The following is a 70,380-nucleotide window of genomic DNA, read 5'->3' as shown; positions in this document are numbered from 1 at the left end:
TCCAGCATTTGTACTGGTTGATTTCTTGATGATAGCCATTCTTTCTGGGGTGAGATGGAATCTCAGTGTTGTTTTCATTTGCATTTCTCAAATGACTAATGATGTTGAGCATTTTTTCATGTATTTATTAGCCATTAGTATCTCTTCATTAGAGAAGTGTGTATTCACCTCAGATGCCCATTTTTGGATTGGGTCTTTGAATTTTGGAGGTCTGATTTCTTTTTTAATTCTTTATATGTCCTAGATATAAGTACCCTTTGTCTGAGGGGAGTTGGCTAAAATTTTTCCCCAATTCATGGGTTTTCTTTTTACTTTATTGGTGATTTCTTCAGATGTGCAAAAACTTTTCAATAAGATGAGATCCCAGTTGTTGATTCATTGAAGTATTTCCCATGCAGTTTGGTTTTTGCTCATGAACTCTCTGCCTACCCTAATGTCAAGATTTTTACCTACTTTCTCTTCCAATAAATTTAGTGTTTCTCTTTTAGCACTGGTCAGGGATGGTCAGGGATGCAAAGCTGTGACTCACCAGGCTTCCTGAAGATGTTTGGGGTTCAGCCCAGCCCGGGCCCACACACTATGGGTGTAGCGGGTAGCCACTGAGGCCCCAGAGTGTGCCTGCGGCTTCGCCTGTCTTGTGTGCTGGTTGGGGAGGCAGCGCCCAGCCTCACCTGGCTTCCTGAAGATGTCCGGGGTTTAGCCCAGATTGGGGTGACACATTATGGGCATCGCTTAATTGATTTTAAAGGACCTTTTTAGCTCTAAATTCTAAATTTCCTTTTTCATAGTCCTGGTAGACATGGAAGTGGATAACTTTATTTACCTACCCGATCAACCTTGATTGATGAGAACTAATCAACACTTTATCAGATTGAGTTAATTTGCCACATGGTGATTCTTTTCCAAGACTGACTCTAAACCTTTCTCATAGAAAAAAGTGAAAGAGGGCTGGGAATATAGCTCAGTGGCATAAGCACCTGCCTTGCAAGTACAAGGTCCTGAGTTCCACACCCAGTACCCCCCTAAACAATGAAAAAAGTAAAAGATCTAGATAACTCCTATACATGTTCCTTTTAGACCTTATCTAATTTCATTAACTAATAGAAACCATAACTCTTTAATTACATTAAATTATTAATGCAATCAATATTCTAATGTGATTTGAAAAAATTTATATTTTGATCCCCAAAATGATATCTGAGAAGCACAGATCAAGAAATGTATGGTATATGTACATGATGGAAGACACTCTTCAGTCATACAAAAGGCTAAATTTGAGTTCTTTGAAGGAAATTAGACGCACATAAGTCTGTAATACTAAGTAAAATAAACAAGACATACAAGATTAAATATTGCATGATTTCTCTTATATGAGGAACCAAAAATATAAATAGTTTAATGTACAAAATAAAAGAAAGATGATAGGAAACATAGAGGTATACTTATGGTGATGGGAAGGAGGTTGGGGGATTGTAGAGGTAGGAGGGAACAAAGGGAAAAGGGGATGTAAAAAGGATCAAGGACTATTTATCAATCAAAGTTTTCTTTTTCTATGGAAAACACAGAATTTTTAATTTAAGGGATCTTTTTAGCTCTGACATTAATTTCCTTTTGCATACTTCCTACTTGCATATATTTATTAATACTCACAATGAACATAATCATTATATGTTCCAAATATATACTAATAAAAAGTTTTAAAGGAAACATTGAGTGTAGTACAATATAGTACTATATTTAGTACTAAAGATTTAGAATAGTACAACTCATTAATTGCATTATTCGTTCAGCTAACTCAGTAATTCTAACGGCTGTCTGAATAAAATAATACTTCATAATAATACTTCAAGTCCCAAAAGCACAAGTTCAAGTCCTTATATTTTTATAATAGCTGAGTGAGCTTAAAGAAATCTTTTAATATCTCCGTGAGTCTCTCAGCTGTAAAATGTATAGTGCTATGAGGATTAAATGACTTAATATATATAATAATAGTATAGTTGTGAACAAACCATAAGTTCTATACAAGTATAACATTATATTAATAACGATATTATGTTGCTATTGTTATTATTAGAAATGGCAAAATCTTAACACCTGTATGATTTTTACCTCTCCTTTAGATTTCCGGCCATCCTCTAATCTAGGGTGAAGTCTTGTGTCTCTTTCTTTCCCAAACCTTGTTTAAAACAAACTTTTTATTTGTCCCCCTTTAACTAGAGGCAAGTAGCAAGTTAAAGAGGTTAATGAAATCTAGGTTTGTGTCCGGGCAAAGAGAAAACATCAGGAAACTAGTAAGGAAATTTGTAGCAAGGAACCAGTAAGTTCTTTTATAGAAAACGGCTGTGTCCTACTTACTTCTTACTACCAGGTTCTGTTGTCAGTCTCATAAAAGACTTTTCGAAGACTCGATCTCGTCTTTTTTCTCCATTTATAAAGATGCTAATCCCATCAAGGGGATGCCACCCGCATAACCTTTTCTAAACATAATTACCTCCCCCAAACCCAAAATTCAATGTCATTCCACTGGGCTTAGGCCTTCAACATATGGATTGGGGAAGGGAGAACAATTCAACCCTAACTGCAAGGGGAAAATATAGTATGGCTTCAATTAAAGTATTTTAATAACTGACGACTTAAAAGTAGGCCATACATTACTACTATACAGGTTACTACTACTTATAGAACAATTTGACAGTCTTGAACTATAAGTAGAAATAGTCTCTAAAGACATTATGATGTAAAAAGTACCAAACATATTATCTGCTTAAAAACATATTCAAAAGTAGTATAACACAGTGATATTTGATGACGTCATGGAAAAGTCACATCCCTTGAAAAAAGCATGTAGTCTGGTGTCAACTGAAGCATAAATGATAGACAAAATGGGCTCTTCAGCCCTACCAAAACCTGTAATAGTTGATAGAATTAGATACCAGGATGCAACCCAACGGGACTTGGGTTGCTTCCGGTACCAACTGTATGAACCTAGCAAAGTCACTTAGCACCTCTAATTCTTCAAAAGTTGTGAAATTGAAAATATGTTACCTACTTGTTAGGGTTGTTTTGAGGATTAAGTAAATTAAAAGTGGAAAGTTAATAAATACGGATGTATTCCTAATATCTACTCATTGTTTGATAAATACTGACCATTCTTATAATTCATGCTTATTACCATTGTACCTAAGAACACAATAGTTTACATACTACATTGGGTATATAATAAAAGCATATTAATGATATCTAATATTTCAATTAATATATATTTTAGTTTTTTGCTTATTAAATTTACATTTAATCTTAGATCATATATAGTTATTAGCTTTAAAATCTAAAACAGAGAATGTGATCTATATTTTATACAGAATTTTAATTAAGTGCATAAATTGCTGAAGAAAACAACTGTAGAAATTTCAGAAGATTATATCTTCATTATTAACTGCTGGTATACATTTTGCAGTATTAATAGAAAAGAAATTCTTATATGGTATCCCAAAGAAGACAATAAAAGAATAAATTATGCTTTGTTTATAAATCATTTCATCTTAATTAAATCATGGAATAAAGCCCAAATATATGTCTTTAAATAAATTTCATTCATTTAAAGTTTCAAGGAATGTCCTTAAACCTTCTTTGTTAGTGTCTTGGAAATAATCAGCTCTTTGATCTTATTAGTAAAGTATATTTATTAAAGGAATTGTAAGAATTTTGATACACTGACAAATTGCACCCTCCAGTGGAAAAAATGTTAATCCATAAAAATGTAGTATGCTGCTGCATTTACTATAGATTTACTATAGATTTACTATATATTAATGTGTAGATACTATAGATTTACTATATATTAATGTGTTCTGCTTAAAATATTTTTTAAATGTAATAATATTTTATGACCTGAACAAATGTATAGCTACCTCTATTGAGTATACACTGTAATTTCTGGATCCTCAGGAAGTTGCTTTTAGTTCCAGTCTGTTATGTTAATAGGGCAGTAAATGTGGGGAAGGACTTTAAAATAAGTGTTTCAAAATAAAATTAGAAGATAAAACTAGATCATATGCACATGCATATAATGAATATTATCTAAACACATATCCTCAACTATGTAAATTTAATATAAAAATGTTTCAGATATACCTCTTTTGTTGAAGATGCTGAATTTGTGTTCACAAATTTTATTTGTATTTTTAAGAGCAAAGACCTTGGTAGGAGAAAGATCTGTAATTGTTCAACATTTGAGGAGGAATATTTTTAAATACCTAAAAACTAATGCATCATCTATGCCTGTTACAAATTAAAGAGAAGAGGAATATGAAAGGAAAACAAAACTGCTGAGCCTGGAGCATATGTCAAGATCAATGCTAGGTGCTTAAATCCATGGAATTATCCCCTTTCCTGTCCCAATTTTATAGTAATAAAAACAGGCTCACCCAGACTTTCTTTTAAAAACTAAAATCCTCCTAATGACAAAACAAATTGAATATGGCATGCCAGAAACATGAAGGCATACCACATACCAACTTCCTATAAACCAGAAATGCTTTTATTTTCTAAAAATCAGGAAAATATTTCATTCTACCTCAGAATACAGTATGTGTGACTGTTTTCATTGTAAAAAGGTTAATTACTATTAGTAAAATTACTATAGTATTTTTCTAAAAGAGCTGGAATATGTTTTTTATGTCACTCTGAGAAGCATAAAAGCAGACACTAATAGAATGTGACAAGGTGTGTTTTGAAAACAGATCAACTTGATTCCAAAACTGAGCCACTCCTCAATATTCTATGCCAATTCTATAGCTATGGATCACTTACTCTATCTTCTGCTTCTCATGACTCATTGCCACACTGTCAAGTTCAGGCATGGGGGAAACTGAGGTTCTTTTCTTAACTGTCATCTGGCCTAGAAATTTTTCCCTTTGTGGCTTTCATCTCCATGGCAACATGGCCTCTAAAAGTCCCTTCTATTTTCCTAAGTGTAACTGCACCAGCCTTCTCTTTATCCGTCTTATGCGCCACAGGTAAAATGTAAGTTTGATGGTCTGACAATGAGTACTTCTTATTTTTATCCTCAGCATCTCTTTAAAAGACTTTCATGTCTCTTCTTTGTGAAGAGTCATGTTAAGAAATAAATCTTTTCCCTTTGTTACCACTTTGCCAAATAGCTGCTGTTTTTGATAAATTGATCTAAATCTTCTTCTGTGAAGAAAGCAAACACAATATTTATCTTTGTTTCCCAAAGATCTTATGGCCTAATTCTGGCCCCCTCCTGTTGCCGTATTCCCCTTTGATCTTATCTCATCCTGGAAGCCCCTTGTCCAGCACAGGCATTCAGCTGTCAGCAAAGGTTTGTTTTCACCCCTCTGATCACTTTCTTCCTCCTAATTCAGTGTTTTTGTGGCTGATTTCATTTCTACTGCTCAGCTCCTTGGTTTACTTGTTTGTAATCTTTTGCTTATTTTACTCAGTTCTCAGTTGTTGTTTATCTCTTTTAAAAGCATAGCTCCCTTCCCATAGTTTTAGCTTACTAATTTTATATTTTAAACTGTTAGTATGTCTTTTTATTTCTTTTTTAATTGACTTAGTTCATGATGTTTTGTTTTGTTTTGTTTTCTCCAACATCTGTGTGCTAAATAGTAAGTTAGGCCCATGACAGAGAAGAAAGGAGAGTGTCTCGTGTCTGGTGGATGAAGCCTATTAATTAAAAAACACATAAACTTGAAAATTCTGATTCTGTCAAGTGCCACAAAGAAAAGAAGTGAATTTATGAAAGCATCGGAATGGGTTATGAATCTCATCATAGTTAATAAAGGAGTTAATAAAAGGATTTCTAAACACTTGAAAAAAATATCTAAGAGACTAAGATTCATAGAGGAAGAGTAGTACACAAACCTCATGAGAGTGCAAGAAGACTGATTTGCCAGAAGTAAAGGCCATCGTGGTTGGAGAACTTTGAGAAGGATGTATGGTATGAGATTAAGTGGCAAGTGGGGTTTGGATCATACAGATTTCATTAAGAATGTTGTTGTGTATCTTTGTGGGGCGGGTGTTTGAGACAGGTCTCCCTATGCAGTTCAGCTTGTCCCTGAACTCACTATGTAACCCAGGTTGGCCTTGAACTTGTGGCAATTCTCCTTATTCAGCCTCCCTAGGGCTGCAATTACAGGAGTGCACCACCACGTCTGTCTTGGTGTGTATTTTAAAACCAAAGAGAAGCTATTCAAACGTGTGGCAGAGGTAAGAAAAGAGATTAACATTTGAAATCTTGCTCCTCTCTGCCAATTAGCTGTGCATTATTTTTTGGCAAGTTTCTTAGCCTCTCTGAGACTCAAAGGCAAATGGCAAAAATAGTAGCCATTCCATTGGGAGAATTATAAGTAGTAGTGATACTGGTATCATGATACTGATACTTATGAAGCATGTGCTTTACACTAGACATCGTTTTCATTGTCTCATGCCTTGTCCCTTTGGATTTTCTATGATATAGGTATTATGCCCATCACTTCTATTTTTCAAATGAGGACAATGAGGTAGAAAAATAAAAAGACAAACCAAAACAGCTGGCTAAGGGTGTATTACTTATTTCATAGGATTTTGTGAATATTAAGAGCTGAAGAACTTGATGTATTTATCACAGAATCTAACACATTGTAAGCAGTTGTCACAAATTAGTCATTGTATAAGAAGTTCTATAGTTACTCATTATTGTATTATACATTACCAGTCCATGTAGAATTTTGGCCAGTGACAATTATTTTTCATTGTGACCATTTTTGACATACTTACTGCTTGTACTTATTCTTAAACACATTATTGGTATTTTCAGTGACCTTGAAAAATCTGCTAATGCTTTTGCATCATTTGGGCTCCCTCTGTACTCATTAAGTACCTGGGCTTTTGCTGTGCATTCCCTGACTATCCAGCACTCTTCTCCATTATGACACTTCTCACTGGGCTTTCTGCTATGGTAAGTATATTTTCCTAACTCTAACTTCGCCATCAAATACTTACTCGCTGCAACTTCTTTCCTTAACTTACACTTGATATTCCTTAAAGCTAACACTTTTCTTGCAACTGCTCAAATGACTCTTTTTGACCACACGTCCCTTCTCCCTTGTTCTCCAACACTAGTTTCAATCCATCATTTTTTCAAATTAATGTTAAAAAAAATTAGCTCCTTAAAGTCCAGATGTCTGTCTATACCATGACCTGGCTTCCTAATCCCTTCCATCAAAAAACCTTGCTTTATTCACATCCAAGAGACATCTACATACACGTATTTGGTCCCACAATATTTTTGGCCCCTAGGGTTCTTGCTGCAACTTTATGGACTTCCACATTCACCACTTTAGCAGAACAGTAAAACAGATGTTATCAGCCAGGGCCTGCGGTCTGGACATGGTTTTATAGCTCAGAAAATTTTAAAAATGTACTACTTGATCTGCCAGATCCTGATAGTTTCATTCCACAACCTAGAGACAGTCTTCTAATATTTTGATCTAATGTCTTCCAGATGCTACGCAGTGCAATTTTTTATCATACATGTTATTATACCATATGAATAAAACTACCCCTTTTCCCATGTGAAATATTACATAAGTGTTTTGCTATCATAATCTCTTAGGATGTACTATTGTTAGTGAGAAAAATTCATGTAAAATTCTGCATTTTAAACTGTGCAATTGAAGGATTCACATTATATTTGCTCAGTTAAACAACCATTGTCACTGTTTAATTTTAGAACAGCTTCATCTCTCCAAAAAATAAACCTATATGCAACAGCCATAACTTTCTACTTCCACTTTTCCCTACCTTTTACCAACTAATTCCCATAGTTGTCCATACTGTGGACATTGCATATACGTAGAATCACACCATATGATTTTTTACTTCTTTCCGCTTAGCATGTTTTCAGTTTATCCATATCGCACCAATCCTTTATTTTTGTGGTGGAGCAATATTCAATCATATGGATATACCAAATTTTGTTAATCGGTGCATCAGTTGAAGGACAGATGTCTCTTGTGAACAATGTTGCTGTGAACAGTTATGTATGTTTTTATGTGAACATGTGTTTTTAATAGCCTTGAGTATATATGTAGAAGTAGAATTGCAGTGTCCTATGGTCATTGTATATTTAATGTTTTGAAGGAATTGAAAAATTGTATTTTAAATGAGTAAAGCATTTCCTTTCCCAACTGCAATGTGTGAATGTTCCAATTCCTTCACACTGTCAATATTTTGTTATTATCCATCCTTTTAACTCTGGCCATCATTGTGGGTATGAAGTTGTACCTTACTGATTTGTATTTTCAGAACTACTGATGTTGAGAATCTTTTCATGTGTTTATTGACATGTATATATCTACTTTGGAGAAATACCTATATGATCCTATGTATATTTTTAAAATTGGGTTATTGTCTTCTGTTGTTGATTTGTAAGTTCTTTATATTCTGGATAGTAGATACTTATGATGTTTATGATTGGCACATATTTTTCCCACTATGTCGGTCATCTCTTAACTTCCTCAAGAGTTTCCATTCTTTGTTGGACTTTTATCAGAAGGGTTTTAAGGTCACTTTATAATCATGTTTTCTTTACTTGATCTTTCTTGAAATCATGGAGCAATCTTCATTCTTGCAAATCATTAGGAATTTTCCCCATGCCTTACTGATGACATCTGGCATTGATAGGGTCCTTGAAAAGAGTCTGTGGACTTTCAAATTGGCCTCATTACAAATCTGAGTTTCGGTTTTTTGTTTTCTGAGGTTTGTATGTTTGTTTATTTGTTTGTTTGAATGTGAACAAGGGCCTTCACAGTGAGCTACATCGACAGCCTTTTTTTTAAAAAAAATTTTTTTGGAGACAGGTTTTTACTAAATTGTTCAGGTTAAACTTGAACTTGTCATCCTTTTGCCTCAGCCTTCTATAGTTCTGGGATTACAGACCTGCACTACCAGGCACAGGTGATTATCAGCTTTATAAAATTGCCCCTGCCCTACTTCAGCTAAATAACCTATCTTTATATCCTTCTGATGCATAATTAAGTGAAGATTAGTATCATACCATGGCATAATAATTTGGGATTTCTCTAATATAAAATGTATATCTTTACAGTAGTTTAAAGGTAATACAAAAGCTTGATATCAGCGAAAAGCAATATTAGTATTTACTTTTGGCTTCTAAGGAATATATATTTGACAACCTTTAACTGGTTTCTCTACTCAAAAGTATTGACTGGCTTATTACCAGAATCTAATCATTTAACTCTTAAGAAACAGTAATATGGGTGAGGTGGACAAGCAACCATATAATACAGTTGTTATAGGGTTCTAAGAGAAAATATAGAGCATTAACCTGTATGAGAGCAAATTTCTTCCAAGAAGTAAAAACTAATTGGAAACTGTCTGAATCATGCACATTAATGACACTACACTAAGAGATGGAATATACTAGAGAAAGAATATTCTAAAGAAAGAAAACTATACTTATGGGAGCTGGGGGTGGGGAAGCATACTCTTAAGTATAGAAAACTTAAAGATATTGCAACTCTTATTTTATATGATTAAGCCAAAACTGACAGGTAATTTAAAGATGCTTAAATTTAAATCAAAATAAATGTTCCATTACCCATAAAAGCAGATATACGCCTGTAATGGATTAACAACTGGTGGTCAACTTCTAATCCTCAGCTGAACTGAGTAAGCATGGTGCTGGGTGTGGGAGACCCACCTGAGGATTGTTGGCAGCAGCATAAGAGGCAGAACTGGAGAAGAAGTTAGTCTGTTGGGAACTGAGAAAGGCTATTGGGAGTTGATAGAAGCTGTAAAGAGCTGTGGGTTGTTTTGGAGGAGCTTGTCATGCTGGCTTCCTGATGAACCTGGCTGTTTTCATCCTCTGAGGAGCTCAAGACCTTGTTGGCACTTAGAATAGCTTCAGTGCACTTTGGGGGAGCTCTGGTCTTCACTTTGAGCATCACTTCCTGGCTCCGGAGGGAAGATGGTGCACTGCCAGTCTTCTGGAGAAGCTTGCTGCATTGGCTTCCCTGATGGGAATTCAGCTGTCTTCACCACTGGAGGAGCTCTGGACCTCACTGTTGCGGAGGATGGCTGTGGCACTTTTTAGGGGAGCTCTGGTTCTTACTTGCATGTTGCTTCCTGGCTTCTCAGCCTGCTCACACAGATCCTTCATCCCACTGGCACAGACTTCCTAGATACCACCACTGACCTCTAGGCCTTCGCAGCACAGATCTGTGAAACAGGCCTGCATGAGATATTGTTATGGGCTCTGGGCCTCCAGTTAGACTCATAAAAGGCATTGTTATGAGCTCTAGGTCTTCAGCTAGACTCATGCAGGACATTTCTGTGGGATCCAGGCCTTCAGCTAGATTTCTTGGTCTCTAGTGTATGCACAGAGTTCCTGCACTCTCTTGTATATGATTCTTTGGGTGATTACTGTAAATAATCTTATGAACTATGTGTTCTGTATTATATTGTTTTCCTTGCAAATATCCCCCAAACTGTGACAATGTCCCAGTAGATTAAATTTAGAGCCCACTACTTATTGATGTGTACCATTAATGTAAACAATTTTCAATTAAATGGGCAAAGTTACAGGAGGTTATCAATTTGGGGATCCTTTCAGTTTTTATACCTTGACAATCGCTAACTTTGTAGAGGTTCATACCTCCTATTTTTCAGTGTACTGAATATTTTCAATACCAACCATTTAGAAAAAGTAGTTGGTCCAGAACATGGTAACATTGCCTCAATTTTTCTCTTTTGCTCCTAAAAATAAATTGAGGTGTTGACATAAGAAGAATATAGCCAAAAGTTGAGGATCAAATCTTTCGTTTGGGAGGTATGAGGACTGAACCCAGGGCCTTCCCAGTGAGCTACACTTGCAGCTCTCTTTCAAAATTATATTTTGAGTAGAATCTCACCAAGTTATTAAATTGCCAGGTTGGGCTCAAACTTGAGATCCTTTTCCCTCAGCCTCCCACAGTACTGGGATTACAGGAGTGTGCCATCATACCTAACACAAGGGTTAAATCTTAATACATCATTGCTTTTCCATGCAAGGTTTGAAAAAAATCTATATGATGATTTAACAATTTCCCTTTAATTGTTTCTGAATTTGAACTTATAGGGATACCTTTCTCGTTTTAATCTATTTAGAATTTTTACATTCTAAATACAGGTGCACTACAGGTGCACACCTGTAGTCCCAGTACTCTAGAGGCTCAGGCAGGAGGATTGCTGTGAGTTCAAGGCCAGCCTGGGCTACATAGTGATTTCAAGGGCAACCTGAATTATATAGCAAGACCATCTCTAAAAATAGGAAAAAATGTTTGTTTACTATAGTACTCTTATGGTTTCAATTTTTACATCAAAACCCTTAATCCATTTGGAATTAATCTACAAAGAAGTTTATGTAAAACTTTTTACTTCTGATACCCATTTTATTCTCCATTCTTATTAACTAGAAAGTCTGTTTTCCTGTCACGAATTGAAATTTTTATCTTTTTTGTAGATCAAATTTGTCTGTGAATTTGGGTCCATTTCAGGATTTTCTATTTCAGTTGGGGATATAGCTCAGTGGCACCACACCTGCCTTGCAAGCATGAGGTCATGAGCTCGATTTCCGGTATCACAAAAAAAAAAAAACAGAAACCAGGATTTTCTATTTCTCTCCTGTATTTCACTGAATGCCTTCGTTGTTGTGTCATTTTTAATGGCTTTAATTAGGTTTCTTATAGAACATTGTATATGCCTTTAAAGTGCATGGTAAGTTATGACGTATGTCTACTCTGGTGAAACCATAACTATAATCAAAATAATGAAGAAAAGTTACCTTTTACCTTTTTGTAATTTCTCACTTTTCCCTGCCTCTCCCTTGGCCTTACCAAACAATAAATTGATTAGCATTCTCTCAGTATAACTTACAGTTTCTAGAATTTTGATCATGTAGAAATGTACATATCTTGTCTTTTACTCAGCATAGTTATTTGAGACACATTTATGTTTTACCTTTCTCATTAGTTTATTTTTATTGCTTAGTATTTTACTATGTGAGTATGAAATTTGTTTTGGGACATTTGAATCATTTGGGACATTCAACTCTTTGGGTTGTTTTCAGTTTTGGGTTCTTATACACAAAATGACTATGAATATTTTGTATGTAAGGTTGTATGGAAACATTAATTTCTGTTGGATGAAGAGGGAATAGTTTAAGTGTATAGTATGTAGCAGTATGATGTTTTTGGTATTACTAATTTTCCAAGGTACTTGTGCCGTTTAGAGTTCCACAAGAAGTGTGTGAGATTTTTCAGGGGATCTACATCCTCCCCCATAATTTTGGTTTTCTTAAACTGGCAGTGGTGGCGCACACCTATAATCCCAGCACTCAGGAGGCTGAGGCAGGGGGATCACTGTGAGTTCAAGGCCAGCCTGGCCTACACAAAAGAGTTCAAGGCTAGTCTGGACTACTTAGTGAGGCCCTGCCTGGGGTACATAAGAGAGTTCAAGGCCAGTCTGGACTAGCTGGTGAGACCTATCTCAAAAAAAAATTTTTTTAGTATTATAGATGTATAGAAGTACCTAATTTTGACTAATTTATATCTCTATTATGATACAAATTCAAAATAAGATTTTTCCATGTGTTCATCTTTTCTCAGAAAGTGTCTCTTCAAATATTCTGCTTACTTTAGTACATATATATTTCATCTTATTGATTAGTTTTTTATATTCTCCATATAAAGTTTTTGCCAGGTACATATTTGTCAAATGTCTTCTCCCATTCTATAGTTTCTCTTTTTATTTTTTTAATAATAGCTTTTGGAAAAAAAATTAATATTAATGAAGTACAATTTGTTGATGTTTTTAACTCTACACATTAATTTGAAGCCATGCTTACAATATTGATTATTCTAATCTGTACATATGGTATATGTTATGGTCCAAATGTTGTATTCCCCCCAAAAAGAATTCACATGCTTAAACCAAACCTCCAGACGCATTAAGAGGTGGGACCACAACTTGAGAAGTGATCATTAGGAGGTTTTTGCCTTCATGAGCAAATGTGTCTTAGAAAAGACCTGGAGGGACCGATGTGGTGGCACATGCCTGTAATCCCTTCTAGTTGAGAGGCTGAGGGAGGACACTTCAAAACCAGCCTGGGCAATTTAGCAAGTAGGTCTCCCTCTCCCTCTCTGTCAAGAAAGGGCTCACTAATATCATTTAGTAGTAAAGCCTAACTTGTTCCCAATACAAACAATCAGTCTGTCAGTTGATCAGTCAAAATAAATAGTTGGAGGGAAGTAGTTCAGTGCTCTTTTCTTTACCCTTGTACTGTATCTACCACATGGAGATAGCTTTCATCCCTTCTGCCACAGGAGCACACAGCAAAAAAGCCTCACCAGACATTGAATGCCAGCACCATAGGCTTGGAATTTCCAAAACTGTGAGAAATTAATTTCTGTTGTTTAATTGTTCAGTCCGTGGTATTTTGTTATAGCAGCCCAAAGGAACTAATGCAATTTGTTATTTTTTCAGTTACTTAGATCTTTAATTTCCCTGAAATGTGTTTTAAAGGACAACAGAAAACCATGATGATGTGCCAGATTTCAATCACGGCTTCTCTTTTGTATGGTTTACAAAGAATATTTTTGCATCTTTAAAACATTGTTTTTAAAAACGCTGAAAAAAGGGAGAGAAAAAAAAACAAAGTATATCTGGCCCTTGAGAGAAAATAGTTTCCTAATCCTGTTGAAGAGAATCGTGTGTAAAAATTGAATGTAACTTGTTAGATTCATTCTTAGGTATTTCATGTTTGTGATGCTATTGAAAATGTTTTTTAAAAATTTCACATTCCTGGTACAAAGTACCTGTTCAACAGATATACAGTTGAATAAATGGAAAATATTCACGCTTTTACAAATAAACTTGTGAAGCAGCTTGCTAAGGGATATTAAGATTATGACTGATCATCAAAAGGAAGACTTTGGAAGGAAATACTGATGTCTGAAGATTCCATTTCTTAACCTTCTGGTTAAGTTCTCAGTTTTGTGGGCCCTTGCTCCCTTCGTCAACTTTCCTGCCAAAACTTCTGGCACCTTAGGGGTACAGATGTCTTGGCTTTAGTGCTACATGACTGAGAAATAGGATGCAGAGAGCGAGATGAAGGAATTGGTTCGCATGATTTTAAGGGGTGGCAAGCCCCAAATCCATAGAATAGGTCTACAGGCTGAAAATGCAGGTAAGACTTGAAGTTCCAGGGTCCAAATTCTGCTGGACAACAGGCTGAAAATTCAGGGAGGTTTTGTTGAAGTCTTAAGGAGAAGTGTTTCTTGACAAACACGAGGGTTTGCTCATGAGGTTTTTCAACTGGTGGGATAAGCTCCATCACATTACTAGAGGGTCATCTACCCAACCTCTACTGATTTGCCTGCTAATTACAGCTAAAACGTACCTTCACGACCCTGTATTTCAGCAAATTTTAGGTATGCCCTCAAAAGTCTTCTATCTTCAGGAGAATCACCCAATCCCATTGAGAGGGTGGTCTTTTTTGGTTCCCTGCCGCATTTGGGAGCACTGAATGGATCAGGGGAGAAGTGGGGCCGCTCTTTCATTCGGTCTTTACTTTCCTTATGCCCGAATCACAGCATCTAGGACCAAAATGTGACCAGCAGTATCTGTCCACTTGGGACTCTCAGAGATGCAAAACACCATTAGCTCTAAAAGTTGTCATCTGGACTTTTGGTTTTGGTACACTTTTCTACCATCTATATTTTTTCTAGGATGTGTGCAATAAAGTTTGTTTTTTAAAGAAAAAAAGCTTGGCTGTTACATCAGAAAAATAACAAGGCGACATCAGCATGGGTTTGTTAGGTGTTTGCCAGTGTATGCTCTGAGACCGCCTTCCGGCGGTTAGGGTTTGGTTAATTTCAAATTATTAAATACACCAGTAAGAATGAAATCCGGTCGCGCTACTGCGCCTCTACCGATTTCTTCCAAATTCCACATCAGTCCTCCCCTCTCCCTTTCCCTTTCCCCTCTCGCAGCACAGCTTCTCCGGTGCAATCACTGCGAACCACCCAGCCTCTCCGAAAACCCGGAGTAACGGACTTCAGGGTTCCCAAAGGAGCGAGTGGACGCTACAGAGCATGCGTACAGAAGAGTGCGCGCGCCTGCGCACCGGCGGCATAGGGGGCGCGCGCCGGTCTCTCTGGGCCGCTTGGAGGCTGCGCGCTCGGTTGACGTGTTCGGTGGTGCGGAGGCGGCTAGGCTCCGGGCGGGGAAGGAGCTGCGGGAGGGGGTGAGGGGGCTGAACCCGGAAGTGGGTAGGCGCTGGAGAGAGCGCGCCCAGAGTGGAGCTCAGCGGCAGGGAGCCAGCGGGGGAGCCCTGGGTTCCCGGTAATGGATCTGTGGGGCGTTTGCCCAGGGAAACTGGGTGGGAAGGGTAGCGGGTTTCTCGTCGGGGGCGCACTCTCCGCCCAGCCGGGGCCTGGGAAGGCTCTTTGGCTTTTTCACTCGTCCCTCTGGTTGACCCCGCTGCTCTTGGTCCGCGCCCCTCCTTTGGCCGTGTCCCGCCGGGAGGTTTTGGGCAGAGGGACGCGCTCTGTCTCGGCAAAACTGTGCCTTGTCTGCCCCTGGGAAACATGTTAATAGACTCTGGTTTGCGGCCGCTACGGCTTTTATTGTCACTCTCCTACACCCCTAAACCACGACCACAGCCCCCCTCAACCTGCACTGTCAGTGATGCTGGGGGGATTCCGCCCGTGCCCGCTCAGTTATTCCACCTGGTTCGTAAATCAGGCCTGAGAGGTGTGCTTGGCTACCTTTAACATTATTCTTTTGTTGGCTGTCTTTTCTAACCCGGCCCTCCTTGTTCTCAGCCCTAAAATCTTAACCACGGTTGAGGCTATGACTTGGTCATAATTTAATTATAATTTAGAATGGATAAGTTGACAGATTACTCGACTGATTTAGAATCGCCTGGGAAGTTAATTTACATGATTCTTACACTTTTGCAGACCATGAAACCCTCGGGCACGCCCCGCCAGAAGCTGTTGTCCAAGACAATCTAGTTTTCCTTCATAAATCTCTTAAAAACCCTTATGAAGTTTCTTGTTCAGAAATTGCTGTACTGCAATGAAGAAAAGGAGAAAGGTTACTTCAGATCTTGACGAGAAGATCCATCTAGGCTACCATAAAGATTCTTCAGAAGGAAATGTTGCAGTGGAGTGTGACCAAGTGACCTGTACTCATTCTACAGAAAGACCAACTCCTGAAGCTTTCCACTGTTACCAGGAACTTCCTCCCTCTCCGGATCAGAGAAAGCTTTTGAGTTCTTTACAGTATAATAAGAATTTGCTGAAGTATTTAAATGATGATAGGCAGAAGCAACCATCTTTCTGTGATTTACTTATCATAGTAGAGGGAAAAGAATTTAGTGCACATAAAGTAGTCGTTGCTGTTGGCAGTAGTTATTTTCATGCATGTTTGAGTAAAAATCCAAGCACTGATGTTGTCACCCTGGATCACGTAACACATTCAGTCTTTCAGCATTTGCTTGAATTTCTTTACACATCAGAATTTTTTGTGTACAAATATGAAATACCTCTCGTTTTAGAGGCTGCCAAATTTTTAGACATTATAGATGCAGTAAAGCTACTAAATAATGAGAATGCTGCCACTTTTCAGTCAGAGCTAACTGAAAAGTCATCACCAGAAGAAACACTAAGTGAGTTAACTGGAAGACTATCAAATAATCATCAGTGCAAATTCTGTAGTAGACATTTTTGTTATAAAAAGTCCTTAGAGAATCATTTGGCTAAAACTCATAGGTCCCTCTTATTAGGGAAAAAACATGGGTTAAAAATGCTGGAGAGAAGTTTTTCAGCAAGAAGATCAAAAAGGAATCGGAAGTGCCCTGTTAAGTTTGATGACACTAGTGATGATGAACAAGAAAGTGGTGATGGGTCAGACAATTTGAATCAAGAAAGTTTTGAGAAGGAAAAGTCGGATAGAAATGATTCTGAGGATCCTGGAAGTGAATATAATGCCGAAGAAGATGAGCTAGAAGAGGAAATGTCAGATGAATATTCTGACCTGGAAGAACAAAGTGAAAAAGATAATGATGCAGAAGAGGAACCTGAAGCTGGTGATTCTGTAGGAAACATTCATGAAGGGTTAACTCCAGTAGTCATTCAAAACAGTAACAAAAAAATATTGCAGTGTCCTAAATGTGATAAAACATTTGACCGAATAGGTAAGAAAAGAAAGCTTTGTTTTCTCTAATGATTTACCTTTCATGATTTACATCTTAAAGGTGATAATGTAAACTAAACTTTGAAAGTAACTTTAAAAGAGTGCTTAAGTAGGGAGGATAACTCAGTGTTTCAATACACAATTTATTCCTTTTAAATTTGTTGTGACTCAGGAATTAAATGTATTATACTTTACTTTTTCTTCATTGTATCCCAACAACTGACAGATCATTAGTTCGTATATTTGGTGTGAAAGACTATTGATAATTATGTGCAGCTTTGGTGTATATACCAATTTAACTTCAGAGATAAGTGCTACTTTTGAGTCATTGATTATATCAGATTTAATAATTTGTGTACTATTTCCTCCTTATGCATAGTAGTGTATATTTTACAAATACAATCACTTTTCTAGTGTCCAGCACTTTTTAGAATTGGTATGTTTTAGACTAATGTGTAGTGAAGGACAAAATTGTACTGACTATAACTTAGTACTGTATGTAGATAATTTAGGAAGTGTCCTAATTAGTAGTACTAATTATTTAATAATGAATAAATCAACTTTTCCCCATTAGAAAAGCCTAAGAGATGTGTTCTATAACTTGAAGCTTTCAATGTTTTGAGATGTGTAATATTTACTAGTGAAATAATTTTCAGAAATGTCTTACATAAACTAATATACTTTTAATTGCAGTAGTTAAGCTCTTTACATGTAAATTCAAGTTAGGGAATTGTGAATTACATTTTAACTGATACAGTGATAGAATGTAGATGCAGCCTCATCTTGTAAAATTACTCAGTTTAGTTTATGTTCATATGTGGTACTGTTGAGTTACTTATATTATTGGGATAGGTAGAAATTTGTAAGTTTTTGATAATCAGTTGCTATCAGAATATGCGACAATATGCACTACAGCATTACAGTGGTAACATTTTGCTTTTTTAATGCCTATTGAGGGGTTGGGGATTTAGCTCAGCGGCACAGTGCCTGCCTGGCAAGTGCAAGGTCGTGAGTTCAATTCCTGGTGCTGGAAAAAAGTAAAAAAACAACAACAACAAAAAAATGCCTATTGAATATTTCTAAATGAGAACACTTTCAACTATCCAGTTCAATAATTTTTTTTTTTACTGAAGCTTTTATATGAATTAAATAACTTTTTTTGTAGGTTAGCCAACTGCAAGAGCTTATGTGTCCAAGTAACTTGTTAAGCAGGCAAATTAATACTGTTAGAACTATTAACAAATACTATGAGGTTATATAGAGAGGAGAAAACACTGAAGTATCTGAGAACACTTCATCTTTCTGTCTGGATTCTGTCTTAGACTTTGTACCTTTACCACATTCTTCCTGTATTCGGCCCTAACTGACCTCATTTGACTTGGAGATGACTAAACAGGGGTTAGTTCAGAGCATGCACTATAGATCCAGAGCATGCACTATAGGTCCAGCACATAGACCTCATATTATCCCACTGAACATTGAGTCTAGGCTGTGAGATGCTTATGAAGGAGAGAAATTCTGGGTTCCAGTAAGATTAAGAAAACTAGGTGCTAAGGTATAGCTCAGTGGTAGATCTGTTACTTGACTGGCATATGCAAGGCCCTGCACCCCACACACAAGACGATTATAATACATAATCCATTAATTCTGTTATATTTTCTTTTAAAAAATGAATTTTGCTTAACCTAGCATTCCTTCACAGAGAACTTCATTTAGTGTCCCAGGAAACTAGAATTTTACACACACAAGTTCAGAAGTCATTGTTCAAGATTAAGGTGTGATGTACTATGAGGAAGGCCATAAAATGCCTTTTACCAGATTAAGTCCAGATAGTTATGGAATCAGTAGGTCACATTGTAGGCTCATGTCTAGTTTACTTTCAAAATATATTTTACATTACATTATACTTCTTCTCTTATGCTTGTCCCTGTTAGAGGTGCTTGCTTTTTACTAGTAATTCCTTATCTCTATGACATTAGTATATCTCCCTGTCTCCCTTTTATCTATATCATATATTAAACAGATTAAAAAATATAAGCTAAATTATATCAGACTGCCTGAGTTTTTTTAATACAGGACTTTAATCCAGGACTTAGCCTGTGTGCTTTTGTTTTCTAAGTGAGACCGTGCTGATGTGCTGTTCATGGAGGATTATGAAGAAGAATAAATGGGATAGGGAACCACTCCAGATATTACACAGAATTTAACTGTTCAAGGAATGGTAACTGCTCTTATTATTCAGAAATCAAACATTTATTGTCGCTAAGTTTCTTAACACTTTCATGAGTAAATATGAAATGATATTCTCTGTCCTCCAAAATTTTAGAGCTTAATGAGCACATTTGGAAAACAACCATATTATAATAATGATAACCTTACCGAGTTAAGTACAGGGGACTGTGGAGATCAGAACATGTTTCATAGAGCAAGCAGTATTTGAGCTGAGACTTAATAGGAATTTACAAGGCAGAAGGACCAGTGTACAAAGGCATTGAGGTATGTTGTGTTCTGCAGATTGCTAAAATATGGATGGTTTCAAGATAGGCCAGGAATTCTAATGAAAATGACAGGAGATGAGGATCGGCAAGTATGAGGAGGTCAGATTTTGAATGGCTTGTATGCCATACAGAGGATTTTAGATATTATCTGGCAGAAACTGTTGAAAAAAACTTGATAAGAAAAATGGAAGCTTATAGGCATTATAGAAGGATCACTTTGCCTTCAGTGTGGAGAAAGCCAAGGGGACAACAAGGAGCGTAGAGCAAAGGACCAGGAGAAGCACGCTCCTTCCAGGACCAGGAGGATGAGTGGCACTGGGAATGACAAGTGAGACAAGGGTGAAGCATCGTGTTGTACTGTTGAACGTTAGATGATATGGATTGGTGGTGGGTAGAATGAAAAGAACATATAGAACCTGTACCTTAAATGTCCTGTATTTTTTCAGCAGTTTAAGAGCTACCATCCAATCCTCATACTACATTCATTCCTTTCATAGGATTTAAAAATGTCCACCCAGATTTTTGGGTGTTATCTCGTTGGTTGTTAATTCTAACTAAATTTGGAGCTTGAAGCTTGTGCATTTTACTCTTCATTAGTATACTTGGTAATATCCTAGGTCATTTTAAGTACTGTAATAAAATTTCAGTAAGTGCTTGTTTACTTGAACTAAGTGGAAAAGATGGTGTCCTGCTTCACATTGGACTTGCAAGAAGCCAGTTACACTTCCTTATCAGCTTTTAACTTGCCTGGCTTAGAGTAAATTTGAGAGATGAGCCCCACTTGAATCGTTAGCTATGCAATATGTAATGTAATAATTTCCATTACTTTGGGTCTTTTATCCTTTCCTATGTACTTAAAAGTTGGTTGAAGTGAGACTCCAAATCCAGTTATTTCTTTCCTTAGGCCACCAGCTGTCCTTTATCAGTGAATTCTCATGCAAATAAGAATCTCCTGACCTTTCCCCTTACACCAAAAATCTAGTTGGTAAAAACACAAAAATAAGATGACAGATGGGGTGAGAGAAATTTTGGATAATTTTTCTTTTTTATTTTTTCTACAGAGAACTAAAATCTTTCCTTGGATTAAAATCACAATCCCTTCTAGAGGTAAAAAATATTTTGTACAGCCCTCCCTTTTTTTAAATTAAAAAAGATGTACTAGTCCAGCCTGACAGAGATGCCACTTAATGCTTAGTGAATAGTTATAACAATGGCATAATTCTCTTACTGTAAGACTAAATATTTTAGTTATATATTCTTTATAGTATGCTATATGAATCAATTCAAGGTACAGTTTATGATTTAGCAGTGTCAGATATATAAAAAATTTAATAATGTTTCTCTTAGGAAAAGTGCATAAAATTCTGATAATAATTTTACATAACATCTATGAGGGAATACTGAGGCACAAGGTCAAATGCATTTGTTTGAAAATGATTTGAGACACAGTTCATAATGGTATTTAGTTGACAAAAATATTGTGGATGAAATTTCTCAATATTAGGTTGTTTCTTTTGGCAATCAAAAATGCTTTGAGTGTGAAATAAGTATTCTTCTGTGAAAGTATACTTACTTTTTAATTGAAACTTTGGTACATTTGAAATGAACCTTTTGATTTATAGTTTATTATTATATTTCCCACCACATAAATATGAAGAAACAGATGTACATATTGACTTATTCTAGATGCTGACTTTTTCTACTGAGGCATACCCCCCCACATATATACACCCTTACTAATGCTTTAAATGTGAGATTTATTTGGTGATAAACATTTATCCTCCCACTAGTCTCCCTGGCTCTTTTAAATCCAGCCTTTCCTCTGAGTTTTCTCTTCTCTTCTTGTTCAGAATCTCAAAGCCATGAGATAATAGGTGCTGCAAGGACTACAGCCATATTCTTTGAATTGATAACAAGAGAAGTTTTTTTCACTTCTGAGACTCTTAATGTTATAATGAATTACATTTCTGTGCTTCCATGTGTATTTGCAGAATGTATTTAAAATTGTTTTAAAAAATCTTCAGTTTTGTCTAATTTCAGTTATTCCAATTTAAATTTCTGTTTTCTTTATCTTGCTTAAATCTTTTCATGTCTGCCCACCTGTAGGAAAATGGAAGCCTAGGAGGAAGAATGGTTTTGATTTTTAATTTAACTGCCATTTTGATGGTTTTAGTATTGACTGGCATATAACTTAATTTTTATTTGCTAAGAAGAAAAGACTTAAATACAAGGAAAATACTACTGAGTATTTAATACAGCATCTTTATAGCAAAGGCATTTTTGTAGAATATAAAAGATTGACATAAAATTTCTTTTATCCTTTAAGATTTTTATTAAGTTACTGTTCTTGTTCACTTGGTAATAAATAACGAGATTTAAGCACTACAAGGTTGGTGAATTATCTTTCAGTCTTGAGAGTGTGTTCCAAACATTCACAGTTAAACCCTAGTTAAGAATCAGCGAGTTCTAGAAATCACTTTGTTGGTCATTTAAAAATCAGCCTCTATATTCTTGATTTATTTACATGGTTTGCCATGAGTTTGTGTTATTTACATAATTTTAAAAGTGATTTTAAAAAATGAAATGTAACACTTTAATAATCAAAGAAAACCTTTTTTTTTAAAGTTTCACATAGTGACCTCTGTCTTTTCCCAGTGTTAGATCTAATCTCTTGACCACAGTACAGGGAAGTGATGGAGGCAGGGTATTTATACAAATAAATACCCTGGGAAATGTGTGTTCTAATGGGAAAGTGTGTTCTAGCACTGGTGGAGAGGAAACTGATACCCTAGGCAGTGTGGGCAGCGGCAAGTGGAAAAAGCAACATCTTTCCAGTGTTCTCTGAGACTTGAAAACCCACTTACATCAGTTAGAATGGACATTCATAAATTAGATGTATCCTGATTCATAGTTGAGATGTGTATATCTACATATCCATACTGTGATCAGTAATCTGTATGCTAGTGATAATGCTGACTGTTCCTTACTAGTGCTTACCTTGTATAGTGTCATGTATTCATTATTTACTTCTCAAAATCTGATGAAGTATTACTAACTCAAGTACACAGAGGTTGAATTATTAGCTTATTTAAGATTGCACAGTTTAGGAAGTGTCCAAAAACTGACTGTGTTTTCTGGCTACCTGCATGTTTACATAAAGAAAAAATGATCTACATTCTACCATTACCTACATAGTCTACACGTAAAGACCTCATGGATTTTTGTCCAACTTTTTTTTCCTTTGTTTTTAATTGATATGGTTCTCCTTACCTTAAGGAAAATACCTTGATTTCCTATAACGTTGTAAAATATGATTAGCTCAGTTTTTCAGGCCAAGAAGATTTGAGGCAGAGAGAGGCTCCTTATCAAAGGCCCCATAACCTACCATTTAAAGAGCCAGATTCATATTCTAGTGCATGGATCCAGGGCCCAAGTGTTTATCTGTGATGTTCTTTTGCCTCTGTAATGTAGAAGTTTATGTTCTAAATAATGATGTAAAACAATTTTTTTAAGGCAGTTTATTTTCCAGTGCTAGGCATTGAACCTTGGGCTTCCCATATGTTAGGCAAGCACCTACCACTGAGCTACATTCCTTAGCCTTATTTTTTACTTTTGAGATAGAGTCTTGCTAAATTGTTCAGGCAGGCTACAAACTTGCAGTCCTCTTGCTTCAGCCTCCTGAGTAACTGTATTACAAGTTTACACAGTCATACCCTGTTCAAAATATATCTTTGCATTTCATCTTTTCACTGTAACTTTGCTCTTTGAGAAATCTATGCTAAATTTTCTTGGGTATTACTATTGAAAATACTGTAAAACCTGTTCTGAATATGGAGCACTTAGATACACAGATTATAATGGAAATTTCACATTATATTTGACTATCCATTATACCTCTTCATGTTTTCCTGCTTTCTCTTATCCCAGTGATGCTGAGATGAGACAAACAGCTTGTTGAGGTACATGTGCCATAGGTTCGCCACCACTGTCTTCTGCTATATTATACTGTATACTTATACTATATATATTGACTTTAGAAGACTACTGCTAAGCTTGCAAATACTAGTTACTTTCTTGGTTCCTAGTTTCTTTTAAGTTGGGGAGGTCTTATAAGAATAGGTTAGAGTGAAGTGCATGTCCTGATCAGTACTGTATCTTTGCAGTGCCCTTTCCAAATTACCTTTTGTGAGAAGAAAAAAGAAAATATTATATATGTGTGTTATTTTCCTTTGTGGTATTTATAAAAGATCTACCAATTCAATGTATGGATGTACATAGTAAAAGTAAACTATGAAAATAATGAGTAGATACTTTGTTAAAAGCTAGTTTTAAAATTTTTAGAGTTTTAAATTTAGAGAATTTGCCAACAGAATTCTAAAAAACTTTTCCAAATCTTATATGTGACATAAATAAAATGTGTGACATGAATAATTTTTTGTAAGTGACCCAAGTTTTTGAGAAAAAGTATATATTGAGCGGTAAGCACAAAGCAGTCCTTGAGGTTGTTCTGAGTTAGAAATTTAGGTCAAGTTTTTTTCTAGTCTTTTGTGTGGATTTTGGAGTGTATATTAAATTTACCAAATTGTGACATTTTATTCCACTGTCGAATTTCAGTCACAGTTTAGCAAATGTATGATTAATCTTAATTTTTCTTTTTATAGGGAAATATGAAAGCCACACCCGTGTGCACACAGGTGAGAAGCCCTTTGAGTGTGATATTTGTCACCAGCGCTACTCAACAAAGTCTAACCTAACTGTTCACAGAAAGAAGCACAGCAGTGAAACAGAATTTCATAAGAAGGAGCACAAGTGCCCTTATTGTAATAAACTTCATGCAAGCAAGAAGACTTTAGCCAAGCATGTAAAGAGGCAAGTATTATCTTGCTTCCATAATCTATTTTATTGTGTCTTCTAATATACATAGTAAACTAAAAACATCTGTGGAGTGCCTATTCACCATTCTTTCATGGCTTAACACTTTGCAGACTGCAAATTAAGAGCAGCAAATGTTAGTTTGTTCATATTTTTGCTGCTGTTGACATGAAATTTTTTGATACTGAAACAAGAATATAGTCTATAATAGTTTATTCTATTATTTTTTTTTTCTGGTACTGGGAATTGAACTCATGACCTTGTGCTTGCCAGGCAGGTGCTATGCTGCTGAGCTAAATCCCCAGCCCCCTATAATAGTTTAATATGTCACATTTTTAAATATCCTATTTTCTGTCTTGGGTTTTGCCAGGTGTATGTTTAGAAATACATGATCTTAAAATGCTAGGAAATTTGTTTTTTATATGCAAGTTTACATTTAAAGTGTAAAAAGTTTGTGAGACAGTATGTAATATTACATTGTAGATTAACTCCAAAGAAAAAATTTACTGAAATCTGAAATATAAAAAATCTGATGAATAACACTGCACATTATCTATATTGGCTAGGTTCTGATATGTGTTTAAAATATGATTAGAACTTTATTTAAATATTGCTCCATAAACTTAGGGATACTGATAAATTTATTAAAAATGGCGATGATACCTATGTTCTTACCACGTGTCTGTCTTTTAAAGAAGGAAATCAGTACCTGATTCTTATAATTATTACTGACAGATTATATGGAACATTGACTTCATCTTCTCCTTGTGGTATTCTTTTCTTTGATAGATTTCATCCTGAAAATGCACAAGAATTTATTTCCATTAAGAAGACTAAAAGTGAAAGTTGGAAATGTGACGTAAGAATTTGTAATTTGTATTAGAAAACCAAATAGTGTTTAATATTTAATGCGCTTTATCATTCTTATCTCCTTTACGGTTCCAGTTTATATCTGTGGAGAGAAAGAGAGAGGGATATTCTCAACCTTTCTCTGACTTCAGCTTCTATAACTTGGAGTTCACTTTATATTATTTGAATCTATATAATATTTTCCCCTTACTGAGTTTCATCATCCTTGGCTATAAAATGATGAATTGATAATTCATCAAATGATGGATTGCTAATTATATCCAATCAAATATATGGGAACAATGGTAGTCTGTTATTTTTGACATATAAATAGCTTAAACATACTTCACAGACTAAGAGATTCCTGTCTAGAATTAAGCTAGATTATTCTGTAGCACTATTAAACATAAAAGGAGATGAAATTCATTTATGGGTTTTTTTTTGTCTTTTTGAAATGAGTTTCACTATGCAGTTCAGGCTGACCTTGAACTCATTTTATAGCCCAGGCTGGCATTGAACTCACAGCAATCATCCTGCCTCAGCCTCACAAGTGCTGGGATTATAGGCATGTGCCACCACACCTGGCTTTAGTTATTGTCTTGGTTACTTTTCTCTCGTTGCTGGGACAAAATACCTGATGCCCAAAATTAAGGAAGGAAAGGTTTATTTCGCCTACAGTTTGTGGAACTTTCGGTCCATTCTTGGCAGGTTACAAGGCAGAGTGGCACGTGGCAGAGGGCTACAGCTCATGGCGGCAGAACACAGCAAAAGCAACAAGCACACAAGGGAGGAATGGCCCCAAGCAGCTTCTTCCTCTCCCTGACATATGCAAACTACCCACCCCAGGGCTGGTGTAGCTGTCACACTCATAATCAATTAAACTCTAAAACCCTGCCCCATGACCACATGAGGCTTTGGGGGGGGGGGGACACACAGACACAAACCATAATAGTTATCTTTAGTACTAATTTGAAATAATTCCTTACTGTAATTCTGCCAGGGCTCCTTCCCTCCCTACAATTAGAATTTGGTTATATTTTTGGGAGAGATTTCTTTTTTGCATTCATTTGAATTTAGTGTTTTTTTTGTCATTATAAATGTTATGCTTTAATTTTTAATTCTGGTTCTCATATTTTATATACATTTTTATTTAGATTTGTAAGAAATCTTTTACTCGAAGACCACACTTGGAGGAACATATGATTCTGCATTCTCAAGATAAGCCTTTTAAGTGCACCTATTGCGAAGAACATTTCAAGTCACGGTTTGCACGGTTAAAACATCAGGAAAAGTTCCATCTGGGTAAGCAAGATATTCTTCCTTAGAGCAGTCATAACGGTTACTGATTACTGTATCATGCTGTAGGAGCCATCTACTCTTAACCTACTTATTCTTTTGAAAGTCCTTATTTTTTTAAAGTAGTTTCAGGTTCACAGCTAAATTAAGAGGTTATAGACATTTCTCATCATACCTCCTGTTGTCACACACACGGCATTCCTGTTATCAACACCTGCCATCACAGTGATATATTTGTGACAACTGATGAACGTTCAAGTTTTGGTGATTGTGGATAAAAGTTGTTTATAAAATTGTTATAAACCTGTATGTGTAAGTTTTTATGTGGACACAAATTTTCAGCCTAGGAGTGTGAAAGCACTAGTAGATGGTAGGAGTATATTTAGTTTGTAAGAAACCACCGTTCTGTTTTCCAGAGTTGCTACATTTTGCATTCAAACCAACAAGGAATGATAATTCACATCCTTGGTAAATATTTAGTATTGTCAATTTTCTGAATTTTGGCCCTTGTAATAGACGTTTAGTGGTACCTCACTGTTTGAATTTCCTGATGACACATGAAGTAGAGCACCTTTTCATGTATTTATTGGCCATTTCAATATTTTCTGAGGTGATGTCTGCCAGTCATGGACCCATTGTTCAGTTGGTTGTTTGTTTTTATTGTTGAGTTTTGAGAGTTTTGTGGGTTTTTTTGGAGAAGGTCCTTTATCAGATTTGTTTTAAAGTATTTTCTCCCAATCTAGCTTGTCTTTTCATTATCTTGACAGTGTCTGTCACAGAAAAAATTTTGCATTTTAATGAACTGTAGTTTATCAGCTCTTTCTTTCATGAATTGTGCCTTTGTTTTCATATCTAAAAAGTCATCCCCAAGCCTGAAGTTAACAGTTTTTGCCTCCATTATCTTGTAAGAGTTTTTTAGTTTTTCATTTAGGTCTGCTGTTTATTTTGAGTTCATTTGCAAAAGGTACAGTAAGGTCTGGGTGTAGATTTTTCCTGTGTATGCCCATTTGTTCAGTACCTTTTTAAAAAAACTGTTTACTCTGTTGATTAGCCCTCACTCCTTCCTTGATAATTTGGCCATATTTATGTGAGTCTAGGTTGTCTTCTGGGTTCTCTCTTCTGTTTTATTGATCTTTGTCATTTCATCTGCCAGTACACTGTCTTGGTTATTGTCACTTTGTAGTCTTGAGGTCAGATATTGTCAGTTCTTTAACTTTAAGTCTTCTCCCTTAATATTATATTGGCTACTCTGGATTTTTTTTTTTAGCCTCTCTAAATGACCATTAAATTATTTTGTCAATACCAAAAAAATAATTTTCCAGGCTTTTGATTGAGATTGCATTAATTTCTGGATCAAGTGGGGAACAACTGGCATCTTATCCATGTGGAGTCTTTCAATCCATGAACACAGAAGTCTCTCCATTTATTTAGTTCTGCCTTTGGTTTCTTTCATTAGCATTTTATAGTTTTTCTTTGTACGGATCACATACATATTTTGTTAGATTTTTACTAAGTTATTTTGTTTTGGGGAATTGTTGAACTACTCTTGAACCTTGTGTATTGAAATAGATAAAGGAAATCATACAAATATGGAGGAGTACTATATATACTGCACTTCTGGGAGATCACTAAATATGGTGTAGTGTTTTATTTTGGGTGGCAAATGTGCTGGCATAAGCAATGCAGATAATTCACATTTGTCTATTGGATAGATTTATCAGTGCTTGAGATAAGACATTTTGCCTGGTAAAACTCATTATCAAAGAATGGAATAAAATTAATATATGTGGAATAAAGTATATTTGATAAATTCTTTCCCTAATGCCTATGACTAAGGTGGATCTGCAGGTCTAGATGGTGGTATAGTTTGGTAAATACATGACAGTTGATCCCAATAGTGAATTGTTGTGATCCCACACAGAAGCATTTCCCCTGTTCTGTTCAATGCTTTTATTAATAACTTAAGTAAAAATAATTTAGATAGATAGCTTTCTATATGGCATATAAGCCAGAGGGGTATTTAATATGCCAAAAATTTTTGTGAAAAATATGAAAAATCTGTATGCTAGATATTAGATCAAAACAAATTTAAAATTAATTAAGAATAAGTACAAAGTTGTAGATTATGAGACTAATCTGACTTTTAATCATTAGAGCTTGAAAAATTATAGAATGGTAGAGACTCCAGACTCCTTATTTTTGGATGGGTTTAACAGCAAAGATTGTTTGGGCAAAGATACAGTGTGAAACAGTAATATGATATGACTGACAAAACCAATGTAGTTTTAAACTATGTTAATGTGTATTGTTCAGAATTATGGAACTAATAGTCTTAACGAGTTTTAAATTGATCTGGAAAATAAATTCATTTCTCTATGCAACATTTAAAATGGATATTAACAAATAAGTGTATATTTTAGAGGTGAATAATTTTGGTGATACAGGAATTTACAGACATGTCATCTGAAAAACTGTTGAAATAATTTGAAATATTTTGTCTGGGGAAGGGAGATGGAGTACATCTATCTTCAGATATTTTCAAGGCTGTTTGATATAACAAGACATATTAACCTTCGTGATTGTAGTATATAAGGCTATTACATGCTAGAAGATTATTTCTTTTTAGTTCAAATTGCCTTTACTATGTTATACAGTAATAGTATTCCATTGCAATAATTCTAAGATGTGGATCAGTTTTTATGAAAACAGTTTTTATGGTTACTAATTGTAGTTGGAGACATGTTCATGATTGCATGTTTCATGTGAGAAATTTCTTTACACTTTAGTTCCAGGAAAGATAGTTTTTATTTGAGAATTAGTGGGCTTTTCTTTATTTTGAAATGAAAACTGTAGTTAATATTCCTATAAAAACATCCTAGCAAAGTGCAGTGATTTTTATAACTGACATGATAGAGTCCACTTCCTTTATTTATTTCTTCTTTTATTGGCCACATCGTTTAGTAAATGAATTAGCATTTTGAGAACACTGGGAGAAAATTCCAAGATGCAAATTTACTTTTACTATCAACCTTTTTTTCTTTTTTTTTTGTTTGTTTTTGTTGTTGTTGTTGTCTTTTTTTTTGAGACAGCGTCTCGCTCTGCAGTTCAGGCTGGCCTTGAGCTCACTTTGTAGCCCAGGCTGGTCTCAAACTTGCAACAATTCTCCTGCTTCAGCCTCCCGAATGCTGGGATTACAGGCATGCACCACCACCACCGGCTAACTATCAACCTTTTTAATATATGTGAACCTACAAATTAACTTGTTACAGTAGCTATTTTCTCATCAGTAAAAGTGTATTAGTATCTGATTGTGATATGTTGAATTGGTCAGCTCTTAAGAGTTGTTGAAAAGGACTTTCCTAAAAAGAGGTTTAACTAGATTTTTTATGGTTTATTAAAGGAATATTTTTTCAATCGTGATTTACCATATCAATAAAAAAAGCTGTTCTGAAAAACTAGGCAGTAAAGGTTAGCTAGCTAATCTGGTAACTAAAGTTCACTGAGTAAAATGCTCAGGGTAAGGACATTGAACATTCAAAGCAGTAAGTATTTATTGAACAGCTACCAATTATGTGATAAACTGTGTGTTAGAATCTGGAGTTACTATTCCTGCCAAATTAAATTACAAGTAAATAAGTCACTACATGATAATGCCTTGTTCACACAAATATTTTACAAATGATTAGTTTATTTACATTATTTTAAATAAGAGTTGACATTATTAGGAGAAAAACAAGTATAAATGAAGTATAAGACTTCATAGCAAGAGTGATTTGCAGCATTACACTTAACCAGCCACCTACTAGGTGATCTGGAACAGCCTCTCAGAGCTCAGGGCTCTTCATTTTTGAAACAGAATTACTGTAAATACCTACTCTACAGTAGTACTGTAAATATCTACTGTTGTAATGTTTATTAAGTGACACATATAGAGCCAGGCATTATTTGTACTTCCTTTCTCTAAATGTGTTATTTCTAGTATTATTACTTTCAAGACTGTTGAGAAACATGTATTTTTAAATGAAACAATTTTTGCATTTTCACTATTATTATTTTAAGAAAAAAAACCCAAGTAAAGTAAAAATTAACAAAGTAGACTATTACTACTTTGAGCATTTCAGTGTGTGTGTGTATTCAATATTGCATTTGGTTTATTTCTTTAATAATGATAAGTGAAAATATTTAATGGCATATAGTAAGCTTCTTTTACACTCCAACTCTATTCTATCCCTTGAGTCACTGGATACTCTAGATACTCTAGAGTAGTTCACAACATAGGTGTATATCAAGATCACCTCGAGAGCTTGCTAAAATTAACTTTAAAATTCAGTTTGTGGGATCTCACCCCCTGTGTGTCTGATTGCATTGTTCTGGAACTTGCTTTTCTAGCAAGTTCTCAGATGATGCTGAGGCAGATGACTAGATACCACAGTTTGAGAAGCTTCAGATTACTGAAAGCCATACTAATAGGGGAACCACCTCTCTTCAGGATTATATATTTTGTCAAGTCAGAGGGAGAGATACCTATATAGTACAACTGAAGAGATGAAGGAAAAGAATTTTTCATACATATTTCTGTTTATAAATGTAAGTTACTATTTGGGTTTTAAAAGTCAGATCTTAAAATTCTAGCCTATCTAGAAAGTTGTCTTCAAAATCTAGTTTAGTAAAAGTTCCTAACTTAGTTTCATATATAAAAAGTTCAAAGAGGTTTGGCTATATGCAAAACTTAGTTCACAGTGTAGGAAAAATAAATACATAGTAGTTATTATCTTTAAAGAACTCTGGTAAGTAACTAAACATAAAAGCTCTTTTTCTCCCTTTGCCCAGCCTGAGTCTTCAACCATACATGCAGTTATTACCTTATAAAAAGTTTTACTGGTGGATATTCAATTCTTTGCTTATGTCACAGTGCTCATTTTGGATCTTTTATTTACTTAATCTTTTTATTTTCACCTATGCAAATACTCTCCTTTTGTCAATTCCTAGGATCCTTTTGTGCTGCACAGGCAGGGAAGTTGGAGAGATTTTTAATAGCACATTGGACTTAGTACAATGCTAGATATGAACACTTGAATGAGTTAAAAAGTGAGGAAAAGACTTAAATCCAATGGAAAATGTTATATTAGGAATTAATATTATAGATACTTAATACAATGTAAATTTCTGAGGGCATCTCTCATTTTTAATATTTAAAACATGTTGAAATTCTTCCAAGGCTACTGGGGCTACTAAAAAGTTTGGCCTGTAGATATGTTTATGAATGCCAGTGTCCAAATTGTGCTATTATGGTTAATTCATTACAATTTCTTCTGTAGTTTGCCTTTTCAAATTCTGAGACATCTTCCAAATGTATATCTTCCTTGAGCTATGTCTACTATATTTCTTTTCACAGATTCTTTTGGTTTTCCACTTAGTAAAACTTATTCTGTCCACTTGCTTACTGGGTAAAATAATAGTAAATTTTAAAAGGTAGCTAAGATCAGTATTACTGTTATGATTTGTGTCTAGTCCCCTCAAACCTTCATCCCGTCCTGATATGCAGACTTTTCCTAGATGGTTGAATCTAGAGTTAGTGATTTATTCATGGTCCAGTGCTGGGATTAAGGGTATAGGTGCTACATCCACCCTAGGACAGGTACCCTGCATGCAACATAAGGGACAGAAAGAGGTTGGTCTCTCTCTCTCCTCTCCTTCTCCCTCTCTCTCTGTCTCTCTCTCTATCTCTCATTCTCTTTTTCTTGTTGCCTTTGCTGTCTTCTACTACCATGAATGGTTGCCCCTCTGCCATGTGCCACCCTGCCTTGGCTAGCCAATAATGAACTGAAACCTCTGCAGACTGTGAGCTAAATAAACCTTTCCCCCTTTAATTTTGGGTATTGGGTATTTTGTCTCAGCAATGAGGGAAAAATAATAAAGACAGAATTTGATACCAGAGAAGTCATTGCTGTGATATTACCTGGGCATGTGGCTCAAGAGTCTTTGTAACTGGATTGTTGGGAAAAGAGTTAGGAAAGGTTTAGAGATACCAGCTGAAAAAGTAGAAATGGAACACTTTAGTCTGTACTGGGTGGGAGATTCTGGTCAGACCTTAGAAGATCAAAAGGTTGAGAGAAATCCTGCCAGTAACGACCAGGCTCAGGTTTCTGTCGGGAAGAAAGAGTTCACTGGCTGCTGGACTCCAGATGATCTATGTTGTGGGTTAGCAGAAAAATTACCTGCATTTTGCTCATGTCCAGAGACTGCCTGAGACTGAGATTAAGGGCCATGGACTCATTAATCTTGTAGAAGAAATTTCAAGGCAGTCTAATGTTGAGGTGGTAGCATGGCTGCTGCTGGGGACCTTTAGCCAGATCTGTGTTGTGAATCAAGAGCAAAGAGCCAGCAGGATGATTTAAAACATTGTGAGTTTGGCCAGAAAGGAAGCTCCAATAAAGCTATGGATTGCAAAGGCAGAGCAGAGGAGATCTTGATTGCTGAAAAGGAATAGGAGAATAGAAAAGATGGTCTGAGGGTGTCACAAGAAGCAGCAGAACTCTACCCTTTGCAGCCTCAAAATTGCAAAAGTGAAAGATTGCTTTTAGAAGAGAGCCCCATAGCACCATGTTGCAGAATGGCAGTGACCTAGAGAATTTGTTCCGCAGAACTGGATTCAAAGTGCTCAGTGATCCAGACACTCAAACCCTACAGCCAAGAGAAAGAGAAACCTGGCTACTGCTCCAGCTGACAGCAGACCTTGGCATCATCCATGTGGCACTGGTATTAGTTGCATGCAGAATGGAAGAGTTGTGGGGTCAGGAAGGCTTCCACCAGATTTCAGAAGGCCTAGGAGGCTGGTCAGTATGTCCCTGAGAGGGCAGAGTGTGAAGCAGTGAGTGTGAAGCCAGAGATACAGTGCAGAGTCCAGAAGTTTGGAGAAGCCAACAATGTGGATCATCTGAGAAAAACTGCGAAGAGGGAGCACAGTAGACCCAAGAGAGAAGCCATGAGAGCTACAACTGTCAGCAGTGCCATAGGAGTAGAGCCATCCTTTGGAGATCACATTTTGCCACAGATTGCCTCAGTGCTGCACATAGAACTATAGCACTTAATGTTTGCCTTGCTGGATTTTGGACTTGCTTTGGTTCCAGTCCTTTGTATACCCTTACTTGTAACTTTTGGAGTGCAAATATCTATCTTGTGCCATTGAATGTTGGAAGTGTTTAACTTTGTTTTCATTTGTACAGGCGCTCACAGCTAAGAGTTTGCCTTAAATCTCAGAGAAGACTTGGGACTTGGACTTTTCAGCAGTGCTGAAGCTGTTAGGACTTCAGCAACTCTTAAAGATGGTCTAAAGGCCTTTACATAAAGGAATGTGCATGAGTCTTTCAGGGCCCAGAAGCAAAATGTTTGGGTTTGTGTGTGGATGTCCCCCTAAAGCCTCATGTAGTCATGGTGGGTGGGCTTTTCCAAGATGACTGAATTTGGAATTTGTGGTTTATTCATGGTCCAATGCTAGGATTAAGGGTATAGTGTTATACCTGCCCTAGGGTGGGTAGCCTACATACAATATTAGGGAGAGAAATAGGCTTGTCTCTCTCCCTCCTTTGCTTGCTTTTACTGTCTTTCGCTGCCGTGAACTATTGTTCTCTGTCATGTGCCACCTTGCCTTGGAGCCAGCCAGTTATGTACTGAAAGCTCTACCAACTGAGCTAAATGAACCTTTCCCCTTTTAACCTTGAGTGTTGGGTATTTTGTCTCAGTAACGAGAAAAGTAACTAAGACAATTATGAGAAATTTGGTTTAATTTTGTAAAATTATATGAAAATGTGCCACAGTATTTTCACTGTACTCAGTATCAATAAAACGTGTGTGGAGAATAGCAATATGCAGTGTGATAGAAATAGGCAGTAAATGTTTAAATTTTTAAAAATTTATTAAGGTAAAAGACACATTGCCATTAATCCCCCTCACAATATTCTCCCTTCCTTGAACGCATTTATCCCATCATTCTTACCACATCTTGAAGCAGTTCCTGAAAGTCCTCTTACATGAGTGTCTTTATGAGATGTGATCAAATCTACAGTGAATGCTGCTGTTGAGTGCCACCCAGCAGGCAGGCAGGCTTTATGGGGTGTCTTCATCCACTTTAGTCACTGGATCTACAATGAAAAAGATAAACGTTTTGAATCAATTCAGGGCATTGAGACAGCTGTGAAAGCGCAACTTAGACATTGAAGAAGACTTTCAGAACTGCTTCAGAAAGTGACAAGAGCATGATTAATGGCAGTGTGTCTTTTACTGTAATAATTTAAAATTTAAACTTTCACCATATCACCCTTTGTGTATTTATAACTGATAAGTTCTATTATTCTTTTCATTCTTTCAAGGTTTCACCTCTTCACAGAAAGTATGTAGTATTTTCTGTTTTGTATCAGTTTGATTTCAAAGTAGGAATTGCCCATTTCAACTTATAACACATTAGTTTCTTTAGCACTTGTATATCTGCTACGTGCCAACCATATACATGGCTCTAAGGACATAGAAATGATAGTTACCTGTCTTCTAGAAATAATCTAGAAGTGAAGAGAAAACTGCAAATTAGTAAACACAGTGTATTATGATAAATACCCTGATAGCATCAGGTGTAAATTTATAGCAAATCTATTAAGTTTACCTGAGTTTTGAGCTTTACTTTTAAGTGCATACTATTCTTTTTTTTCTTTTGTCTTTCAGGTCCTTTTCCATGTGATATTTGTGGTCGGCAATTCAATGACACTGGAAATTTGAAACGCCATATAGAATGTACTCATGGTGGAAAGAGAAAATGGACTTGCTTTATTTGTGGGAAATCAGTACGAGAAAGGTGACAAATATCTGCATAACTAAAAAATTTTAGTACTTTTTATGTAAAAATAGCTATAAATATGGCTCATAAAGGTATACAGTAATTCAAGACATAATATCTGAGGTATGCATTAGTTTAAAATATAAGGGTAAGAGAAAAAAATATATATACTGTAGAAGATGCCATGGAATCAGGATTTGCAGATTGACATGGTTGACATGTCATTTTATCTCTATGTAATCCGGTTAAAAATACATTAAAGGTTTATTTTTTAAAGATAGAAAAAATAGGCATCAAGACTGCAAGGGTTTGAAAGCCATAAAGCAGATGAACCAGTGGCAGCTGACTTACCAGATGTAAGAAAGACAAATTCCAAGGTGACAGTGGGGAAATACAAGAACCTAGTTTACGTTACAGAATTCAAACAAGGTATGGGAACTGGCAGTATCCGATTCTACTTGAACTCCAATGAAGGAGCACTGGAGTAAACTCTGTTGAAGTGTTTGAAGCTAGATCATTGGATTGCTTTCTGTAGTCCACATGTGCCATTGCCTGCTGTTTGCTAACAGGAAATTGTGGTATTGGAATATGCCATGTTGTAAGGTGGTTAGATGCATCCTCAATGCTGAAAATAGCCCTAGACCTCCTCCCTGCCAGTATTTCGGCTTTTAGATTTTACCTTCCAGATAACCCACTAAAAGGCTATTTCCTGAAAATAGCATAAGGGAGAATATTGTTTTAACAAATGATACATTGAATAAGAATATCTTGGACTTTTCTCAAGAGCAACACTAGAAGACAATGCATTAGTATCTTCAAAATTCTAAAAGAAAATAATCTCTTGCCTAGAACTCTCTTCTCAGCTAAACTAGCAATCAAGTCAGAAGATAGAACAGTAATATTTTCTTGATGTATTCAGGAAATTGGCGTTTAATTTTTTTCTCATAACCAATGAAGGTAGTGCTCTGCCAAAACAGGAGTAAGCGCCTAAAAGGGAAAGAAAGCCACAGGAAATAGGAGTTCTGACACTGGAGAGAAGAAAGGGAGTTCCCAGGAGGAGGGCGAATGATGATACCAAGATGGTAGATATATGCCCCTTAGGTAATGAGTACTCCCTACAGGTAGTAATGTGACCCAAGACATGTGGAAGGTTGTCATTATCAGGGTTCTCTGTGGGCATGTCTCATCTTTTAAATAGGAGACAGAATGCTGGAGGAGGTCTGACTTCTCTGTACTCTGCTCTCTGTAGTACCTCTGTGAATCAATGAGGTTCCAAGTCTTCATGCCCCTCTGCTTCATTTAACTGCAGATACTCATTTGAAGTCACTGAAATGTTACCTGGGGCTGTCCATGAAAATTAGAGATAGTTGGCTGTGAGCTAAGAAGCAGAGTACAGAGCATCCTACTTGTTTTGACTAGGTTTCTGCTAGATTTTTTTCAGTACTAGATGTATACTAGTTCTTGCAGATGTTCCCACTATAGTGAACCTGTGTTTTCCAGTATTTATTCATGACCTTACCACTGACATGCCAGAAAAGTCTCTTGATGACCCTCAAACTCCAGCTAGACTTTGATCCAGAGATCCTGTTCATATTATATCTGTGCCCTTTAGTACTTACTTATGGCAATATTGTAAGGTTTGTGCTTGCTACTCAACTTTTCAGAAGCATACGGTATATTGTTTAGTGACACACACCCATACCCACCCGTATATGTATATGGTAGAATAAAAAGGGACTGCTTAGTATATGTTTTTTAAAAAAATTTTTATTAATTTTATAGAGAATGAAAAAACAATAAAAATGGTACAGAATTTCAAGACAAGAGGAAAGGAAATTAACAGTGGTTGTTTTATTGCATATTGTTACCTTCAGAGTAGTTGTTCAGATTACCAGATATAAGCATGCAAAATTGATCAAACAATTAAGCATTAACTGTGCCTTTCAATAAACCAATAGAAATTAGTAGTACGATTATCTTATCTCACGTGTGTGTCTGTGTGTATAATATGTGGTTATTTCTGAGGAAAGAGAAGAATAAGATTTAGGAGAAGAATGTGGAGGCATATCAGGTACCAGTAATTTTCTAATTTTTAACCTACATATTAATATTACTCTTTACGGTACATGTAAATTTTATATACTCTTAAGTACTTAAAAGTTTCATAACAAAAATTAGAAATGTTGTTTTCTTTAGTAGTTGGCTATGATGGAGGAATAGAAAAATCAGTATACTATAATGAAACTAAAATTACAGATTGGAAAATTATATAGTTTATTATATTAATTATAAACTTTTTCCCCATATAGTGCTTTCTGTAAAAACAAAAAGCAAACAAGCCATAACCATATTATCTGTTTACTATAACTACTTTTGGGGATCTAGGAATACTTTTAGGAGTATTTTCCACAGGTGTTCATAAATGCATCGGGCACTTGTCAATTGTCAGTGTACCTTGTGTAAGAGCACCATCTGCTGGCAGAGCTCTGTTTTCATGTCTTAAACTCATTAGGTGGGGTAATGAAATAAAAACCAAATGATACTTAACAGCTGAAAGCCTGCACAGGTCAGTCATATTTGTCTTTCACTTCTTCCCCCTTAACGAGCTTCATCTTCATTCAACACTTCAGTTAATGAGAAAGCCCCAAAATATAGAACTGTAGTGGTTTGGAGTAGTTATAACTGCGCAGTAACCCATTGAGAGTCAGTTGGCGCGAAGACTTATGAATAGCAATTACATCTTTCTGTAGATTGGTTTTTCACGTTTACAGAGGCATTTGTAACATTGTGTTAAACCTTAAGACATTTTTGAAATAAGTGTTGAGCACACATTTAGGACTATTGATAAACTAGATTCCTAAAATATTATTAAGCTACTTACCAAAATCCACACTATTTTTTATCTAATTCAGTCATAATTTAGGGTTTTTTATTTATGTTCCCAAAGTTTGCCTATATTAAATAATTACACCTGTAAGCAAATCAGTGGCAAAGGAGGCCAAAGCTATTGTGCTTTATTTTAATTTTTTCTTAAAGATAGAGACATAAACCATGTTGTTTGGTGAAAATAGTCCTAGGAAAAGCAGAAATACTGAAGGAGGAAGGGGTAGAATCTTGATAATGTCTCATACCTTGCATAGCTTTTGAATAAGAGTTCTGGAAATTTCTGTGAAGTGTGTGCATTGTGTTAAAAGAATTTTAAATATATGTACTTTTAACACAGAACCACTTTAAAAGAACATTTGAGAATCCACAGTGGAGAAAAGCCTCACCTTTGTAGTATCTGTGGGCAGAGTTTCCGACATGGAAGTTCATACAGGTAAGGAAAGCTATTTTCCTTTATATTGAGGAAGAGAAAATTGCATCTCCATTTTAGTTTTATTTTCTTATTAACTTTTTGTGTTAAATTAAGATGTTTCTTAGCCTTTATGATATGCAGAGTTGTGCAAAAAATACCTTACTAAATAGATTTCCTTCTATATTTTAATATTATCTTCTGACTATAACACACTAAATATTTTATTAGCAAGTTTACTGAAGAGTTTATGACGTTATTATTGAAATTTTAAAAAATCGTTTCTCTTTGAAAAATTTGTTAAAATTCTGGTGTTCCAAACTTGGTATATTTTAAAATTTATTTTAAAAGAATATCTTTAGCATGGCAAACATGGCAAGATTAAAAACTGTAGAATTCTCAATTCTAGAAAGTCATCTGTGGTCGGGCACGGTGGCGCATGCCTGAAATCCCAGCACTTGGGAGGCTGTGGCAGGAGGATTTTTGTGAGGTCGAGGCCAGCCTGGGCTACAAAGTGAGCTCAAGGCCATCCTGAACTGTACAGTTCTCAAACTGTCTCAAATTGACAAAAAAAAAAAAAATGTAGAAAGTCATTCTTATTTAATTGTTGTTGTTATGGCTGACTGTCAGACCATATTATAGTTTGTAAAATGTTAGGGCTTTTTTCTAAAGATGTAACAACCTCTTATTGTGAAATGTGTATATAATATTAATTTTATTAATGCTTTGTTGAATTTTAATTTTTTTAACCTTTACAGTCCTGTGGATTAAACCTAGGATCACACACACTAAACAAGCATCTACCAGTGTGCTACATTCTTACCCTTTTTCTTTTTAAATTTTGAGATAAGATCTTGCTAAGTTGCCTTGGCCACCCTCCAACTTGTGAATCTCCTGCCTCAGCCTCCTAAGTATCTGAGATTATGGGCATGCATCACCACACCAGGCCTAGAGTCTTAGTCTTAAGGTTTTAATATTTATACTTTCACTTTACTTACCTCTAAGATTAAACAGAATGTGTTCCCTTTAGATGTAGTCTAGTCTGTTTACTAAGTTTTGTTACATCTCCATTTTATGGTACAATCAACACTTGTTTTGGCAACTTGAATGGGAAAACTATTCTTTTCATTAGGATATGTATGTAGACAGAAGATTGCAAAGGTAAAAATGATTCAAGTTAAATGAATTTTAATAACTTAAACCTTTTATAATCTATTTTAGAGTGACTATAAAATGGGACCCATGTTGTTCAAGCACCGTAAAGTGGTAAAGTGTAATTTTCATAAGGTTGAAGTAAATGTTCAACTGTCAGACATAAGTGGTGACAGTTGTCCATAAAAAGGATTAATCTTCAATTATCTGCTCTGTCCTGTACTATTGTAATAATATACTTAATCATTTAAATACTGAACCTCATTGTCTGATTCTAATTCCTGAAATGCACCTATTTTTGTATTTCTGGGACTTGGCAAGTCAGATAAAGAGTTACCCATATATTTGGTAGATTCAGTGAAGTAGACAGACTGAGATCTTAGCAAGTTGAGATGTATCATCCAGAAATACTATGAGCACGTGCAAATGTTGACATACATTTTTGGAAGAGATGAATAGGAACCTTTGGATCAGTTGATCAAACACTGACAAGAACTCTGAGAGTCATACATAGGAAGCAGATAATGTGTGCGAGTGGTGAAGTGGACAGCCCAGTTTTCCTTATTTAGTTATCATTTATTGCTTATCAAGCATTTCTCTTCTGGTCACTGAGTTTCAGTGATTATCAATTTTTTTTCCTCACAGACTTCACTTACGAGTACATCATGATGATAAAAGATACGAATGTGATGAATGTGGGAAAACATTTATTCGTCATGACCACCTCACTAAGCACAAAAAAATACATTCAGGTAAGCTGTATTCTGTATCACTAGTTTCAGAATCCTTTTTAAAAGCACCTGAAAAGAATATAATATTGCATCATATTTATGTTCTTGGCTATAGTTTTAATAATTTCTAATATTCTCATGACTTTGTTATGCTGCTTCTAAAACTTTTAGGAAAAAAATAATTTTATGACATTTTCAGTGAAATTTTAATCATTTGATCACCTTTTGTGACTCTAATGTATATTTTAAAGTTTAATTTTAAACAGATTCCCAAAAGTAGCAGTTTTCATGTTGTTTCAATATGTGTGTAATTACTATTGGTGCTTCCCTAAAGTGAGAGACCATTTTAATATTTCTGATTGTGCTTGTATTTGAGAAGTTGGTGAAACTTTGGTATTTAAATAGAAATAACTATAATTGGGTATTAAAGTTTATATTATAGTGAACTTTGAAACTCTGTCATTGGAAAATAGAATCTTAATAATCCGGATCAATTTCAGATCTTTCTACTGCATATATGATTTTCATATTCTGGGGATTTCTTTCATATTTTCCTCTCAGATTGATGTTCAGGAAGTGCTAAGAGAGCCAACTATGTGAGCACAATAATGGGAAAGAGCCATCTCTATGAGCACAGTAGAACAGGTGATTATCATTATTATTTTAAACGTAATTTAAATGTATGCATATTGTCACTTTTGAGAGATGCTAAAGGTCTAGTGACTGTTTTCATTGAAGTAAATGCATTTTCATTTCTAGCAAGAGAATTCTAAATCCCTAATTCTAGTTACATGTGTTAATCGCACACTGGCATTGAGTGTGATGAAGAGTATTTTTTAAAGACTAAGCCATTGTAACTAAATGTGAAAATAGAGAATCATTTAGAATTTTCTGTGTATTGGTGTTTTGGCTCTGCAAATGTGAGAAATCCCCACAAGTGAAAATCTTCTAAAAGCAAGGTACAAAGATCTGAAAATGTTCAGGTCCTTTTTTTCAAACAGTAAAACAGCTTCATCTCAATTTAATAAATGTTTATTTGAGGTGTTTCATATCCATACATATAGTCCTAAAAAATATCCTGAATTTTGAAATAATTTTTCTCTTACTCTGTTACATTGAAAGGTAAGATTTGATGTCTACAGCAGAAAGCTGCTGATTTCTTCTGCCAATGAGGAAAAGATTCACATCCATGAAATTAAGCCTATATTTCTTAAGGAATGATACTTGAGGAAGGAATATAAAGGAAATAAATAGACTAGAATATAAAAGGTGGCTTTATTTTCCTGGTATATTTGCCACTGTATGATTTTCCTGTTTGGTCATTTGTTTCTGGTGAAAAAAGCCAAAATGCTTATTAAAATCAAAATATTTGGGTCTTCATTGTTAGGTGAAAAGGCTCATCAGTGTGAAGAATGTGGAAAATGTTTTGGCCGGAGAGATCATCTCACTGTGCATTACAAAAGTGTGCACCTTGGAGAAAAGGTGTGGCAAAAGTAAGTGGAAAAGCAGAATTTCTCAGAATTAGTACATTGGCTGGGTCTTCATTGGAGAAAATTTACAACTTTTTTGTTCATTTTGTTCAATTGGGGATAAGTTAGCCCTTTGTCTAGTCTGTAGCTTCTCTTTACAGACCTGAAAGCATATTTTTCCTACTTGTTTTTACTTAAAGAACAGGAGGTGGTAGACATTGACTTCATTTAAATGCTAATTGTTTTACGTGGTATATCATAGGCCATACAATTAAATTTTGAATTTGGGATTGTTTCACTCAGAAATACTTTTCAGGACCAGGGATGTAGCTCAGGGGCACAGTGCCTGCCTGGCAAGCCTGAGGTCCTGAGTTCAAATCCCAGTACCAAAAAAAAAAAAAACAAAAAAAACTTTTTAAACAACACTGTGTTGTTCACCAAATTAAATTTTAAGCAGTTTGTAACTTTATTTATTCTGTTTATAATAAAAATAGAGGACTTGTATTTCCTTTTTATTCGTGTTAAATTTATTTGATTCATAAGTTCCAGTGTAAAATGTTTGTTAAGAAGTAAACTTATGAGAGCATTGTCAGCTTTTTTCCTGTTTTTTAATGCATATTACATTTACAAAATACCAGGTTCCTCTGTAGAATTTTCATACATTCATATAACATTTTGAGCATCTCCATCTCTCTGGGACAGTCTCTTAGGTACCTTTTCCCCTCTCTCTAGCCCCTCCTCTTGTCTAATAGTCTCCCTCCTATTTTCATGTCACCTTTTTGTTTTTCTAAATTCCACACAGAGGGGAAACATGTGACTCTTGTCTTTCTGTGCCTGACTTATTGCAGTTACCATGATGGAATCCATTTTCCTGAGAAGCATTATTTTGCTTTTATGGCTGAATAATGCTCCATTGCACATGTGTGTGTGTGAGTGTGTGTGTGTATTCCTTTTTCTTCATCCATTCGTCCATTGAAGGGCACCTGGGCTGATTTCATATCTTGGCCCCTGGGATGGTGCTGCAGTAAAAGTGGGTAGGCTGACTTTAAGACCTTCAAGTATGTACCAAGGCATGGTACAGCTAGGTCATGTAGTAGTTTCATTTTTAGTTTTTTGAAGAACCTCCTACTGATTTACAGTGACTGTAGTAATTGATATTTCCACCAACAGTGTGTAAGGATTCTTTTCTCCCCACTCATGTTAGCAGCAGTTACTCTTGATGTCAGGTATTCTGATTGGGGTGGTATGGGTTGGACTGGGGTGGGATGGAATCTCAGTATAATTTTGACTTGTAGTTCTCTGATGATTAAAGATGTTGAACATTTTTTCATGTAATTATTGGCTATACATATTTCTTTTTTTGAGACGTGTCTGTTGAGTTGATTTGCCCATTTTTTAATTAGATATTTGTTCATTTGGAGTTGAATTTTTTTAGTTCTTCAGATACTGATACTGTGGGTGTTCATCCTCAATTGGAAGAACAGTTAGCAAAGATTTTCTCCCATTCTGTAGGCTGTCTCTTTGGTCTGTTAATTGTTTCCTTTGCTGTGCAGACATTTTTTAATTTGATGCAGTCTGATTGGTTGATTTTTGCAGTTAATTTCCAAGCTGTTAGAGTCTCATCCAGGAAGTCTTTTTTTTCTTTTCTTCTATTTATTTAAAAGAGCAAAAGAAGGACAACATAGCAATAGGGGATTCACTGAATTATAGACAAAGTGGTAGGACATTATCAATGGTTGTTATTTTACCTATTGGTATCTTCAAGATAGTTTCTCAGGAAAACAAATAGACAAATAATAGTGAGTTACAGACAAAAATGGTAGGAAATTATCAATGGTTGTTGTACTATACTTTGGTTTCTTCAAAGTGGTTTGTAGGGAAAACAAATAAAGCTATACATGAGTGATCAATTAAATCATCATTGACTATTCTCAATGGTTGTTGTTGAAAACACATAGTAATAAACATACATCCATTCACAAAACAGCATAGGAACAATAGAAACATTACAGAGTTATGGACAGATTGGTAGGAAATTAATCAATGGCTGCTGTAATACATGTTGGTATCTTCAAAGTGGTTTCTCAGGAAAACAAAGATATGCAAGAAATATCTAACACATAGTTACAGCCCATGGGTTCTAAGAAGTCTTTATGTGTGCCTATAACTTCAGGTGTTCTCCTCTATGTTTTATTGTTTCAGTTTTAGATCTTTTACCTAGGTCTTTGCATTGAATCTGTAAATTACTTTCGGTAATGTGGCTATTTTAACGATATTAATTCTGCCAATCCTTGAACATGAAAGGTCTTTCCATCTTTTATTGTTTTGCTCAATTTTTTTTCAGTGTTACGTAGTTTTCATGATAGAGGTTTTTCACATCTTTAGTCATATTGATTCTTAGGTGAATTTTTTAAGATATTCTGAATGGAATTGTTTTCAGATTTTTTTTTTTAGTGAGTTCATTATTGGTATATATGAAAGCTATTGATTTTAATTTTGATTTTTTTTTTTTTTTTTTTTTTTTTTGGTTTTTCTCCGGTACCGGAAACCGAACTCACGACCTTGCGCTTGCCAGGCAGGCGCCTTGCCCCTGAGCTAAATCCCCAGCCCCCTAATTTTGATTTTGTACCCTGCTATTTTGATGAATTTGTTGATTATATCAAAAATTTTTGCTTGAGTCTTTAGGGCCTTCTAAGCATAGGAGCTTACAATCTACAAATCAGAATAATTTGACTTCTTCCTGTTTGGATCCTTCTACTTTACTTGCCTAATTGCTGTAACTAAAGTGTTAAGCACTATTTTGAATAGGAGTGGTAAGGGGATAACCTACTCTCATTCTTGATTTCAGAGGAAATGCTTTCAGTTCTTCCCCACTTAATATTATGGTAGCTGTGGGTGTATTATACAGATAGCTTTTATTGTGTTGGAGTATGATCCTTCTGTACCTAGTTTCTTCAGGGTTTTTATCATGAATATTTTCTTCTGTAGAGCAATGTCAGCTTTTTTGTGAATGCAGATTTTGACATTATTATAATTTCTTTTTAATTATCCTTAGTATCTATTTGCATAAAATTTATTCACTCTTTTTAGCATATAATTTTACACTTATCACCACCATCAAAGTGCAGTTCTACCACTATGAAAACTCTGCTGTCGCTTTGTGGTGATACTTTGCAGCAAACCCTTCCTTTCCTCGTCAGCCCACTGTTGATCAGTTTTTGTTCCTATAATTTTCCTTTGTATATTTCATGGCTGATAATAATAGAAGTTCAGCGATTCAAAGCAGGACATGTTTTTATAGATTTGGTTGATGAGTATAACTGGAAGAGGAAGAACTAGAGGCAGTATGGGTATTAAAATATTTATGTTTCTTCAGGTTTCTGTGCTTTGTTAATGTGCTAATTAAATGTACAGTTATAAGTAAAGGTGTAAAATATTTTCACTGTTACTAAAGTTATATTGAAAAAGTTTAACTTTTTAATTTTCTTAGATATAAAGCAACATTTCATCAATGTGATGTTTGTAAGAAGATTTTTAAAGGAAAATCGAGTCTGGAAATGCATTTTCGGACACATTCAGGTGAAACTTCTTGAGTATTTTGTATCCATTTTTGTGTAATTATTCAGGAGCGAAACATGTCCATATATGTTCTTGCTGGAATATTTCTCACCATTAACATATGTACTTGTGACAAATGCACTGACTAACACCTGAAGTCCCAGCTACCTGGGAGGGTGAGGCAGGAGGACCACAAATTCAGGCCAGTTTCAGCATCTGAGTGACTTAGCAAGACCCTGTCTTAAAAAAATGGGGTGGGGGTACTGGGAAAGTAATTTAAGTCAGCAGACTCTGGGTTCAGTCTCAGTATTGCCAAAAAGTTGCAGTAGTTTTGAATATTACTTTTTAGAACTTGGGAAAATATTTTTGCATTGGTAATTCACTAAATTTTTAGTTCTCATTTTCCCCTTTTCTGACTGTTTTCTAGTTGTTTTTTATTTCATTCTCTGAAGGGTTTCCTTAGGTTTTGATTATCTGTTTCTTTTCTTTTATTAAAAAAGAGTAATAAAGATATGCCCTTATTGTTCTGATTACCAAGTCACCATTGTATAATTTTTCTTTTGCACAGTTGGTCATGACTTATAGGTAATTACTGTTGAACACATTCCAGAAGTTTTCATTTTCTTTTTTTGTTTGTTTATTTTTTTTTTGAGGCAGGGTTTTGTTATGCATTTCAGGTTGACCTGGAACTCACTTTGTAGCCCAGGTTGGCCTTGAATTTACAGTGATCCTCCTGTCTCACCAGCTTTAGAGGTTTTCATTTGCTGATTCTTCCCTTTTTCCCCTCTTGGAAAGCAGTTACATTTTGAAATATAGACTGTGTTGAATTTTTATCTTGGTCTTTTTTTGCCTTCACATATAAATTAACAGGTTTTAAAAATTTCTTTCCTTTTTTTAAAGAAAGAATTTATTTATACAGTTATAACTGCTTTGTTATATATTCAGCTTGGATTCTGTCAAGCTGCTGTTCAAAAGGAGAAAAATGATTGATTCCAAAAATATTAGAATGTCAAATAATTGAATTTAGGATTTTAAGCACCAAAAAGTTATAATAAAAATTTAATACTGATACAGTGCTGTTATTAAAAGCAAAATTACATCTTTCACCAATGAAAAAGTTGTAATTTGGGAGCACATACGTGGAAGTATAAAATGAGCAAACTGAATGCTATCTTACACATCACTTACAGGTAAGAGCCTAACAGAATTTATGACTTGAAAGAAATGATGAACTTAAGGCCTGAGAGTAAGACCCTGTCTGTAAAAGCCAAAAGAAAGAAAAGAAAAAAAGAAAAAAAGATATATATTTCTATCTCTCATATTTCATAGATAATTGAAATTAGAGGTAAATCTCTGCTCTTTGAAAATTGAGGCACAGTAATTAGCTGTATTATAGACTAAAACTATTATTATAGAATGAAGAGAAATAATGTAAAGCAGGGGCCAGCGTAGGCAATTGCTTGGTCTGCCATTGTTGCATGAAAGCGGCATAGACTGAACATAAACAATGAACTGTCTTCCAGTACAGCTATTGACAAATACAGTACAGGCAGTGAACTAAAGTTTTCTTATGCGATATAGTTTGCCATCTCCTAAAATGGTCGCGGGGTACTTAGACGAGACTTCACATAGTGGCTACTCCAAGAACTAATTACCATGTGCCCAAGTCCATATTTAAGATTTGTAGATCCACAAATTCAATTTTGTTGGTGTGTGAGACTTATAAGTATTTTGAGTATTTAATAGTAACCATTGGAAATAGATTAACCAAACTGTTTACTTGTTTACCTTCTACAGAATGAGACTTTAATATCTGCTGGGTAGAATGTCCTTATCCAGGAAGTAGAGTTGCTACATTTATTAATCCAGAAGGAAAACTGCCAAATGTTGATACAGAGTAAAATTAGGTAGTACTTTTGTGGAGTGGAAATGATCAAGGACGTTGAATCTTCATTACCTTCAGAGTAATTTTGTTCTCCTCATTCTCTGCTGTAGTCAGTATAGCCTCAGAGTTCTACGTGTGCTGCTCAATTCTCGTATTTTGGAATCTCCTTAACTAGGTTTTCTGTTCTATTACTGTATCATTTCTGTGCACAAGGTACAATATAATAGATTAGTTAGAAAGTGTAAGAATTTTTTTCGACAAATGTGTTATTCTTATCCATGTGTTTTTCTTGTGTAATCCTCAGAAGAGTGGTTGTGTTTTTCACTAGTTTTGTTGAAGCATAATACTTTCGTTAAAATTGGCATAAAGCTGACATCAAATTAAGGAGTTAATTTTAAAGCTTTGGTTGGATTTTTTTTTAATTCAAGGTGAATTGTCTTTGAGAGCTACTTTTAGTGAAGTATTACACATGAAGTACACAGGCCTTAATGAGCAGCTCAGTGAACTTTCATGATGAATATGTCAGTACAGCCACAACTCAGATGCAGATGTAAAATGCGACGAGGCCTCCAGGAAGCATCGTTCATGGCCCCTTGAGTCAGTAACCTCCTTTCAGTTATAATGACTATTTTGACTTGGATCACCAAAAATTGGTTTTTGCCTGCTTCAGCTTCAGATAAATAGACTCACATAGTATGTACTCTTCTTCCTTTTTAAATCTGGCTTCTTTTGGTCAGTATTGGGCCTGTGAGATTATTCTATGGCAGTAGTTTACTTTTCTTACCATGTGAATATACCATACTTATTCCATTCTGCTTTGATGGACAAGTTAGTCTGTATTTACTTGGTTCTGTTATAAACAAACATTCCCTGACAGTCTTGTCCATGTCTTTTCATACATATATGCATTTCTTTCTCATATGTATACTCCTGGCCCCAGGATTCCTGGCTCAAAAAAACGTAAATGTTCTACTCTTGTAGAAACTATAGTACTAAACAGTTTTTTAAGATAGCTTTGTCAGTTTATACTACCACTGGCAGTATAAGAAAATTCTAGTCACTCCACATTATGCAAACATACTGTCTTTTTTGCTAATTGACCTGATACATATGTGGCATTATCTGAAAGTAACTTTTCTTTGCATCTGTGTGATGAGTAATGATATTGAGTGGTTTTCTATAATTCATATTCTTATTGGCCATTTGAATATCTATTTTATGGAATCCCAGGTTAGTTCTGCTCGTGTCCTCAAATGCAATTGTCTGTTCTCTTTTTCCCTAATCCATTTGTAGGGGTTCTTTATATAATATTCTTCACATTATTCCATTGTTGGATATGTATATATTTATATATATATTTATATTCAGTCTCATTACCATCTATCCCTCTTAGCATTTCTGGAATTAAACCCAGATTAATTTGTGATATAGTATCCTGTTAATCCTTTCATGATGTATTCAAGATGTGCTACATCCTATACATGATAATAGTATCCTTTATCTTGTACAGCCAACTGCAGTTTGCTTATATTTGCTATCTTTTTCATACAAGAAATATACTGCCTGTCTTTATTCCCTTGTACTGTCCCCATTAAGTTTTGTTACTATAACTATGAGGTCTCAAAAAATGACTGGGAAATAATGGATTTTTGTGGGTTATCTGGCGAAGTTTATATAAAATTGGCATCATATTGTAAATAATGTATGGAAGAATCTACTGATAAATCCCTCTGACTTTATTATTTTCTGTAGAGAAGGATTTTAGTTTTTTGCAAGACTAGAGGTTGAAATCAGGACCTTAGACATATTAGGCTATTGAGCTACATCTCTAACCTAATCAAAGATTTTTAAAAATACTTATGGAGCTATTCAATATTCTGTTTTTGTATTGTAAGGGATTCTGTTTAAAGTGGGAAGCTACTGGCAGAATTCAAGATATTTTATTATTTTTAATAATTATAGCATCTTTCATGAAAAACTTTCTTCATTCCTGTTATTAGTGATATATTTTTTTCTTTCTGTGGATTTATTGATTTTATTAATCTTTTCAAACAACCAGTAGGTATTGCTAATTTTTCTCTGTTTTTAAAAAAATTTTTTTTGTACCAGGAATTGAACTCAGGACCTTGTGCTTGCTAGGCAGGCGCTTGTGCTGCTGACCTAAATCCCCAGCCCTCTCTCTATTTTTAAATTTGGTTTTCATCCTTGTGTCTTCTTTGGGTATAGTTTCTGTCTTGTCTTAGCTTCTTTATATACATACATAAATTTACTTTAAAGATACAGGTTACTCTCTGTACTGCCTTAGGTATATTCCATACCTCAATTTCACATTCCCAGTATAATTCACATTCCCAGTATAATTCAATTAAAATATATTCTAACATCTATTCTAATTTTTTCTCATTCATGGTTTATTTAGAATTAAATTCCTCAATTTCTAAATAGTTGAGGATTTTTCTGAGCATGCTTATGTTATTGATTTCTAGCTTAGTTTTACTCTGAAGAACATACTCAATTTTTCAACATGCTACATTCTTACCTTTTTTACTTATAGAATAAGTACACTTATTAAGTTACTGAGAAATCTATGTTAAAATCTCTAACCTAACAATCATTACATATTGTTTATTTTTCATTTTGATTTCTTTTTTTGCTTGATATATTTTGAGGCAATGTTATTGGATATGTACAACTTGTTTTATTCTTCTGTTGAAAGATTTTATCATAATAAAATACCCTCTTTATAATGAGAGAAACCAGCATACTTTTGATACTGTTGATTCATGTTTTTTTTCCTCTTCTGCTTCTTCTAAGGACATGTATTTAAGATGTATGTCTTTGATTATTGTTTTATTACCTGTTGTGCATAGTAACAATATTTAACGTTTAATTGGAGTATTTAGTTCATTTCAATTGTCTGATTTCTCATTTAGGCTTAAATTTGTCACGTTCTTTGTGATGTCTATTCCTTGATACTTTCGTTTTTTACTTTCTTTATAATTATTTTCTTACCCATTTTCCCTTCAGCTTGTTAAATATGTTTTCATTATTGTTCTGGTTAACCTGAAGATAACAATGTATGTCCTTAAACTAGAAGCACTTTACCTTGTAGAAATATTAAAATTACTCGCTTTTCTGACATTGTAGTTTATAACACCCCATCTTTTTCATCTTTTATCTGTTACATATATTTTAATTCTGTAATTTCCCATGCGCTTTAAAGCATGTAAATCCTTAATTACTACTTTTGGTGTACTGGGGATTGGTTCCGGGAATGCTGTACCCCGGAGCTACATTCCCAGTACGCACCCTTTCCCCGTTTTTTTCTTCTTTGAGACAGGTCCTGCTAAATTGCCCAGGAGAGCCTTGAACTTTGATCCTCCTGCCTTAGCTTCCAAGTAGCTAGAATTACATTCATAAGCAGTGGAGCCCTTTTTTTTGTTTTAAATAAGTGATGTCATTTACACTTAATCATGTATTTATCCTGTATTGTTTGCTCCTTGCATTACCATGCTTCATCAAGAATTGTTTCCTTCTGCCTAAGAAACAGCACATTTCTTTGGTTTTTATTTCTCTGAACTCTAATCTCTTTCCCCAGTACCTTGGATTTTTGAAAACCTGCCAGCCTTTTAGTTTTCCAGTCCTGGTTTCCAGCTCTCTAGTCCAGCAAGTGTTCACCTTAGGAATTAGCAAATACAGATATTTTGGTTAATTTCTCTCTTATTCTTTCCTTGTCAGGCTTCTGACAACTCAAGTTCCAGTTTTATCTTCCTATTCCATTGACATTTCCTCAAATCCTAGGCTGCAACTTACTATTTCATTCACTGTGAGTCTGAAAGTGCACTAGCGAGGAAGTCCTGCCATATTTGTGCTTCTCCAGAATTTTGCCCTGTTGTGTTCTGGCTGACCTGGTTATGCTTTTGTGCCTGTTAATAATAGGGTTTCATTGTGTTTTGTTGTGTTGTGTTTTGTTTTGCTTTTACCCTTTCATTTACCTCTCTCCAGCAAGATGCATAGTGTGGTATAAACTATATTTTATGAAGTATGCAATAAAAGCCCCTCAAGTTATATTTTTAAATACTAAATTTTAATATCTAAAGATCCTGTGGATGACATTTTTAATTCATAAGGCTTAGCTGGGAAGTAGCATACATCTCTTTACATCTCTGAGTGTTGTTAGTTTCATCAGTCTCTGCAACTGGCAAATTGAACCCAAAGCCTTGTTTACTCTAGGCAAGTGCTCTAGCCCTCAGCTGCATTCCTGAATGTACCTTTCTGTTCTTAATAGATTCTTTTCTGCATCCCCTGGGAAGCGCTTTTCCTGGGTTGCCTGTATGTCTGACTTATTATTGTGAGATACCCCAAATTTGGGTTAATTATTGTTAAATAGATAATTTTACTCTAGAAAGTCTTACTGTGAAAATTATTTTTGTATTCTGTTTTTTTCATCAAATTCATAGTGGTGTATTGCCTTTTTCTACTTGTGTGTCTTTAAACACACTAAACTTGCTTTATACATTTTATAATGTCAACAGTTTTCCTTATGGAATTTTATCTTTACAATCCTAAATTTTTTCTACTGAAAATACCTTTTTACAGTGATAATAGAAACTTCTCAAAAGAATATATCTGTCTGGGACTCAGTTTTTTTTGGTTTTTGTTTGGAGGGGGGACTGTTTTTGAAAAGTATTCATCACACACTAGAACTGACTGACTCTAAATTTTATTTTTATTTTTATTTTTCTCTTTTTGAGACAGGGTCTCAGTATGCAATTCAGGCTGGTCTTGAGCTCACTTTGTAGCCCAGGCTGGTCTCGAACTCTCAATGATCCTCCTGCTGAGTGCTGGGATTACAGGCGTGCACTACCATGCCAGGCTATAAATTTTAAAAAGAACAAAGAAGCTTTGCTTTTATAAAAGCTTTTTCATTAAAACACTCAAAGGATCATCATGGCTAGAGTTATGCCAAAGGAAAGCACTTAAAAGTAACATTTTTTAATCTTTAAAAATAAATGATGCTTTTTGGTGGTGTTATCCATGTTATAGTGATGTCTTATTTTCGAGAAGTGTCAGCTCCTTGTATGCTAGTATTAAAGGCAGAGATTAATAGAACTTTATAGTTTTTGCACTGTGGAAGTTTAAGCTTTTTCTTTAAATACTGTGGTTTATAATATTTCTTTATGTTAGGCATTCAAATGTAATATCAAGTATCGAGTTCACTGTGTGCTATTATGTGTAGTTACAAATACTTTGAGAAACATTGCTTCTTTATATATAAAGTGATTTCATGGTTGTCTTCTATTGTAGCAACAGTAGTAGTACAGTTAGCACAGAAACAGTAAAAACTTATGGTACCAGGGACCCAGCATCCCATTCTGTATACATTTTCTGTCAAAAGGATTTGAAAGTTTCAGTGGGCTACAAAGTATTACACGATAATATTTAACAATTATTTGAAATTAGTGTTTCAAGTTCAAGATGTAGTTATCCCTTAATTTTGTAGAACTAAAGATATTTTGAATGGGAGATGAAGATGATAATGATATCAGCAAATCTGTGTAACAATATGTAATCTAGAAACGATGTTGTGTCTATTGCAATATTTGTATGTTTGAGTATATTGTACTCATTTGCTGCTGTAATAACCACAAACTTAGCAGCCTGACCTATGAAAATTTATGGTTTTACAGTTCCATAGGTCAAAAGTCTGGCATTGGGCTAATGTCTAGGTGTTGGTAGGGCTGTATTTCTTTCGGAGTCTAGGGAAGACTGTGCCACTAACTGAAGTTATTAGCAAAATCCAGTTTTTGAAGGTTCGAGTTTTCCTGCCAGAGGTAAGCTGAGAACCTTTCATAGCTTGTAGCGGCACCATACTCCTTGAGTCCTACCTCCCTTTTCCATTTTCAAACACACTAATTTGGGGGATCGAGTTCTCATAATACATCTCCTTGACCCAGTCTTCTTCATTTATCAACTACTTTTTGAGACTCTTGTCTCATAAAGATAGATAATGCAGTCAATCTCCATGTTTCAGGATTTTAACCTTAGTTGTATCTGTGTGATTGTCTTTACCATAAAAAGTAACATATTCCCAGCTTCCATGGATTATAATATGCACATATTTAAGGGGCCATTATTCTGCCTATCATATTGGCTAACCTAAGATTATTTAGTGTTTTATATAAAAGAGTAAAATAAAACTATAGTCTGAGACTATATTCTGTATTCAGGAGGAATTAAAAACTGATCCAGCTTCTTTATTGTTTCTCCCAGTCACCTTTCCTTATTTTGACCTCATGCTGAATGTGAGGTCATTCTGAATGGATTGTTCTGATCCAAGGAACCAGCTTGCATGGAGTTGCTCTTTTGTTTTGTTTTCCGTGGGTAGAAGAAATTCAGATGTCTCAGCTTAACACATTTTTGTGTGCTATAGAGGCAGTAAAGGAAGTAACCATAACAATAGCTAAAGTTTATCGATCGCCTGTGTGCTAGGTATAATACTAATCACTATTATTTTACTTTCTCATTTAAGTACTGTAATTATTTTCATGTTACAAGTAAAGAGATAGACTTAGAAATTGGGTAGTTTGCTCAAGGTTTGGCTAGTGAATGGTATAGCCAAATTTCAAGTGATCTTTTTGACATTTATTTAACTCATTCTTGACCAGTCTGCTGGACTGTCTCTATTTTGTGATAGCATACAATATTATTACTCTTATTAAGTTTGGAAAATTTGCTATTAAATCATTAAATGGATTCAGTTTAAATTTTAATTTCATTTTTGTTCATACAGGTGAAAAACCATACAAGTGTCAAATTTGCAATCAATCTTTTAGAATTAAGAAAACTTTAACGAAACACCTAGTTATTCATTCTGATGCCCGGCCTTTCAACTGTCAGCACTGCAATGCAACATTTAAGCGGAAAGACAAGCTAAAATACCACATTGACCATGTTCATGGAATTAAGTCTCCTGATGATCCTCTCAGTACTTCTGAGGAAAAACTTGTGTCTTTGCCAGTGGAGTACTCATCAGATGATAAACTCTTTCAAACAGAAACAAAACAATATATGGACCAACCCAAAGTTTATCAATCAGAAGCCAAGACTATATTACAGAACGTGTCTGCCGAAGTGTGTGTTCCAGTAACACTGGTTCCAGTTCAGATGCCTGACCCTCCGAGTGATCTGGTTCAGCACACTACTACACTTCCTCCATCCTCTCATGAGATCCTGTCACCACAGCCACAGAGCACTGATTATCCACGTGCAGCTGACTTAGCTTTTCTGGAAAAATATACCCTTACTCCTCAGCCTGCAAATATCGTTCATCCAGTACGACCTGAACAAATGCTAGATCCTAGAGATCAGTCTTACCTTGGAACATTACTGGGCCTTGATAACACTACTGCTGTTCAAAATATTTCTGCTAATGAACATCATCCATGAGAAAACATTCCACAGACTTTTTGATGGTTATGTGCTAATGGTAGCCAAAAGCTGGTGGCTTTTAAATTAGTAGGGCTGTTGCTATTGTTTTTTTTTTTTCTAATTTTCTCTAGTTTCTCAAATCCTCAGAAAATTTCAAATCAAGAAAACTGTTAACTGAACATATGGATATTTGGACATACTTTGGCATAATATTTAAATGTTTTTGTGATTTTTAAAATTAGTGCTAATTTTTAATGGTTCTTAAACTTTTCAGAATTATTAGCTGCTGGTATTATTGGGTGTTTTTTTGTAATCATAAGTGGAAATTTTTATTTAGTCTCCTTTTTTCTCTTTCCCATCTTACAAATAAGTCTAAGGATCATGTAGCCATTAAGAAGGAATGTGAGAATATACTGATAATTGCAACTGTTCTGTATCCTAATTTAAGATTTATTATTTCATCCAGATTTTTAAAACTGAAATTAGAAATCTGAAGATATAAGAAAGTTTGGGGTATTTCTGTGTTGTCTTGACATCTATCCATAATTTTAAGTTATCATTCTCCTTTGGACTTTAGACAGACTCAGCCAGAAAGCTAACAGGCAAGATTAACATGCTAAAAAAATTTCAGGATTGAAGTGATGATCTGGATAAGTTAATTTTGCTTATACTTCAATTACTTTGAACAACTAGTGGCAAATATAGGTTTAGGCATTGAATTATACAAGCTGAAAATGTGTTGAAAGAAAAATATGCCATCTTTAGGTATCTCCAAGGTAAGTTCATTTTTTGTACTTTATCGTTTATTTCAGAAACATTAACAATATATCACAACATATATCTTCATCCCACTAAGTAAGGGGCAGTTAAAACTAATGTACTTATTTTAACATGCTACTTCGGGTTTTATTTCATTTGTCAAATTGAAACTGGGAAACAGAACCTACATATTTTATGTATGATTATTAGAAAGTGCCAAACAGATTGTGAAATTTGCACCTAATTTAACCTAATATTGTTGAACTAAATGGAACTACTACTACTTGTGTACAGATTTACATCCAACCCAGATCTTTATTTTTGCTTTCATATAATCCTAATAGCTATATAATTATCCTTGATTCTTATTTTTGTATGAAACAAAAGTCAAGAACTTGTTGAAAGGAAGTAGCAATTGCAGCAAAACCTCACTTATTAAATTCAATTAAGGAAAGTTCAGAATTGTAAGATACCTTTAAAGATGTGCACTTTCCATATTTTCAAGTCAATTTAAACTTAAACTATCATAATGTTTCCTATTAGGGTGCTTGAAGATTAGTCTAGGCAGGATTGATTTACTGTTAACTTGCTGTTTGTATATAGAGGATTGGATAATACCAATTTTAAAAGTCCTGTATTTCAGTTTTGTTTACACTTCTAATTCTTTTAAGCACTTTTTTGTGTGTAAACTATAAAGTCTGGCCTGGCCCTTGTGAAAAAAATCACAAATAAAATAGTGAACTTTCAGTGAGTAAAATTTAACCAGTTAGTAATAGAGGAAACTTTTAAAGCACTTAAGAAATGAAGGTACTTTATAGGAACATTTGCCATATTACTGATGATGAAAGAAACAATGTTGGGAATTGAGGCAGTTAACCAAAGTAGTTGATATAAATAATAAAACCAACCTGAGTTTTGCCTTATTTACCAAGGTTTGGTTGTAATTATCTTAGGACCAGTAGGCATAATTGCTGTATTATTTCTTCTTTTGAAGCATTCTTATTTACTTTGTGTGGAAATGTAATATCTGGGGTACTCACATGATTGAGCTTGATTATATGAGGTACTATTAGTCTCTTAGTCCTTAAAATTGATTGCAAAAGATACATCTTTATGATTTTTATCATTAAACTGACAAGATTTTAACTAAAAATCATACTATAGTGAAAGAAATCTTACCTAAAAATATGCTGTGCTTTATGTATAAGCTAATACAAAAAAATTTGGACTTACAAAAAGGCAAATGGTATATATGTGTGCGTGTGTGTGTGTGTGTGTGTGTGTGTGTGTATTATATGGTATATTGTATATTTGGTGGCAAAAAGGGAATATTGCATTTTCACATTGAAAAGAATACTGTGCATTTTGAAGGTATTTAGGGTTCTTTTAATAATAATATTCTAATGCTTTAAATATATGTTTTAATTGTAGGAATTGGTTTACGTAGAACTTTTCTGGAACACATCTCTTATGTAAAGTGAATACATTTGTATAATAGTATTTAGTTATTTTAGGTAACTTAAACTTGAATAGTGGTTTACTGTTTTCTAAAATGCCTTCACATGTTACTTCATCTGAACCTCATAACCAGCTCTAAAATAGAAAGAACATAACATATTCCTGCTTAGAAAGAATCTGATGTTAAGGTTAAAGGATCTATTTAAGCTCATGAGGTCAAAATGGCAGAGCTACTAGGAAGAAAAGAAGAAAGATAGCATTGCTGAATGCTTACCATGTGCTAGGCACTGCATTCTCTCCTAACCCAGTCTTAGAGGTAGGTAGATACTTAGGAAAAAAAAAATAGGTGGGCAAAATAACAAGAAGAAAGTTAATCTGCTGCCTATAATTTCTAAAAGTATCTGACAGTTTTTAGATTGGGAAAACCTCATGGATTTGGGCAAACTGAATGTATATAAGCTTTTGAAGTTGGCACAAAAAGTATAAAATGAGGCCTATGGTTTTTAGTTGATCTTTCTATAAGTTTAAAATCCATTTATTTTGTAACTATACTTAAAATTTTGAATCTTGCAATTAAGTTTAGCCTCATTGAGAATTTTTTATTTTATGAGCATAATTTATTGTTTTAAATTAATTTCTTAGCAGGTAGAAGTTAGCACTTAATCTGTAAATTGAATAATTTATCAAGTGCAGAAATTTATTAACGTAATCCATTTTGACTTAAATGCACCAAAGATTTTTAGTAGGTATTAAACCATTTAAAAGAATTTAAATTCTTAGTTGTTTGAATAAATATTTGTCCAAAGAAGCACAGTTGAAGTCCTAGGATAATGGATTTTTAAAAAATCATTAGTTTGAATACTAAGATTAAGTATTAAATGTTTGTGTTTGTTTGTATGTATAAAAATAAGAGCAAAAGAAAATACTCTGGGAATAGTCAGACTGACAAACCATTTACAGTAAGAATACTGTTTTCCTTGATTTAATTGAATGTTATTTTTTGTTTTAGTGAACACTATTAAATGTTAAACAATAAGCTTATTTTTCACACTACATTATCAAAATAATTTTTGCCTTAGAATTTTTTTAGGTCAAGTTGAGGTTATTTTTATAAGAAACTCAACCTATTTTTTACAGCCTAAAATACGATTTTAGGTTAGGATTTCTTCTTCATGCCAGCAAGATAAAACCAACTATCAAGGTAGTAAGTAATCTTTGCATACTTTTAAGTAATCAACATTTATTGTGGAGAAAAGAGGAGTAGCAAAAAAAAAAAAATTATATATTGGTGCTTTAGTAACATGATGGTAGGTCATAAAGTAAGTACATTGATCATTTTCTGTCAACCTTAAAAAGTGTCAAAACATCTTTGCAGAGTAAGTTTAAAATGTTAGAGAAGGGTTAATATATAATTAAATATCATTTATTGCCTTTTACTCTGCAGTGGCAAAAAAGCAATGAAACTGGTGTGTTTATATTGTTGAGTTTGCTTCCCACCGTATCACTCCAATATATTATTGATGAAAAGTCAGACTTTGAGCTCTAGCTCTTTGACAGTGTCCTTTTATGCCATCTTTCTTTGTGCCTTTTCAAAGTGTTGTAGTTGGTTAGACTTGAAGTTAGAGTGTACTTGTTAATAAATGATTTGTGTTTTCTTTTTGGTTTGGGTTTTGTTTGTTTGGTTATGGGTCTTATATTTGTGTTGCCTGCTGGTTGGGCAATAACTTTTTTTTTTAGGTTGGTCATTGTTTATGTAGGAAAATTAGCACTAAGTACTAGAAAAAATTTGGTTTATGATTTATATATCATTTTTTAAAGAATTTTATTGTGGCCTTTGTAGTTACTATGAAGCCACTTTTGGGCCTGTCTCTAGATGCTTATTAGAAGGATCTGACAAATAAAATAAAATGAGTAGTGTGTATCTCTCTCTTTCTCTCTTTCTCTTTTTAATAACCAGTTACTGTAACTATACAGCTCTGCGTGGAGTTACTTCTTTCTTCGGTTTGCCTAAAACTGAACAAGAGGTACTTGTTTGAGATGGGTTTCTCATCTTGAGCATCAGTATCACAACCAACTGATAACTTGAGTTGATTAACTCAGAAAAATTGAAGACCTTTAACAGTCATAGTCTAAGACCTAGTGCCAAATTTAAAGTGACTGAAACTGTATTCTTTAAGAACATGTAGCATTTCCAAAACTTAAGTAGTATTATGATATATGTTACTCACAATTAGAGTAAGTAATGGAGAGTGCAAAAATAATTTTCTAAACAACTTCTAGGAACTCAGTAATTCCATAGATCCTACCCTTTTTTCTTACACATTTCTCTTGATATAGTCTGTAGTGTTATTTTGGGGACGCTCCCTTATTTCCTCTAAAATATTTTTACTCAAGATTCTTTGTCCCTACAATATTAGCATGCTTTGTGCTCTAGCATTAATAAAATAGAAATAACAGAATTAGGTTGTGTAAAAGATAAGAAAAAGATGGTTTTGATAGAGTTCTTAGATTTGCTTACCCTTCATGTTTTCAACTTGCTGTGTTTTGATCTTAATTGTGACTTAAAAAAATCCCACAATTTTAATTAATTCTCTGCAGCCACTTAAGTACAGAGAAATTAAGGGTTTTACTTAGACAATAAAGTTCATATAACAATGAATATAACCTCTTTTTTGAATTAGATTTTTAAAACAGTAATTGCAGTGCTTGTATTACTGTTGGAGATTCTAAAACACTTTCTGCAGAGCATGTACACATATCATCATTACTCAGCCTCTGCTTGATATTCCTGCTTGCATTACAGTCAGTCAGTGTACTGTGTGTAATTATGACATTTTTATTCCGTCTAACAATCAGACTTTTTCTTAGCCCTATAGATAAAACGGTTACATTGGATGAGTGTGACTGCCAAAAAAAACCGATACAAAGCTGGATATATAGCTCCTCCATGCTGTGTAATAAATGTTATGATTAAGGGGGTTTATGGTGTACATTAAAGTAGAAATGCTTTTGAACTTGCCTTTAGTCTCAGATCATAATTTTTGTTTTTAATTAAGAACACTTTAAAAGCAATTACAAAGAAAATCTAAAATATCAAAATTCATCATTGTCAACCATGTGTCGAAGTATCTTGTGAGTTTTAATAGTTATTTTGTTTGTCTCATGTTTCTTAAGTATAAATGTCTTTATAGAAAAATTCAGTTCTCTGTGAAGAATAGGAAGTGTCTTGTATATTGAATTAGTTCCTTGTGTTATTTTGATATTTAAAATAAATAGAAAGTTCTTTGGTCCTAATAAAAACATATCTAGGTTTTATTGAATTACATTTTCACAGCATGGGAATGGCGTACCCTGCATGCCTCTGTAAAAATTGAATGCAAAGACCATGAACAGATGGAAAACCTGTTTATCTTGGGGCACATTTTTAAAACTTTTTCTCATAAATTACATATTATTTTAAAATACTTTATATATTAAATTTGTAAACTGTCAAACAGTTTTTAAGTGTCTAATATAAGTTCATCTATTCATGATACAATTTTTCTTGAAATAGTCATATTCTGATTTTGAAGGGAAGTCTAAGTTCAGAAAATTCCATGAATGAAATGAGTTATTCAGTGTAAGACTGAGAATGAGCAGCCTTACCTCTAACTCCCAGAAACATACATTCTCACCTTGGAAAAGAGACCACTGGCTTAAGGGGTCAGTTGTATGCTGGAAGACTGTACCCTAACCTTGCAAGCCAGTGGGTCCATCTGGCCCCTTAGCAGGCCATTTTCAGTTCTATCAGGGCAGCTGCTTCTGAGTGTTGGAAGCCAGTAAATTCTACGGCCTTGAGTCCTTTTCTATGAAATGAGTCTTCTGATCATTAGGCAGTGTTATGTGTGATACCTAAATCTACTGCTGTCTGACAAATTATACCAAACTTGGCTTAAAACAGCAGGTGTGTACTGTTTCACAAGTCTGAATGTCAGGCATCTAGAAGTTGTATAGCTGGTGGTTTTGGTTCAAGGTCTTTCATGAGATTGAAGTCCAGCTGTTAATTAGGGTTGCAGTCTCAGCATGGGTAACTAGAGATCAATTTTTCAGTCTTATTACCAGAGTCATGCAGATTATACCTCACTATTCTCTTGCTCAGTGGGTAACTGTAATGGGAGGTAAGGGAAGTATAGGCTGGGTCTGACATTTTTAATCTCTAGTATTCAAGGCTGATTATTTTCCAGGTAAGTCTTATTTTCAGGGAAACACATGTTTCAGCTTTTCAGCCCCACCCCCTTCCTCTCTTCTCCCTCCGAAAGAATCTAAAAGACAGTGAAAACAACTCAGAATTTAAGATCAGTCTTTTCAAAACCCAATCTTGGAAGAAATACTGCATCGCTTCTTCCATATTATATTGTGAATCATTAATTTCATTCTGGATGCAAGAGAAACAACCTTCTACTATTGAAGATAGGAAGACTAACAGAATATTTGACATATTTTGAAAAACATCACCAATTTCATTGAGGGAGCCTCCAATAAATCCATACATAATGGGATTAGGCACCACAGTCTATCCTCAGAAAGTGCTTTTATCCTAGACAGGCAAAAATACTGTTTCTGGCATGAAGAGAAAAAGTTGTGAAGTAACAGCATACCACAGGTAAGCAGATCCCACTGGAGAATGAGTAGACTTACATTGGGGGTTTAGCACTGGCTTCCATTAGCAAGCTGGGGACTTAGCTGTGGTGTATTAGATAAACCATGTCAGGGTGACCATGTTTGAGCCCATTGTTAGCCTCTATTCCTGCTGCCATGGCTAATTCAAATGTGCTAAGTGAACAATGTAAATGGATTCCACAGGACAGGTTGTCTTCTTTACTTGATTGTTGAGCGTCTTCGAAGAATGACGAACATTCTTCGTCATTGAATGTTCTCTGATAGGTATTTACATGAGATGAATTTGAACTTCCTCTACCTGTTTTGACAAGCCATTTTGCACATGTCTCCTCAGACCATCCTGCCACTAATTTCCATTTTAATTCTTCCAGAACTCAGTTGGCCAGCCTGTTATCTGTTATCTGTGAATCAGCATGGAACTTTACTTTGGCAGTGTCTTCCTTATGAACTGGATAACCGGATATGCTATCTAACATCTTCAATAGGCTTTCTACCCATCTCTCAGGAGAGGCTGCCATACAGTTCCATTGACATTTCACCAATCAGACAGATCTATCCAAAACCAAGACTTTTAGTTCATGAAATCCCCAGCTTTCCTTTGGTACAGTTTGAGAGCAAGACAACAAAATAGTAGAAAATACAGTGTATAGGAATCTGGGTTGCTTCTTTTGTTTGTATTTTTAGGATCTGCATGGCCTTGGTTTATATATGCCACTTCTGCTTGATAATGGAATGCTGCTTGTTAAATCTAGTTGTATAGATCTTTAGATCCTAGGTCGGCAGACTTCTTTGTAAAGAGCCAAAGAGTAAATATTTTAGGTTATGCAGGCAATGATTTCTGTCACAAATCTGCCATTGTAACCAGCTAGACAGTATGTAAGTGAATTGACACAGTAAATTGAAAATAGTAAAACTGTTTATAAAAGGTAATAGACCAGATTCGACCCTCAGGCCATACTTAGCTGATCCTAGATTAGGTAATATAGTTGGCAATTGGAAGTTTGGATCACATAGCCACTTGTCCTATGATTAAACATTTAGAATCTACCATAACCTAGTAGAAAATACTTTTCAAATGGCAGATACATGTCCGCAGAGAAAGACATGCCCTTGTTCTCAAACCTAGAACTTCATGCTTTTACTTCTATGGAAGCTTTCCAGAGCTAATCCATATCTCACTGTCTTGGAAACAAGCCTCATGCCATAGGGTACAAGTAGCAGAGCTACATATGTGATGTGGACCTGCTGCAGGGGCCTTTCTTGGTCTGGGCCCGATCAAAAACACAGCCTTCTAGCTTACCAGATAAATGTATAGGTGAGATGTACACAAATAATTGCCTCCAAAATCTAAAGAGTCATCCCAGTGATATAAAATACAGCAGCTGCTTCTTTCTTTAGAAGGAATTTCAAGATCACCGCGTCTCTAAAAATGTTACATCATTGCAGAACTTTGTCACAGTTTATTGCCCGCCCTCTGGCTTACATTTGTTTCATTACTGGCATCTAGAGCACTTGGTTTTGGACACAGATCACCATGGGCCCTGAGTAGGCCTCCACATTCTTGCTGGTTTTGCCAAGGGTGCAAAGCCTTGACTTTTTACCCAAGCTATTTTTCAGGATTTTTTTCAGAGAGCTATTATCAAGCGTAATGTGTCATATTCCTGCTGAGGCATAGTATTATAAAAACAGTCAAATCTCCAGCTCAGTGTTCCTTTCCTCTAATGCAATACACCATGGATGTGTGGCATTCATCACGGGCCCTTTGCATTGCCTCCATGAGCCTTGAGAACAGGGAAACCCATGTGAATGAACATGCTAACAGGCCAGCTCCTGCTTTTCCTGTGGCTAATGAAGTCATTTGTTTCTCGCTGAGGACTATGATGTCTCCTGGCAGCATTTATGAAACCAGCCTGCAAGTGGGAAAAATATATGAGACCTTTACTGTTCTTGACAGCTACTTCTTGCTCATCAAGTTCAATGAGAAAATGTTATCAATGTAAAGGACCAGTGTGGTATTTTAAGAACTTCCAAGAAGATTCAATGCTGGGGCTCAGTGGTAGAGTACTTGCCTAGTATATATGAGGCTTTGGGTTTGGTCCCAACACACATACACAAAGATACAGTTTTCTATAAAAAATATTACAGCAGGAGACAATATAGGCAGATTTGATGAGGCCTCGGTGTACTGGGTGAATGGAGAAAATCAAGGAAAAAATCATTTGCCCAGTCAAAAGATGCTAATCAGCTGGCAAAAGTGTATTGATTGGTATGAAAATAACACATCGGAAACTGATTCAGTAATTGATATAATCACGTGGTTGGTATAATCTGTCATTCTCCAGGATCCATTTGGCTTTTATATTTGCTGAATTAGCAAGGTAAGTGGGTGGATGCATGTAAGCACTTTCCCAAATCAAGCAACATTCACAATAACCTCTAAGTTAGTGTGGAGGGAACTTCCCCTTGACTCTGGGAGCCTGAGTGAAAGTGTGGTCAGTTAAATATTTCCATTTTGTATTCTTCATGAGAAAGATTCAGCCATAGATGCATCTATCCCCTGATCTCTGGTAGCTCCCATTATGACCTTTGTTCCCGGTGATATTTTAGGTTTCTGAAGTGTAATGAAAAGGCAGATATATTACCTAACAACTTTGAGTGTACCTGGTTGTTCCTTTCTCCAAAATCCACATTCACATTTGTAAATGACTGTGATTCAGACTGCAGAAAATTTAGATGAAGATTTATTTTAGGTACTTGTATTAGTGTTGCAGAGTCCTTTGTTGTAGCAATAAGTCTTCCTTGTTCAATAAGCTGTGATCCTGTGAACTGGTTTAAGTCTAGGAACTGGACAAGAGACTGACTCACTGGCTGCAGTTAGGTTTCGGCTTTGCAGTGGACTATGTTTCTGCTTACATACATCAAGCAGCACCACAGTACACTGCCTATCTTATTTTTAGGGATATTTGACCAATTAGTTATTGCCACTGTCTGCCACTGGTCAAGGCCAGGAAGTTTCACTCACCATTCTAGAAGCCTGAAGAAAAGATGTGGAGCTGTGGGGTTTTCTCTACTATCTTAATGGCATCAGGAATAATTTTGAGATCTTTTACAACCTTACATTCACGTCACACAAGGCAGGCAATTTGCCAAAAAGTTATGTAATACAGATTACTTGTTCATATATCTACAGCACGCGTGGGATACGTAACATGTAACAAGCAGAAGGCCTATGAAAGCCTACGCTTGGCCATCTTGGGTACTCTGACCACCCAGCTACAAATCTCTGCCTCTATGATTCAGAGCTTGGAAGATAGTGGTAAGGGCTTTACCATCTTGTCGAAGTGCTAATAGGTCTTGACCATTCACGGGTCCCATTATTCACTTGGAGACTAGAGAGCCTATTTTCATTAGAGCCTTCTCTGTTGTTATTCCCAGAATAGAACAGCCAAATCTTTTCAAAGATGTCAGTTTCCTGCTCATAAACACGTTTCTTAACATCTTTGTACATAGTAGATTTGGACTGGAATTATGGATGTTTAAAGGTGGCTTCACCAAGTAGGTTGAATGTATAGATGTTCTCCAACATTCCAGTCTTCATGAGCTTTTCAGGCTCTTTATAGAATACTGCATGTATTCCAGCATTTTGACCTGACTATAAGTCACTATTGATTTCAGGTTTTAATTAGTGAACCTACCAGACTATTAAATCCATTCCCAATAAGATCATTGTTCTAATGTATTGAGTGGGTAAAGAGCACTCATGATAAAATTGGCATTCTTATCCTATCAATCTAACACATTTACAATCCACTGTAGACTGAGAGAGTCTCACAACTCTTTTGGCCTATCTACTCAACATTATATCTTGCCCTTGCTTCTCTATCCAGAGTTTAGATTTCAAAGCCTGAACTAATGAAAGGATCATGAATTGAGGATGCTAAGGAGAAATGGAAGTGGCTTGTCTTTTCTCCAGATACCATTCTTGACAACTAGAGAATTCCCCTAATTGGGTTGGAGGGGCTGCCTGCCTACAAAGGAAGTATGTAGAAATATGGAATATTAGAGTTCTTAGCCCTCTCAGTTTTGTACAAATGCCACAGTTAGTTTTATGTCATTATAATAAGGTACCTGAGATAGTCAATTTACAAAGAGGAAGGGTTGGTTTTGGCTCAACTTTACAGGTTCTAGTCCATAATTGGTTAGTCCTTTTCCTTTGGGTTGTGGTCATACATCATGACTAGAGGGAGTGGTAATGCAAAACTATTCACCTTATGGACAGGGAGCAAATGAGAGGAAGAAGAAAGGGCTTGGGTCCCACAGACCCCTTCAAGGGCATTGCCTCTTATGACCTGAAAACTTCTCATGAGGCCCCACCTCTTAATGTTCCACAACCTTCAAAGAGCTCATCAGTGGGGACACAGACTTTACCATAGGAACCTTAGGAAACTAGTCCAGATTCCAACTGTAGCAGTCACTGTATTTACTCTTAGATTCCCACTTCTTTCCCCCTTCCTCTTACCTTCAAAAGAAAGTACAATTGAGCATTTAAATAGCACTGGTACATTTACTATCTGACTCTTGGACTTACTATAAGACATCTGGACTTAATCCTTTATCATGCCTTCCTAAAACGACAGACAATAAAGACTACTGTCTCAATTTCCCAATCCAAAGAAACAGACTGCTAGGATGGATCAAGAAATGATCCAACAATATACTGTATATAAGAAACACATTTAATTTGAAAAGAAATTCATAGACTAACAATACTCAATGCAACAGGAACCCATAAAAAAGCAAGGATATCTATTCTATTTGCAGACAATGTGAACTTCAAGCCAAGACTGATCAAAAGAGACAAAAAAGGTCACTACATACTTGTTAAGGGAAAACTTAACAACTTAAAATAACAAGGGATAACAATCATAAATATATATGCACCAAATATAAGTGCACCCAACTACATAAAACAAATATTAACAGACATGAAAACTCAAGTAAGCACTAACACAATTATAATGGGAGACCTCAGTACCCCACTGTTACAAATAGATCAACTAGACAAAAAAAAAAATCAATGAAGAAATACCAAAACTAAACCAAACCTGTGAACAAGTAGATGTCTACAGAGTGTTCCACCCAACAACACCAGAATACATTCCCCTCAGCTGCAGATGATATTTTCTCCAAAATAGACCACATACTAGTACATATAACCTGCTTAAGTAAATGCAGAGGAATTGAAATTTCCCATATATATTATCTGATCATAGTGCAATGAAACTGGAAATCAATGGCTAAAGAAACTACAAAAATTACACAAACACATGAAAATTAAATAAAACCCTTCTGATCACAGAAGAAATTAAATAGTATCTACAACTGATGATAATGCTGATATAACATATAAGAATTTATAGGATGCAGGGAAAGTAGTCCTATGAGGGAAATTTATAACTGTGAATTCTCACATCAGGAAAACAAAACAAGCTCAAATAAACACCTTAATGTGAACCTCAAATTTCTAGAGAAAGAAGAACAAATCAAACCCAAAGATCATATGTGGGAGGAAATTATGAGGAAGAGAGCAGAAGTTAATGCAATTGAAACTAAGAAAATAATACAAAGAATCAATGAAGAGTTGGTTCTTTGAAAGATTAAATAAAATTGATAAATCCTTAGCCAATCTTGTCAAAAAGAGGAAAGAAAAGACTCAGATTCATGCAATTAGGAATGAAAAGGGCAGAATCACAATGGATCCTGTGGAAATCCAGAGATTATCAATACCTACTTAAAGAACCTGTACTCTAATAAGATGGAAAAAAAGACCATAAGAAATGGACAGATTACCAGATACATATGAATTGCCAAAACAATCAACAGATATAAAGACTCTGAATAATATTACTCAATGAAATTGAAAATGTAATTCAAAACTTAGCAACAAGGAAATGCCAGGTCCTGATGGATTCACCATTGAGTTTTACAATAAATTCACCATTGAGTTTTACAATAAATTTAGAAAAGATCTAAGGCCACTAATGCTAAAACTCTTTAATGAAATTGAAAGGGAAGCAATGCTCCCAAAATTATTCCTGGAAGCAAGTATTACTCTGATACCAAAACCAGAGAACGACCCAACCAAAAAAGAAAACTATAGGCCAATCTCCCTAATGAACATATATACAACAATCCTCAGTAAAATACTTGCAAACAGAATTCAACAAATCATCAAGAAGATTATACACCATGACCATTATACACCATGAGCCAGGGATGCAGGGATGGTTCAATATAAGTAAATCAATAAATGTAATACACCATATCACAGAATCAAAGACAAAAATCACACTATCATCTAAGTAGATGCAGAAAAAGCATTTGACAAAGTCTAAAACCTATTTGTGATAAAAAAAAACACTACAGAAAATCAGAATAGAAGTTCTTTATGTCGATCTGTAAAGGCCATCTATGACAAACCAAGAGCCAACATCCTACCAAATGGGCAAAACCTGAAAGTTTTCACTCTAAAATCAGGAACAAGATAAGGATGTCCACTATCACCAGTCCTATTCAGTATAGTTCTGGAAACATTGGCCAGAGCAATTAAAGAGAAGGAAATATTTCACAATGGCATCCAAAATAACTGATATACTTAGGAATCAATCTAACAAAGAAAGTAAAAGATCTATACATTGAAAATTATAATACTCTGAAAGAGGAGATGAAAGAGGATATCTGAAAGTAGAAAGATATCCCTTACTTATGGGTAGGAAGAATCAAAATAGTGAAAATGGTCATACTCCCAAAATTGTTATACAGATTTAATGCAATCCTAATCAAAATACCATTAGCATGCCTCACAGCACTAGAGAAAACATTTCTAAAATTCATTAGGAACCAGAAGAAACCTAAGATAGCAAAAACAATCCTAGCCAACAAAGGCAAAGCAGGAGCATCACAATACCCCACTTGAAATTATACTACAAATCTACTGTGCTATAAACAGCGTGGTACTGGCAAAAACAAAAAAGAAAAAACAACCAAAACAGAAAAAAAACAAAAACAAAACAAAGCAAAACAAAACCCCACAAAAACCAGACCTGAAGATCAATGGAACAGATCAGAAGATGTAAAAACAACTCCAAACACACTCATACACTCAGCCACCTTACCTTTGACAAAGGGACCAAGCATGTTTACTGGAAGAAAGCCTCTTCAACAAATGGTGCTAGAAAAACTGGCTTTTTACATGCCAAAAACTAAAACTACTCTCATGCCTCTCACCATGCACTAAACTAAAATAAAAATGGATCAAAGATCTAAATATTAAAACTGAAACCCTAAATCTACTGGACAAGAGAATAGGTAGAACTCTTGAAGAAATAGGTATAGGCAAAGATTTCATGAATAGCACCCCAGTGGCACAAGAACTATCACAGAGAACAACTGAGATCTCATCCTATTAAAAACCTTTTTCACAGCAAAAGAAATTACCAAATGGGAGAAAAGAGAACTCACAGATGGGGAAAAAATTTTAGCCAGTTGTTTTAGCCAGAGGAAAAGGTTTTAGCCAGAAACAAAGGACTAACATCAAAAACATATAAAGAAATGAAAAACATCAAATCTTCCAAATTTAAAGACCCAATCCAAAAATAAGCATGTGAGATGAACACCCACTTCTCAAAGGAAGAAATATAAATGACAAATAAATGTATGAAACATTGTTCAATATTACCGGTCATTTGAGAGATGCAAATTAGGACAATGCTGAGATTCTGTCTCACCCATAAAGAATGGGTATTATCAAGAAAATAACCAATAACAAATGCTGGAGGGGCTGTGAGGAAAAAGGAAGCTTTCTTCACTGTTGGTGGGAATGTAGATTGGTGCAACCACTGTGGAAATCAGTATGGAGATTTCTCAAAAAAATAGGATTAGAGGTTCCATTTGACCCAACCATTTCCCTTCTAGGTATCTTCCCAAAAGCATTAAAAACACCATAGTGATATATGCACACCCATGTTTATAGCAGTACAGTTTGTAATAGCTAAATCTTGTAAACAATCCAAGCACCTATCAACCAAGGAATGGATAAAAAAGATGTGCTTTATTTATATAATGGAGTAGTATTCAGTTATAAAGAAGGATAAACGAGACATTTCTGGGACAATGCATGCACCTTGAGACCATACTCTTCAGTGAAATAAATTGGACACATACATGCAAATATTGGATCATTTCTCTGGTAGAAGGTAGTGAATGTGTAAATAAGGACCAAAGTGTGTGAAAGGTATTGTGAAATAGGAAGAAATTGTTTAAAAGAAAGGGGAACTAGGGAGGGGAGAAGGGGAAAGAAAGAAAAGGAAAGGA

The 70,380-nt window shown here is 35.1% G+C and overlaps 1 protein-coding gene across 1 annotated transcript; it reads left to right on the top strand.

The window, feature by feature from the left end:
- The first annotated feature begins 15,326 nt into the window (after positions 1-15,326).
- Zbtb41 (zinc finger and BTB domain containing 41) lies at positions 15,327-60,648 on the top strand. The gene is made up of 11 exons (XM_005375119.2): positions 15,327-15,411; positions 16,032-17,269; positions 24,428-24,635; positions 25,428-25,497; positions 26,642-26,789; positions 35,499-35,628; positions 38,834-38,929; positions 40,703-40,809; positions 42,176-42,281; positions 45,748-45,836; positions 54,494-60,648. Exons 2-11 carry the CDS (start codon positions 16,150-16,152, stop codon positions 55,147-55,149), a joined length of 2,730 nt encoding a protein of 909 aa, XP_005375176.1. The 5' UTR covers positions 15,327-15,411; positions 16,032-16,149; the 3' UTR covers positions 55,150-60,648.
- The last annotated feature ends 9,732 nt before the right edge of the window (positions 60,649-70,380 follow it).

The sequence above is a fragment of the Chinchilla lanigera genome, unplaced genomic scaffold (genome assembly GCF_000276665.1).
Source record: "Chinchilla lanigera isolate Chin_1 unplaced genomic scaffold, ChiLan1.0 scaffold00005, whole genome shotgun sequence".
NCBI lineage: Eukaryota > Metazoa > Chordata > Mammalia > Rodentia > Chinchillidae > Chinchilla > Chinchilla lanigera.
This window is presented reverse-complemented; position numbering and strand designations above follow the sequence as displayed.

Bases quoted from the DNA above. Each gene is read 5' to 3' on its own strand.
- Zbtb41 (XM_005375119.2), top strand. From the start codon at position 16,150: ATGAAGAAAAGGAGAAAGGTTACTTCAGATCTTGACGAGAAGATCCAT. The intron at 24,636-25,427 runs GCAAGTATTATC...TTTCTTTGATAG, and splicing joins TTAGCCAAGCATGTAAAGAG to ATTTCATCCTGAAAATGCAC. The intron at 40,810-42,175 runs GTAAGCTGTATT...CTTCATTGTTAG, and splicing joins GCACAAAAAAATACATTCAG to GTGAAAAGGCTCATCAGTGT.